The sequence below is a fragment of the Aulonocara sp. 'chitande type north' Nkhata Bay genome, linkage group LG14 (genome assembly GCF_057382095.1).
Source record: "Aulonocara sp. 'chitande type north' Nkhata Bay isolate Kocher_YH1m ecotype deep benthic linkage group LG14, A_spYH_male_GT1.1, whole genome shotgun sequence".
NCBI classification, from domain to species: Eukaryota; Metazoa; Chordata; class Actinopteri; order Cichliformes; family Cichlidae; genus Aulonocara; species Aulonocara sp. 'chitande type north' Nkhata Bay.
In genome coordinates, this window is record NC_141357.1 from 26,076,280 (window position 1) to 26,127,647 (window position 51,368).

Consider the following 51,368-nt stretch of genomic DNA (forward strand, 5'->3'; position numbering starts at 1 on the left):
TTGTCTCCCCGGATTCCTTAACCTAATTTGATTGCCCACACTAAAACAGCAGCCTCAGCCCTCTTCTGCTCCTTTCCTTCTCTCCCACTTTTCAGTCCAATGGCAGTCAGTTTTTTTTCAGCTTTGTCCCGTGTCTCTCTTTGTCCCACTGTCTCTTTCATTGCCATCTCACTCCAAACATAGCAAATGTCAAACTCAGACAGTCTTCTCAAAAGTTCTTCACACACAGTGAGGTTGCAGCTTGCTGGAAACGCATCTCCATCCATCCAATCTAGATGGTGGTTCTTCTCTTTCTGATGCCGTTTGCCCACAATGCTGCTGGACCTCTCTGCTCAGAACTCTGGTATTGTCTCTTGGACTCCTGTCCACTGTTGATGTTCATGCTCGTGCTTCTGAAACTGCACTCGGTGTCTTCAGGGAGAGATCAGTTTCCTTGGAGCTTGCTTGTTCAGGATGAGGACGGGAAGGTGCAAAACAATTCAGCCAAAAGATTCTGGCTGGGCGTTTCTAATTTTTTCTAATGATTTCTACCTATAATTTTCTTCCGACTGCTGCCCGTGGAGAATTGATCCAGGTCCGTTCCCCACCTGTAAACGACAGACTGAGAGACTTTCATTATTATCATCACTGCTTAATCAACACACATCTCTCTCTCTGTGTGTTTTTGTGAACAGTCCTTTCTTAAAAGCAGAAAATGAGATTGTAGTTGTTCTTGGTTGATCAACACAAAACCTTTTTCCTATAATTATTTTTCATCTACAGTGTAAATTTTGTCTCTTTTTCACTCTTTTTTTTTTCTTTACAATAGCTGGTGACCTGCAGAATCACCGCTCTCACAATCAAAGGCAATTACTTTTACACAGCGCACACAAACACTGTGACGTCAGACACATTCACACTCACTTTGTCATCTGCGTAAATAAATCACATGGCTGATGATATGTGCCATGGTGATCCATAAATATGATCACCAGTTTAACTATTTTTCAACCCAACAAAACAAATAAACAAAAACATGATGCTGATGCTATGAACACTCTACACACAAGTCAAGATGCAGGAAAACTGCTCATGGAAACGCTGCACACTCCAGTTATCACAGTTATCATAGTTCTGTTTGTGTGAATTATCTGCTTTCATTATTAATACCAGTTTATAGGTTGTTATCCTTTTTATTATTAGTTTGAATGCATTAAAATTAAGTTGTAATTTAGCTTTTTGTTTATTTTACTTTATTCCTCTTGCATTTATATCTATTCAGTCGGGTCTGTTTCCAACCCTTTTTTAAACTACTTCAAACTACTGTGATCTCTAATTTTCACTGGGTGAGGGATTATTATGTTCTTCCTAGTCTGAACTGCTCTCTTCACCTGAGCTGCTATCCTATTTTGAGTTACTGTCTACTTTGTTTCTTCTACCTCTTGCTCTTCCACGATGCATTCCTCTCTCTTTCTTTTGGATTAATCGTGCTCCGGCTTGCTGTTTTTCTAGACATTTCTCATCAGGTGTTAATTTTACTTGTTTATCACCCATTTTCAAAGATTTTGCTGGGCCGTCGCTGGCACGCTTGACTTCAGACTGGTTTACTGATACGGCCTTCGACTTCACCCTAACGGTGAAGCGGTATCAGTTTTATGAGATGAAACTCAACCATTCTCCTGTCACCAGCACGTGAGCCTCAGCAAAGAAAACAAAAATGGAAGTAGTTCAGCAGCTTATTGTGCTGTAAAATCAACTTACTTCCAGACACATACACACACATAGACATTTGCGAACTAATTTGTCACGAGATAATTTCGGCTACCTCTAAAACTGGTCAAAACACAGTTCCTTTTGGCGAACTTAAACCTAATTTGTCACGAGATAATTTCGGCTACCTCTAAAACTGGTCAAAACACGGTTCCTTTTGGCGAACTTAAACCTAATTTGTCACGAGATAATTTCGGCTACCTCTAAAACTGGTCAAAACACGGTTCCTTTTGGCGAACTTAAATCTTTTTTTTTTATCACATTTCTTTAAACTTTTGCGGCCGTCTTATATACCAAAATAGTGTTTCTCACTCTCCGACGTCTCACTGGTGGTTCAGATCATTGGACTGAATCCCACCGCCGTGGACCAGATTAAAAACACCGGCCCAGACCCGAATTTAACGTCCTGGGGCTCTCTCCTCGTCCAAGAGGGCTGTGCACAGGCTTCGGTGCTGGCTCCCCACGGCGTCAGGAATCAGTGCTGGATCCTGGAACAGAGTCACAGATAACAGTTCTGATATTTTCTGATCCGGCTACGAAGGACCAAATAATGTTAGGGAAAATATTCTAAAACACTTCTTCAGTAAAGACTCAGAGAAGAGAAACACACAGAGTTCTTGCTAGCAAGGGCAGTCTCAGAGACTCGCGCTGAGCTTTGCCCTGGTCTTTATTTATACTTCAGTTGTGTGTGTGTGTGTGTGTGTGTATGTGTGTGTGTGTGTGTGTGTGTGTGTGTGTGTGTCCTGCTGATCAAAGGGTCATAAAAGCACAAAAGATACATCCTTGGTCAGGAAAGGGTAGTCTCCCCCTCACCCTAAATAACATGGTGAGGAAGTCCAGCAGTTCATCTATATGTAAAGAAGCACTTAAACTAAAACAGACATAGCTACGTTAATCCTGCCGTAAAACAATAAGAGAAGGTATGACCTCTCTCGTGCTCCCAGGATGTGGGTGTGCATTCTAGTGTGGAATACACACCAAGCCTTTGCAGCCTGTTAGAGATCACACACAATTAATTATATGCCTCTAAGTATACATGGTTGAATATTTCCTAATACAAATAACTACATGCAGTATTCTACCATATGCAAACTTATATCACTAAAAGATTATACTGACTACTAAATACAATTTTCCATTAACAGAAAGAGACATTTCTCTGTAATAAACTCTTTTCCAAAGATGAGTGATTCCTCAATCAGATACAGGGCTCGCAATATCGGTAGCCCAACGTCCTGGGGCTAGCGATTTTTTCAGTCGGGCTACCAAAATCTATCTCTGCCCTGCCCGTCGGGCTATTGTAGGAAGGAAAAATATATGTCAATGCTTTTGCATTCTTTCAGAAATGTAGCTGGGTAATTATGTCATTGGCATCGGCGAGCCACTGTCAATATGTGACATATTGAAATCGCGTTTGAATTTGCGCTTGTTTTTTGCTTTCACTTTGCAATCGTGCGAACTATGTATAGAGAGCGACAGCACTGATTGGTGAGTGATGATAATTTGCGCACCACTTCCTCTGACATCGTCTTATCAATCGTTAGCTTACTATGCAAACATGACAAGTGAAATCTCCCGCAGCAAGCTTAAACATGTGAGAGGTTGATCGCGCAGAGAATCGCTGAGCTTATGTGAGTGCGTGTGTAAAAGCAGCAGGATATATATTTCAGTTCTGCTAAGCCAAATAAGACAGGTCAGGGTGAAGAAGTGACAGCCAAAGATAAGCTTACCACAAAACGGAAAAGTTATGACAAATCAGACTATAAGGCAAAAAGAAAGTGCAGCTTTATGGTTTCATGGACAAAATAATTTCTGTGGCTGCAATATGATGAGCTATATAACCAGGGGTGCACATAAGTGGTCCGCAGGTGCGCATTCGCTGTCAAAATAAAAAACACGCACAAGGGTTAGGGTTAGGGTTAAATTTTAAAAACTGTACTTTTGAGTTAAAATATATATTTAAAATTTTAATAAATGACAAATTAAAAAGGCACCCCTAATATATATATATATATGTTAGGGGTGCAATGATACACAAAATTCACGGTTCGGTTCAGTTCGATACTTTGGCGTCACGGTTCGATATTTTTTCGATACAAAAAAAATGTTCATGCCTTTTTAATTTGTCATTTATTAAAATTATAAATATATATTTTAACTCAAAAGTACAGTTTTTAAATTTAACCCTAACCCTTGTGTGTGTTTTTTATTTTGACAGCGAATGCGCACCTGCGGACCACTTATGTGCAGCCCTGGTTATTCAGCTCGTCATACTGCAGCCACAGAAATTCTTTTGTCCATGAAACCATAAAGCTGCACTTTCTTTTTGCCTTATAGTCTGATTTGTCATAACTTCTCCGTTTTGTGGTAAGCTTTTCTTTGGCTGTCACTTCTTCACCCTGACCTGTCTTATTTGGCTCAGCAGAACTAAAATATATGTCCTGCTGCTTTTACACACGCACTCACATAAGCTCAGCGATTCTCTGCGCGATCAACCTCTCACATGTTTAAGCTTGCTGCGGGAGATTTCACTTGTCATGTTTGCATAGTAAGCTAACGATTGATAAGACGATGTCAGAGGAATTGGTGCACAAATTATCATCACTCACCAATCAGTGCTGTCGCTCTCTATACACAGTTCGCACGATTGCAAAGTGAAAGCAAAAAAACAAGTGCAAATTCAAACGCGATTTCAATATGTCACATATTGACAGTGGCTCACCGATGCCAATGACATAATTACCCAGCTACATTTCTGAAAGAATGCAAAAGCATTGACATATATTTTTCCTTCCTACAATAGCCCGACGGGCAGGGCAGAGATAGATTTTGGTAGCCCGACTGAAAAAATCGCTAGCCCCAGGACGTTGGGCTACCGATATTGCGAGCCCTGTATCTGATTGAGGAATCACTCATCTTTGGAAAAGAGAGTTTATTACAGAGAAATGTCTCTTTCCAAAATAAAAGCTATACTATCCGCTTCTTCTGGGCTATATTCTCAGCAGCATAAGGAGAATCATGTGCTAACAGCTGTCTAAATGACTCGGCTAAAGTTAGTAGCATGCTTGTTGTTTTTGTCTTTGCACTAGGATGATGTTGGCATAAATGTGCAGTCATATTCGTTGTGTTCCCACTAGTGCTTTCAGGTTAATCTCGTTGAAATGACCTTAACGCCACAACACGGCAAATCTCCGTTAACGAGCTACCGCAGATCTCCCCGTGCATGGGGCTAGACGGCCAACACGTTAACGAGCTAACTGCGCTAACACACTAGTTCCCACCCATGTAATTGAGCATTGCATGGCACATCCAACATACTGTTTTACTTTAGTCCATGACTCGCTTACCTTCAGGGTCATACGTCACATGAAAACCAAAATAATTCCAAACGCCAGATCTGAATGAGGGTGGGGGAGGTCCATGTTGCAAGGAGAGCTTAACTTCTGTCTCGCTAGCTTGCCCTGCGCTCTTCCTTCTGACTATGCTGTCTGTGTTGAGCGCTCAGTGGATCTGCGCTCGACAGTGCAGCCTAGGCGGAGTAGTCGAACGCAGATTCACTGAGCGCTCAACACACACAGCATCGTCAGAAGGAAAGTTGATAAAATAAATTACAAATGTTGTATTGTTCGATACATATGCGTACCGTACCGAAAGCGCTGTATCGAACGGTTCAATATCGATACGAATATCGTTGCACCCCTAATATATATATATATATATATATATATATATATATATATATATATATAAAACACCCAGCACGCCCCTGCGGGCGGTTTATCCCTCAAGCTCGGGTCCTCTACCAGAGGCCTGGGAGCTTGAGGGTCCTGCGCAGTATCTTATCTGTTCCCAGGACTGCGCTCTTCTGGACAGAGATCTCCGATGTTGTTCCCGGGATCTGCTGGAGCCACTCGCCTAGCTTGGGAGTCACCGCACCTAGTGCTCCGATTACCACGGGGACCACCGTTACCTTCACCCTCCACATCCTCTCGAGCTCTTCTCTGAGCCCTTGGTATTTCTCCAGCTTCTCGTGTTCCTTCTTCCTGATATTGCTGTCATTCGGAACCGCTACATCGATCACTACGGCCGTCTTCTTCTGTTTGTCTACCACCACTATGTCCGGTTGGTTAGCCACCACCATTTTGTCCGTCTGTATCTGGAAGTCCCACAGGATCTTATATATATATATATATATATATATATATATATATATATATATATATATATATATATATATATATATATATATATATATATATATATATATATATATATATATATATATATATATATATATATATATATATAGCAGCTGGATAGCGTAGTGGTTAGACTACACGCCTTTGGAACAGAGGATCGCAAGTTCGATTCCTGCCTGGGGGCGTCTGTATCCAGTAAGGGTCCTAAGGCTAGACCCCCTATGCTAAGCAAGCCTACCGCAGACATGAGCGAGACAGATAAATATGAAGGCATGCCGGCTCGGACGTCGCCCGGATCAACAAGGTCCGCGTCAGGTGTTGAGGAACCAGGGCACCCTGACGAAAAGTGGGCTACTGGAATTCTTCGATACCCAACATCCACAATGACGGCGAAACAACTAGTAGCTCAGTGTTCCAACATTCGAAAGAAGGGACTGCTCTCACAGCTAGAGATTGACGAGGTACAACACAAATGCTACGGCAAGGAGGAGTCAGGACGCCAGGTCAGGGGGGAGATATCATCACCCCCACCCGAGATTGGGTACATAGCCCCAAGTGCGATAGGAGAAGGATCGTTGAGTGCGAGAGGAACTGACCTGAAAAATAGGATCATGGCCAAGCTTGAAACCTGGATCCCCCGTAGCCGGTTACCAAGATTACGTGAAGTACCCTCAGAAGGTCTGCTAGATGATGTTAATGCAGCACTACGGACGATACCTACAACCACGATTACCGACACTAACAAGCTGATCTACAATACGGCAGCAGTGATCAGTGAGATGCTTGGCTACAAGTTGAACAGCCACAAGGGGCAGTACCCTCCATGGAGAAGGAGGCTAGAGGGCAAGATCAAAGTAGCACGGAGGGAGGTTAGCCAACTAACGGAGTTGCAGAAAGGTGTGACAAATAAGGTGCCTAAGAAATACAGCAAGCTGTCCATACCTGAGGCCTTGGAAACTGCCAAGCAAAGACTCACAGCCTTGGCCAGCCGCTTGAGGAGGTACACCAGAGAGATAGAAGGCAGGAGAATAAACCAGCTGTTCTCCACAGAACCAGCAAAGGTGTACTCTCAGTGGCAAGGGAACAATAAGAGAACAGCACCACCAAGGCTGGAGACGGAGCAATACTGGAAGAGCATATGGGAGAAGGATGCAACCCATAACGGCAATGCTCAGTGGCTAGTGGATCTGAGGGCAGACCACAGCGACCTCCCTGAACAGGGTCCAGTAACCATCACAGTGGCAGATATCCAAGAAAGGGTCTCCAGTATGAAGAGTTGGACAGCACCAGGGCCCGACATGGTTCACGCCTACTGGCTGAAGAAGCTGACTGCACTCCACGAGCGTCTGGCAGCACAAATGAACCAGCTGCTAGTTAACGAGAGACACCCGGAATGGCTAACTGAAGGCCGGACGGTCCTGATCCCCAAGGACCCCAAGAAGGGACCGGTCCCCTCCAACTACCGACCAATAACCTGCCTCAGTACTACATGGAAGCTCCTGTCAGGCATCATATCGGCTAAGATGAACAGGCACATGGGTCAATACATGAGCGGGACACAGAAAGGAATTGGCAAGAATACCAGAGGTGCAAAACACCAGCTACTGGTAGACAGAACAATCAGCCGAGACTGCAAGACCAGACTGACCAACCTGTGCACTGCCTGGATTGATTACAAGAAGGCCTATGACTCAATGCCCCACAGCTGGATACTGGAATGCCTAGAATTGTACAAGATCAATGGGACCCTAAGAGCCTTCATCAGGAACTCAATGGGGATGTGGCGTACAACACTAGAGGCCAACTCCAAGCCCATAGCACAAGTTACCATCAAGTGCGGGATCTACCAAGGAGATGCTCTGTCCCCACTGCTGTTCTGCATAGGCCTGAACCCCCTCAGTGAGATCATTAACAAGACTGGCTACGGATACCGACTACGGAACGGAGCAGTTGTCAGCCACCTCCTGTACATGGATGACATCAAGCTGTATGCCAAGAGTGAACGAGACATCGATTCACTGATCCACACTACCAGGCTATACAGCAATGACATTGGAATGTCGTTCGGACTGGAGAAGTGTAGTCGGATGGTAACAAAGAGAGGGAAGGTAGTCAGAACTGAGGGGATTGAACTACCAGAAGGCAACATTGCAGACATAGAGGACAGTTACAAGTACCTGGGGATCCCGCAGGCAAATGGGAACCATGAAGAGGCCGCTAGAAAGGCTGCAACCACCAAGTACCTGCAGAGGGTCAGGCAAGTCCTGAGGAGTCAGCTGAATGGTAAGAACAAGATCCGGGCCATCAACACGTACGCCCTGCCCGTGATCAGGTACCCTGCTGGGGTAATAGGCTGGCCAAAGGAGGAGATAGAAGCCACTGACATAAAGACAAGAAAGCTCCTGACCATGCATGGAGGGTTTCACCCCAAGTCCAGCACCCTGAGGCTGTACGCTAAGCGGAAGGAAGGGGGCCGGGGACTGGTGAGTGTCAGCACCACAGTCCAGGATGAGACAACGAACATCCAAGAATACATTGGGAAGATGGCCCCAACTGACCGAGTGCTCAGTGAATACCTCAGGCAGCAGAAACCCAAGAAAGAGGAGGGAGACGAGGAACCATCATGGAAGGACAGGCCCCTGCACGGTATGTACCACCGGCAGATAGAGGAGGTGGCTGATATCCAGAAATCCTACCAGTGGCTGGACAAAGCTGGACTGAAAGACAGCACAGAGGCACTAATCATGGCAGCACAAGAACAAGCTCTGAGTACAAGATCCATAGAGGCTGGGGTCTATCACACCAGGCAAGACCCCAGGTGCAGGCTGTGTAAAGATGCCCCAGAGACAATCCAGCACATAACAGCAGGGTGCAAGATGCTAGCAGGCAAGGCATACATGGAACGCCATAACCAAGTGGCCGGCATAGTGTACAGGAACATCTGTGCCGAGTATAACCTAGAAGTCCCGAGGTCAAAATGGGAGATGCCCCCAAGGGTGGTGGAGAATGACCGAGCTAAGATCCTGTGGGACTTCCAGATACAGACGGACAAAATGGTGGTGGCTAACCAACCGGACATAGTGGTGGTAGACAAACAGAAGAAGACGGCCGTAGTGATCGATGTAGCGGTTCCGAATGACAGCAATATCAGGAAGAAGGAACACGAGAAGCTGGAGAAATACCAAGGGCTCAGAGAAGAGCTCGAGAGGATGTGGAGGGTGAAGGTAACGGTGGTCCCCGTGGTAATCGGAGCACTAGGTGCGGTGACCCCCAAGCTAGGCGAGTGGCTCCAGCAGATCCCGGGAATAACATCGGAGATCTCTGTCCAGAAGAGCGCAGTCCTGGGAACAGCTAAGATACTGCGCAGGACCCTCAAGCTCCCAGGCCTCTGGTAGAGGACCCGAGCTTGAAGGATAAACCGCCCGCAGGGGCGTGCTGGGTGTTTTTTATATGTTACTCACATCTAGATCACTCTGGCTGATTTTACAGAAGCCTTCATATTAAAAATGTGTAAATCATGTGATCATGTTACTAAGCAGCTCATCAAACCTCAAAATTAATTATATGGTAAATGGTAAATGGCCTGCATTTGTATAACGCTTTTCTAGTCCATAGGACCCCAAAGCGCTTTACACTACATTCAGTCATTAACCCATTCACACACACATTCACACACTGGCGATAGCGAGCTAGATTGTAGCCACAGCTGCCCTGGGGCGCAATGACAGAGGCAGTGCGCCCCAGGGCACTGCCCTTATGATGAATAAGCCCATCTAAAGAAAAAAAAAGAACTTTTTTGCTTCTCTGTTTTGCCTGTCCAGTTGCTATTGCTATTATTATTAAATATATCTATTGAAATCGTTTATCGCTGCCTTTAAGATCTGTTATGAGACAAGGAATTGGCACAAAGGTATAGATTACACAAAATTGTAATTTAATAATAATGCTGCCAATGAATCACGACAGATTTTTTTTCATGCAATATAGACACACACACACACACGCACACAAACTTTTAAAAAGCAAAATCAAAACGAATAATTCATCATTTAAAGCTAAATTAATCTACTTATAGGGGCAATAATTGTATTTACCCTGTCTGTGAAAAACTGAAAAACTGAAAGACTATGGATAACTTATACATTACCTAGCTAAAGAGTTTTCTAAAGTCCCTTTCAAATTTCTTTATGATTAATGTGCATTGCAAAAGTAGTTTTAGACACTTTTCGATACAAGATAGTTTACTGACATTTAACAATACGTGTAGAGCATTAATTTCCTGATTCCAAGTTTGCCAATCTAAGATCACTGAGGCCTTAGGGAAATTATAGCACATTGACTACATGTGATACTGTTGTTATAAGAACTGTGCTGTCATGCCTATATGGCAATGCAGTGCAAACATGCAAAGAGGTATCCTCCTATTTCTGTGTGTTCTCAGCACAGACACAGTATCTGGCTGTGAACTTTTTGGCAGGTTTGATATGCCAAGTTTGTTTAAGGAAGGTGACATAATGATCGGAGGAATCTTCCCAGTTTTAAACAAAGAGATACTCAGCACTTATACATTTGACAAGGAGCCACCTAAAGTGCAGTGTGAAGGGTATGAGTTACCACAAGTGGCTTTTTCATTTGTCATGCATGTATGTTTATTTGTGTTTTCATTCTTGACATTGTACTTTACATACATGGGAAGCAATGGCTGGGTTACTTTATGACTTGTATCAATCACTAAAATGTCCTTAGATTTGACCTGCGAATTTATCGATGGACACAGGCAATGATATTTGCCATTGAAGAAATCAACAACGATCCTGCTCTGCTTCCAAACATATCTCTTGGCTATAGGATCCTTAACTCTTGTGCATCTCCTACAAATACTTTACGTGCTGCTCTAACGCTGGCTAGTGGAGCAGAGGAGGCAAGTGCGACTTCTCATTGCCCTCCAGCTATATCTGCCCTCATAGCAGAGTCTGGGTCATCTCAGTCAATAGCTGCTGCTGGAATTCTTGGACCATTTCATATGCCAATAGTAAGAGATAAAGTTGTATGTTTTATGATGCTAAGTGATATTTGATGTTTTGGCATTGTATGATGTATCGTTGCATGCACACTGTTTCAGTGTTCTTTTCTCTTTTATAGATCAGCTACTTCTCAACGTGTGCTTGTCTGAGTGACAGAACTAAATATCCTACATTTTTTAGAACAATCCCCAGCGACTATTTCCAGGCAAAAGCTTTGGCTGCACTGGTCAAACATTTTGGATGGCAGTGGATTGGAGCCATACAGGCAGACAATGATTATGGACGTAATGGAATTCTTGCCTTTAAGGAGGAGGTTGAAAAGTTTGGGGTTTGTGTTGCTTTTGTTGCATCAGTTCTACGCACGTACACAAGAGATAAATTTCAAGAAGTTGTGGAAATAATAAAACAGTCATCTGTCAAAGTAATTTTGGCTTTTTCTTCTGAGGGTGACTTTTATCCTTTGATGCAAGAGATTGTGAACCAGAACATTACAGGAATTCAGTGGATTTCTTGTGTGGCTTGGATAACAGCACCTCGACCATCCACACCTGAAATACATAGATCCTTTGGCGGAACAGTGGGATTTGTAATGCAGAAGATGGCTATTCCTAAACTTAAACACTTTCTTACAAGTATTAGTCCTTATACAGATCCCAATGCACCTTTTGTGAAGGATTTCTGGGAGATTATGGTGGGCTGCACACCTGTTTTGCAAGGGGTACATGCAGCTACTGAGGACACAACCAAAAGATGTACAGGCAATGAAACATTAATGAATTCCGAGCATGATTTCTTCAATGTCACAGAGCTCAGAGTGACCTATAATGTCTATAAAGCAGTTTATGCTATTGCACATGCTCTGCATCAGCTGGTATTCTGCCAACCAGTTGGAGCACAAACAGTAAAGCGATGTTTAAACCTGTCAGAAATAAAGCCCAAGGAGGTGAGAAATTGTTTAACTGAAAGTTACAATAGTTCAAATTGTTTAAACAAAACCAATAATTGAACGTTTATACATACCTAATACATAATCCTTTCCTTTCTAGGTCAGTAAAAAGTTACAAAAGGTGAATTTCACAAATCAGTTTGGTGATGAGGTGTTTTTTGATGAGAATGGCGATCCTCCTGCTTCTTATGATGTCATTAACTGGCAGTTGATAAATGGAAAAGTGCAACATGTGACACTTGGTCATTTGACATTTGCTGCAAATGGTGATTACAAGCTCAGCATCGAGGAGGAAAAGATAGTGTGGAGGACAGGGAAAACAGTAATCATGATGTCTCTCTATTTTTACATGCAGTACACTTTTAGTATCTCATCCTTTATTTTTCTCTTGTTAACACATAATCATTTACCTCTACAATACTTAAATATTTATTTTGTCACAGATGCCCACATCGGTGTGTTCGAATGTTTGCCCAGTTGGAACCAGAAAAGCTCAAATTCAGGGAAAACCTATATGTTGTTTTGACTGTGTACCCTGTGCTGATGGAACTATAGCCAACTCAACAGGTAGACAGAAACATATCAAGAGTGTATATCCTGTAAACGTTGAACGTGTACATTATAACATGACATGTTTAGTGTCTACATATAGCTAATATTTAAAATATTAATGTCTTATTGCGTCATATGCTTTTTTAAAGTAGATTTTTAATTTATTATTATCCCAAATGTACATCTAGATACACCACTGACCCTTTCTATTTATCCTCAACAGGTGCAGCAGACTGCACACCTTGTCCAAAGGAATACTGGTCCAATGAGAGAAAAGATGATTGCATTCCTAGAACTATTGAGTTCCTGAAATATCATGAGCCCATGGGAATAGCTCTAACACTTGTATCCCTGTTAGGGGCCTCTCTCTCCCTTGCCACAATGGTGGTTTTTATCAACTACAGAGAAACTCCTGTGATAAAAGCCAGCAACTTTGAGCTGAGCTCTTTCTTATTGTTTTCTCTTTTTCTGTGTTTTCTCTGTCCTCTCACTTTTCTTGGTCAACCAACAGTCTGGACATGCATGCTGCGCCACACCGCTTTTGGTGTGACATTTGCCCTTTGCATTTCCTGTGCCTTGGGAAAAACCATTGTTGTTGTCACAGCCTTCAAAGCCACATTTCCTGGCAACAACATTGCTGGAAAGTTTGGTCATGCACAACAAAGAATCATCATTTGCTCCTGCACTTTGATTCAAGTGGTAATATGTGCATTATGGCTGACTTTAAACCCACCTTACCCACATATGTTGTTCACATACAGCAATAGGATGATTGTTCTGGAATGTAAAACAGGATCTCAGGCTGCTTTTTATGCAGTGTTGGGATACATAGGGATCCTTGCAGTCATTTGTTTGATCCTTGCATTCATGGCAAGAAAACTTCCTGATAATTTCAATGAAGCCAAATTGATCACATTCAGCCTGCTGATATTCTGTGCTGTGTGGATTACATTCATCCCAGCATACATCAGTTCTCCTGGAAAGTTCACTGTAGCTGTAGAAATATTTGCAATTTTGTCTTCAGCTCTTGGCTTATTAATTTGTATTTTTGCACCCAAGTGTTACATAATATTACTTAAGCCAGAAAAGAATACCAAGAAACATGTCATGGGCAAAACTACAAGCTAAAAGTAAAAAAAAAAATCAGTAACAATTTATATTATGTTGCCATTTTTGTGTTTACATTATTGTTATTATTATTACATTTATATTACATTAGTAGACATTACGAGTCACTTACAATTCTGTGACACATTAAATAACAGAGTCTGGGTATATGCATATTTAAATGTAATTTTTGTCTGATAAAGGATTTATAATTAACATTACAGTACACTGCAAGATATGTTTTATGCTGCTGAAAGAAATGGATGTGAGTGAGTAGTTATAGACCTGCACACAAATGCAACAAAATTTAAGATAAAAAAACAGACTCTGGCCTGCTTATCAGTCTCTAACACCATTACAGGCAAGATGCAGTAAATCCTTTGAAATAACCATGTGTTCCACGCTGTACAATGAGTGCTATTCATAAATGGGAGCGAGATCTTAATAATGAATATACTTAGGAGTATTGGAAAGGAGCCATTATCATAGCTAGATCTACTTTTACTTGCAACCGCTTGCTTAAACCCAATACAAAATTTTACACCGCCTATATATAGCTCCTAATGTTTTGCATGAGATTACACCGCATGTATCCCCTTTTTGTATCAAATGTCAAATACAGACTGGTACCTTTTCCCATTACTTCTGGGAATTTAAACTAATCAAAAGATTTTGAAGTTCCATATCTCAAGAACTCAGCAATATTTTTACGAATCGGACCTAAAGGGACCCTGGATTTTTTATGCTTGGTTTACCTTCAAAAGAATCAGCATTAACTTATTTGCAGCATAAACTAGATGATAAACTATTGTTGCTGGACTGGAAATGTATTCTTATTAACTGGGTTAAGGATAACCCTCCCACTGTTACTTTGTGGTACAGGGAATTGTTAAGAGTTATTCCTCATGAAAGAGTTGCTGCCATCTTAGGAGGAAATGAGGATTTGTTACTCAATGTTACTCCTTTGCTTACCTACTTCCCAGATGATTTGTCTCAACTGTTGAGAGGGGCCGGTTGTCTTTTGGGTGTCTCTAGGTAATTAGGAAGTGAGCACAAAGGATGGGAGTTCACTTTGTATCTTCTTTTTTAACCAGCAAAATAAGAACAATATTTTGTGTGTACATAAACACCTTCCTCTGCCTTTCCCAATAAATGAAAAAAAACTGGAGTAAACTTTCCCTTCTACCACGTTCTCTTAGCTCCATTTGAAAGGCAAAACAGGCCTTGAGACAACTGCTGTTTGGCATTATATTTGCATTTATATGTAATGTAGTGGGCCATTTCTGGAAATGATATAGTGCTTTGTACCATCTAGATTTAATACTAAAGTGACCTATATGGTAAATTGTAAATAATTTCAGGAATGTTGAAAAGAACAAATACATTTTGTGTTAATAATTTCTTTAAATAAATGCCATAATAATTTTAAATAAAATCATCTGAAATGTTCATGTTGTGGAGGTAAGGATGTATGTAAGGATGACACGAGGGATCCCAATACTTTACTGCAACTTTAATCTCGGTAGAACTGGCAAACCAAACTGACATTTAGACAAGTTATTGATCAGGCCATGTGCTGCCAAGCGCCAAGAAACCTGACGCAGGTGTGCTGTTCCTCCAAGCTGTTGGCCACCAGGATATTATCTAGATATACAAAAACGAAGGAGAGCCCGCGTAATACCTAGTTAGTCAAACGCTGGAAGGTTTGGGCTGCACCCCTCAGGCCGAAGAGCATGTGCAAAAACCTGAAAAGGCTGAACTGAGTTATTATGGTGGTTTTGGGGACATCCTCAGCACGCACAGGAACCTGGTGATACCCCTGCACTAAATCAATTTTAGAAAAAATTGATGAAAAAAGTCCCCGCGAGATGAGCCAAAAAAATTCTCAATGTGCGGAATGGGATAACAATTGCTTTCCGTGACATTATTTAGATGGCAAAAATTCCTACAAGGCCTGCACTGACCGTCAGATTTGGGTGCCACGTCTAATGGGGAAGTCCAGGGACTATTCGAACACTGCACAATTCTCAGTCGCGCCATAGTTGCATACTCCTCCTGAGCGACAGACAGTTTAGCAGGGTCAAGGCAGGGTGTGCGCACACAAACACTGAGGGCCGACCGGAGTGATAAGGTCCACCTCGTGCTTCATCACAGTGTTTGAGAAAGTAGGGAAAGGTAGTGAGGGAAACTCAGAAAGCAAACATTAAAATATGTTTCGCGAAGTTACAAAATTAGCATGCACCAAGGCCTCGGCACCCCGAGTAAAACAGGGTTGTGAAGAAAATGACAGCATTGAGAGAGCTGGCAGCTGTTGAAAGAAGAGGAATCATCCATCATATGTTCCTAGCAAGGACAGCATGCTCTCCATGAGCTCAAGAGCAGTACATTCACCCAGGCCCGAGAGAGGGAGGAGTTTCTAGGACCATTTCACGTTGGAAAGGGAGAAGCGCCGCACAAGCAGCGCCTTGAGATCAGTGTATGAGATCACATGATGGTATTTTGTGTCATCAGATGAAATGCCACGAAGAGCAAACTGAACTTTGATGCACACGAACCATGAAGGGGCATCATGAAGGCAAAGATCCAAGTAGTTTAAAAGCTACAGCAAACTCAGCTATAGGTGGAGGTGGAAGTCCGCCAGCCACTGATGTTTCCAGGCAGGAGCTGGCTTTTTCTTTTTACCTTAGCATGTTCGCCTCAGGGGTCACCAATGTGGAGGTATGTAAGGACGACACGAGAGATCCGAACATTTTAATCCAACTTTAATCTCGGAAAATATTGTGAAGGCTATAACTCTAGTACGAAGTCACCTTTTTAAATTGATACCGTAGCTGCATTTACTAAAAATATTGGAATAGTTTGAATCCTGGTGACATTTACCTTAAGGTCATTGAGGTCAGTTTGCCTGACTTACCGTATTTTTGGGACCATAAGGTGCACAGGTACTTCCGGCGCCCCCCGTGTGTGGCAGCCTGTTACAGCACCTCTGCTCATTCTGAGTTTCTTTCTTTCTCATCTTTTTTTCTCGTAATTTTTATAACTATTTTAGCCCTGCGACAGACTGGCGACCTGTCCAGGGTGTACCCTGCCTCTCGCCCTATGACAGCTGGGATAGGCTCCAGCGCCCCCCCGCGACCCTAAAAAGGAGAAGCAGAAGCGAATGGATGGATGGATTTTTATAACTAAAGTATTAGCAATTAGACTCTGCAATCATGTTCTACCGTTTTGTGCTAGTCTTGGTCATTTTTCTTGGTTTTTTTCTACTTTTTTCACCCGTGTTTGGGGACCCACTGCAGGAATCCTTTGTTTACAGTAGGGATCAGCTGTTAGCGCTGCGTCCCACAGCAGTACTGCCGGCAGACAGACTTGACATTCCCAGTGAGCCGAGGAAGAAAAGACGGGGGTGTCGTGCTGTGAGGGAGCGCCGTCACCCGAGAAGGAGATGTTATAGACCATCTCTCCCTTCTGTAATCATCGGAAACGTAAGATCTTTGCCCATTAAGATGGATGACCTCACGTCGCTAACCTGGTCACAGAGGGAGTATCAGCAATGTAGCATCATAATGCTAACAGAGTCCAGGCTAACACCGCTAACTCCGGACACGAGCGTGACGCTATCGGGATGGCAGTGTTTGTGAATGACAGATGGTGTAACCCTGGGCACATCACTGTGAAAGAAGAACTCTGCAACATTGAGCTGTTAGCCGTTAGCATGTGTGTGTACTACCTCCCCAGGGAATTCTCACATGTTATCGCAATAAGGGTGTATGTCCCCCCTTCAGCCAACATAGATACAGCATGTGACCCTCTCCACTCTGTGGTCAGCAGACTGCAAATGCAATCTCCAAGAGCCCTTCTTTTAATATCAGAGGACTTTAATCATGTCTCACTGGACTCCACGCTGCCCACCCAGTATGTGACATGCCCAACCAGAGACAAGAAAACACTGGACATACTGTATGCCAGTGCTGAAGAGGCATACATTTCATCACCTCTACCTCCCCTGGGCAGATCTGATCACACCCTGGTGCACCTTGTCCATGTGTATGAGCCCTTAGTGCGCAGGGAGCCACCAGCCATGCGCACAGTGCAGAGATGGTCGGAGGAGAGCGAGGAGGCTCTTAAAGATTGTTTTGAGTCTACTGTGTGGGAGGTGAACTGTGACGACCACGGAGAGGACATCGACAGCCTTGTGACATGCATTACGGACTATATTAACTTCTGTGTGGATAATACCATACCTACCAGGACTGTGCGGTGTTTCTCTAATAACAAATCATGGATTACCACAGAAATTAAAGCCGTCCTCAAGCAGAAGAAGAGGGCCTTCAAATCCAGAGACAAAGAGCAGTTGAAAAGGGTGCAGAGAGAGCTGAGAGTACTTACAGTGGGGCAAAAAAGTATTTAGCCAGCCACCGATTGTGCAAGTTCCCCCACCTAAAATGATGACAGAGGTCAGTAATTTGCACCAGAGGTACACTTCAACTGTGAGAGACAGAATGTGAAAAAAAAATCCATGAATCCGCATGGTAGGATTTGTAAAGAATTTATTCGTAAAGTAGGGTGGAAAATAAGTATTTGGTCAATAACAAAAATACAACTCAATACTTTGTAACATAACCTTTGTTGGCAATAACAGAGGTCAAACGTTTACTATAGGTCTTTACCAGGTTTGCACACACAGTAGCTGGTATTTTGGCCCATTCCTCCATGCAGATCTTCTCGAGAGCAGTGATGTTTTGGGGCTGTCACCGAGCAACACGGACTTTCAACTCCCGCCACAGATTTTCTATGGGGTTGAGGTCTGGAGACTGGCTAGGCCACTTCAGGACTTTCAAATGCTTCTTACGGAGCCACTCCTTTGTTGCCCGGGCGGTGTGTTTTGGATCATTGTCATGTTGGAAGACCCAGCCTCGTTTCATCTTCAAAGTTCTCACTGATGGAAGGAGGTTTTGGCTCAAAATCTCACGATACATGGCCCCATTCATTCTGTCCTGTCCCCTTGGCAGAAAAACAGCCCCATAGCATGATGTTTCCACCCCCATGCTTCACAGTAGGTATGGTGTTCTTGGGATGCAACTCAGTATTCTTCTTCCTCCAAACACGACGAGTTGAGTTTATACCAAAAAGTTCTACTTTGGTTTCATCTGACCACATGACATTCTCCCAATCCTCTGCTGTATCATCCATGTGCTCTCTGGCAAACTTCAGACGGGCCTGGACATGCACTGGCTTCAGCAGCAGAACACGTCTGGCACTGCGGGATTTGATTCCCTGCCGTTGTAGTGTGTTACTGATGGTGACCTTTGTTACTTTGGTCCCAGCTCTCTGCAGGTCATTCACCAGGTCCCCCCGTGTGGTTCTGGGATCTTTGCTCACCGTTCTCATGATCATTTTGACCCCACGGGATGAGATCTTGCGTGGAGCCCCAGATCGAGGGAGATTATCAGTGGTCTTGTATGTCTTCCATTTTCTGATGATTGCTCCCACAGTTGATTTTTTCACACCAAGCTGCTTGCCTATTGTAGATTCACTCTTCCCAGTCTGGTGCAGGTCTACAATACTTTTCCTGGTGTCCTTCGAAAGCTCTTTGGTCTTGGCCATGGCGGAGTTTGGAGTCTGACTGTTTGAGGCTGTGGACAGGTGTCTTTTATACAGATGATGAGTTCAAACAGGTGCCATTCATACAGGTAACGAGTGGGGGACAGAAAAGCTTCTTACAGAAGACGTTACAGGTCTGTGAGAGCCAGAGACTTTCCTTGTTTGAGGTGACCAAATACTTATTTTCCACCCTAATTTACGAATAAATTCTTTACAAATCCTACCATGTGAATTCATGGATTTTTTTTCACATTATGTCTCTCACAGTTGAAGTGTACCTCTGGTGCAAATTACTGACCTCTGTCATCATTTTAAGTGGGGGAACTTGCACAATCGGTGGCTGACTAAATACTTTTTTGCCCCACTGTATAAAGAATGGGAAGGACAGCTACAGGCAGAAGATGGAGAACCAGCTTCAGCAAAACAACATTGGCGAAATCTGGAGAGGCCTCAGAACCATCTCGGGCCACAAACTTCAGAACTCTCTGCCTGGGAGGGATGTGAGGTGGGCAAATGAACTGAATCATTTCTTCAACAGATTTGATTCATCCATGAGGCAGTCTTCAACATCGGCTGCAGACTCACCCACACCCACTGCTGCTGTTTCACCTCTGACACCTCAGACACTTCACACCTCCTCTACTCACCCTGCTCACTCCTCCCCACCCCCAACAACAGCATCCAATACACACTCAACACAAGGCTACAGCCTGTCCTCTCAACCACACAGGTTAGGAGGGAACTGAGGAGGATTAAAGGCAAGAAGGCAGCGGGTCCAGATGGCATCAGCTCAAGGGTTGTCAGCTCCTGCGCAGACCAAGTGTGTGGAGTGATGGAGCACATCTTCAATCTGAGCCTGAGGCTGGGGAGAGTCCCACAGCTCTGGAAAACCTCCTGTGTTGTACCAGGGCCAAAGACTTCACGCCCCAAGGACCTCAACAGCTATAGGCCGGTGGCTCTGACATCCCACCTGATGAAGACCCTGGAGCGGCTGGTCCTGGCTCAGCTTTGGCGCCTGGTGAGCTCATCACTGGACCCACTTCAGTTTGCCTACCAGCCTGGCATCAGAGCGGATGACGCCGTCATTCACCTTCTACATTGTTCTCCCTCTCACCTGGAGACCGCTGGGAGCACTGTGAGAATCATGTTCTTTGATTTCTCCAGTGCCTTCAACACCATTCTGCCCACGGTCCTGAAGGACAAGCTGGAAAACACAGGAGTGGACCACTACCTCACTACCTGGATTTTGGACTACCTCACCAACCGACCACAGTATGTGAGAACTCAGGGCTGTGTGTCGGACAGGGTCGTCTGCAGTACGGGGCTCCCACAGGGAACGGTTCTAGCTCCGTTTCTCTTCACCATCTACACTGCAGACTTCTCCCACAACTCCACCCAGTGCTTCCTGCAGAAGTTCTCTGATGAATCTGCAATAGTCGGCCTCATCACTGATGGGGACGACAAGGAGTACAGAGAACTGACCCCAAGGCTTTGTGGACGGGTGCCAGCAGAACTACCTCAAGATCAACACTAATAAAACCAAGGAGCTGGTACCTGCTGTGGAGACTCAGGTCTTTTGAAGTTTAGGGCCCAATTCTGAAGACCGTCTATGACTCTGTGGTGGTCTCAGCCATCTTTTATGGTGTGGTCTGCTGGGGTGGCAACATCTCTGCCGGGGACAGGTAGAGACTGAACAGCTCTGTTCTGGGATGCCCTTTGGACTCAGTGGAGGTGGTGAGTGACAGGAGAATGGTGGCTAAGCTGTCATCCCTGTTGGACAACATCTCCCACCCCATGCAGGAGACTCTGACACCACTGAGCAGCTCCTTCAGTGGCAGGCTGTGGCACCCACGATGTGGGATGGAGAGATTTCGCAGGTCTTTCCTCCCCACTGTTGACAGACTTCACAACAAAGACTTCAACTGATCAAACACACACATCCACACATGTGCAATAAGACGAAGTGCAACAATTGTCACGGCCAGGCGGATCAGCTGCACGCTGATCAGCCCTCTGTTTCTCTCCCTCTCTTCCTCTTCTCTCTCGCCGGCGGAACTCACTGTGGGTTCACGCCCTCGGCCCACGCCCTCGGGAGATGAGACACCTGGGTCTCATTAAGGGGAGCAGCATTTAAGCCAGGAGGTGACTGCTGTTCGTCGCTGGATCGTTGTCTACCACGCGTTAGTGAAGTCAAGCTACAGCAAGTTTAGTTAAGAGTGTTTTCCTCTGTGCGTCGTTCTTAACCCTGTCTCCCTGTCTACAGAGCTTCCTGGATTTTTCCCCGTGTGATTCCCGTGTGGCAGTGTCGGAGTGTGAGCCTGTGATCGTGTGAGTGGATATTCTGAAGAACGCGTGCTTTCCCTTGGACTTCCCTGGAGACCCCTTCTCCCCCCACTCAGCTGTATATAACACCCCCCGCACATTCTTGTATATACACCTGGTGACTTGTAAATAAACCCTTCTTGTGAGCATCAGAACCGGAGTCCTGCGCTTGAGTCCTCCTCCAAACCGTAACAATAACGATCCAGCCATCATGGACTCAGCGGACTCAAATCCCACCCAGCAACCCGTCCTCACCCCGGAGGCAATTCTGGAACGCCACGAACACATGCTTCAGCACATAAATCAACAACTGGCCGCACTCACTCAAGCCCTCGCTCAACGTCTACCATCAGTAAGCCCAACCTCACCCCCTCCGTCTGTTCCTCCTCAGCTATCGGCTCCAAATCCATCTGCAGCCGCTCCGCCTGTCTCCCCCACGCCGGCTTCCACTGAACCTCCAGAGCGATCGTTACCAGCGCCGGAGCCTTTCTCGGGTGAGTTCGATAAATGTGGTGGATTTTTGACTCAGATCACCCTACAATTCCATCAGTTACGAAGAACATATGAGACAGATGGGGCCAAAATCGCCTTTATGGTTCAATTGTTACGTGGGCCGGCATTAAACTGGGTGCAAGCTGTTTTAAGAACAGCCCCAGACATTTCTTACGAGGACTTCCTCACCAAATTTAAAAGTGTTTTTGAAAGAGGCACCGGAGCGGAGGCGGCTGCCCACAGACTGTTAAATTTGAAGCAGGGGAGGCAGAGTATGGCGGATTTTTCGGTCGAAATCTGGACCTTGGCCGAAGAAACTGGCTGGGGGCAGTCGGCATTGATAAGTACTCTCTTGAATAATATTTGTGATGAGTTAAAGAGAGAGCTGATGATGAGAGATGTTCCTAAGACCCTGTCTGATGTGATTACACTATGTGTGAAGCTGGATGAGCACCTACGGGCGCGTCGGGGAACCGGAAACTACATTTCCCAGAGGCCCCCGGGGCGCATGGAGATGTCAGGTGGGGGCGCATCTAGCGGCAGTCACTCGTCGGACAGCATGGAAGAAAGTGAACAGCCCATGCAACTGGGCCGCTCCAGACTGTCGCCCGAGGAGCGGTATCGTCGCGGGAGAGCCGGTGAGTGCTTTTATTGTGGCCGCAAGGGCCATATTGCCATGGATTGCCAGGCGCGGCCAAAAGACAGCGCCCGCCAGTAGCGAGGAGTGTACGGGTGGGCGAGGTCACCTGTTCTCAGTCTCCTCCTCGTCTCATGATTGCGGCTAAGCTAACGGTTCGTCTCAAGACTCATTCTCTCGACGCTCTGATCGATTCCGGGGCAGAACAGAATTTTATTGATGCCTCGCTGGCGCTAAAATTAGGTCTTAGCACGGAGCCTCTGTTTCATTCACTCCAAGTCACAGCCCTTAGTGGCCAGTGTCTTCCAGACATTACTCATGTCACAGAACTGATTTCCCTGTCTCTTTCTGGCAATCATGTTGAAACCATACAGTTGTACGTCTTTAAAGCCCCACTCACACCACTAGTCTTGGGCTATCCCTGGCTATGTCAACATAACCCTGTGATTAATTGGAGGAAAGAAAGTATTTCGGGGTGGGGGGAGGAGTGTCACATGTCCTGTTTAAAGGCCGCCACCCCCGCCATGAGCCTACCACCCAATAAAACTATTTCAGAACCGCCTGATCTGTCCTCCATACCGTCTGTTTATCACGACCTGGCGCAAGTGTTTTGTAAAGATAAGGCACGCTCCCTTCCCCCTCACCGGCCGTACGATTGTGGGATTGGCCTCCTCCCAGGCGCGCCGCTCCCGACCAGTAGGTTGTATAGCCTGTCTCGACCGGAGTGGGAAAGCATGGAAAACTACATCAATGAGTCACTTGCCGCTGGTCTCATTCGCCCCTCGTCCTCACCTGTTGCCACTGGTTTCTCTTTTGTCACCAAAAACGCGGAACTCAGCAGAGTTCCGCGTTCAAGCTTCTCCAGGGTGCCACCATCTTCACAAAGTTGGACCTGCGCAACGCCTACCATTTACTTGGATGACATCCTCATCTTCTCCCGATCTGTCGCCGACCACAAACGCCATGTCAGGCAAGTCCTTCAGCGTCTCCTCGAAAATCGTCTCTTTGTTAAAGGGGAGAAGTGTGAGTTTCATGTCTCAACTGTTTCCTTCCTGGGCCACGTCATCGATCGGGGTAACCTCAAGACTGATCCTGCAAAGGTTCAAGCCGTTGTCGCCTGGCCGACCCCTTCCGACCGTAGACAGCTTCAAAGCTTTCTGGGGTTCGCAAACTTTTATCGGCGCTTCGTTCGCAACTACAGTAAACTGGCCCTGCCTCTGACCCGTCTTACTTCTCCCAAGGTTGAGCTGGCTCAATGAGCATTTGCCCATCTGAAGGACCGCTTTGCCTCGGCGCCCATTCTCGTCCAACCCGATCTCGACATTGTGGAGGTGGACGCCTCGGACGCTGGAGTGGGGGCGGTGCTTTCCCAGCAGCAAGGAGGTAAGCTGCATCCCTGTGCCTACTTTTCACACCGTCTCACCTCTGCAGAGAGCAACTATGATGTGGGAGATCGAGAGCTACTAGCCATCAAGCTAGCCCTGGAGGAGTGGCGCCATTGGCTAGAGGGCACTGCCCAGCCATTTGTGGTCTGGACCAATCACATGAACCTGGAGTACATTCGATCGGCAAAACGCCTCAACGCCAGGCAAGCCAGGTGGGCCCTGTTTTTTACTAGATTCCAGTTTACGATCACTTACAGACCCGGTTCCCGTAATGTCAAGCCAGACGCCCTCTCACGCCAATTTGCCGCCTCCGAAGACGCAACTCGGGACTCTCCCATTCTACCGCCCACCTGCTGTTCGTCGCTGGATCGTTGTCTACCACGCGTTAGTGAAGTCAAGCTACAGCAAGTTTAGTTAAGAGTGTTTTCCTCTGTGCGTCGTTCTTAACCCTGTCTCCCTGTCTACAGAGCTTCCTGGATTTTTCCCCGTGTGATTCCCGTGTGGCAGTGTTGGAGTGTGAGCCTGTGATCGTGTGAGTGGATATTCTGAAGAACGCGTGCTTTCCCTTGGACTTCCCTGGAGACCCCTTCTCCCCCCACTCAGCTGTATATAACACCCCCCGCACATTCTTGTATATACACCTGGTGACTTGTAAATAAACCCTTCTTGTGAGCATCAGAACCGGAGTCCTGCGCTTGAGTCCTCTTCCAAACCGTAACAACAATCTTTTTATAAGTTGTATTTTTTACTCAGTTATATATAGCGTTTGTATTCTATTTTTATCCTATTGTATGTATTATTTTATTCTGTACAGTTGTGTACAGTATCTTATTCTTATTCTGTATTCGAGTGTTCTCTAATTTTTGCTATATAACTTCGCACTGTCCAATTTCTGCTGTAACAAAACAAATTTCCCACATGTGGAACTAATAAAGGTTATCTTATCTAAGACGCACTGTCGATGAACGGGTCTGTTTTCATACATAAGGCGCACTGGATTATAAGGCGCATTAAGCGAAACAAAACAGTTAGATAAGTCAAACTTTAGCCAACCTCATATTGTGGATGGATTATCTCAGTTGTTCACCTGACTGAAGTTTGGTCTGTTTACAGCATCCTGCCATGCGATAGCATTAGTCCCTAACCATGGGGAACCCTCACATTAACTTTTATCGAGTGGAAAAAAGTTAGCATTCATCCTACAGCTTCACTGTGTTTATGTTTTGCTAATATAGCTGTGTCACTAGCGATAATAAGATAAGATAAGAAAAGATAACCTTTATTAGTCCCACACGTGGGAAATTTGTTTTGTCACAGCAGGAAGTGGACAGTACAAAAGTTATGAAGCAAAAATTAGAATACAATAAGGATAAATACAGTACACAACTGTACAGAATAGAATAAAATAAAATACTATATACATTAGAATAAAATATACAATAAGATAAAAATAGAATACAAATGCAATATACAGCTGAGTAAAAATACAACGATGCCAGAAAAGTATTGCACTTAGTGTTATTGCACATGTGTGGATGTGTGTGTTTGATCAGTTAAAGTCTTTATTGTGGAGTCTGACAGCAGTGGGGAGGAAAGACCTGCGAAATCTCTCCGTCCCACACCGTGGGTGCCACAGTCTCCCACTGAAGGAGTGCTCATTCTATACCAGCTAGTCCCACTTCAGTAACCCTACAAACGTCACTGCTGTTTAGTTTTCTGTCTTCATTTATGTTGGAAGTGATAGCAGAGCTGTGCGTTTAAATTTTTTCAGAAATCTCTCAGTCAGAACATGGTTTATCATGTTTAGGTGGAAACTAGCGAGCTAACTTCCTGCTAACTTTAACTCCGTTAAATTTAATAAATTCTGTTTTCTTGGATGCCTGGACGTTAAACTTAATGGTAAAGCAGCAACGCTGATCATTTTATTACAGATGAACGAATTTAGACTGTTTTTAACTCTCAGTGATGATGCAGTGCTCGTTTGACTTTGGGACCTAAAGTAAATGGAGTTTTGGACCCAGATTACTCTGCGAGGCTCCTGACAATGAAGTCCAGCTGATGGCTTAGCAGGTGCCGGCCGTGGACGTATATATATATATATATATATATATATATATATATATATATATGTGTGTGTGTATATATATATATATATATGTGTGTGTGTGTATAGGTGACGGTTTAGACACGTGATGCATTGTCTCCCAAACGTGCATGGACTTTAAGGAAACTGCTTGTTACAGCTTTTATAATACATTCGTTGACTGCTCTTGACCTTGCAAACTACACCAATTTAGTAACATTATTTCATTATTTTTTGTATTTCATTTTGATCAATTAATTTTAATTTCAGCAGGTGGTATCACACTCAAACAGATTGAACACAGACTGAACAGTGGTAAATCCATGATTTAAACCTCCCTATACCACAAAATATTTATGTTTCATTATAAATAGCTGTGTTATACTTGGTGAGACTCTAGAACTTAAAAAAAAATACATATTTTTTTATTATTAGTAATTTTTTGTATGTACTGTTAACATATACTGAGCCTGAGCTTGTTAATATTAAAAACATTTCACTGTAATTTTCACAATAATTCAAGCAATGTTTTGACATTTTGTTAAAATTAAAAGTACGGTATGTTTTAGGTAATTAATATACAGTTGTAAATCGTAAATTCAAATGAAAAAATCAGGAAAGATTGTCATTCAATCTTATTATGTAAATTGTAGGGTGATTAATTGTAAATAATGTTACAGATTTTCCCTGTTGTTTTCAAAGACAATGTGCCATATTACAGTACATTAATATATTTTCAACATATCAGCAGTGTAAAAATAAAAGCAAATCACAATTTTTCAATTTACAGAAATGTAATTTCCATATTACAGTCAATTACTCTTTTTGATTTAATGGTAATTTACCATTGCTATTTTACAGTTATTAACTGTAATTTTTATGTACATTTCTTACAGTGTACTTATAGGGGCAATAATCGTATTTACCCTGTCTGTGATCTTCAAAACTGAAAGACTATGGATAACTTATACATTATCTAGCTAAAGAGTTTTCTAAAGTCTCTTTCAAATTTCTTTATGATTAATGTGCATTGCAAAAGTAGTTTTAGACACTTTTCGATACAAGATAGTTTACTGACATTTAACAATACGTGTAAAGCATTACTTTCCTGATTCCAAGTTTGCCAATCTAAGATCACTGAGCCCTTTGGGAAATTATAGCACATTGGCTACATGTAATACTGTTGTTATAAGAACTGTGCTGTCATGCCTATATGGCAATGCAGTGCAAACATGCAAAGAGGTATCCTCCTATTTCTGTGTGTTCTCAGCACGAACACAGTATCTGGCTGTGAACCGTTTGGCAGGTTTGATATGCCAAGTTTGTTTAAGGAAGGTGACATAATGATCGGAGGAATCTTCCCAATCTTGATCAAACAGATACTCAGCACCTCTACATTTGATAAGGAGCCGCCTAAAGTGCAGTGTGAAGGGTATGATTTAACACAAATGGCTTTTTCATATGTCATGCATGTATGTTTATTTGTGTTTTCATTCTTGACATTGTACTTTATATACATGTGAAGCAATAGCTGGGTTACTTTGATCAATCACTAAAATGTCCTTAGATTTGACCTGCGAATTTATCGATGGACACAGGCAATGTTATTTGCCATTGAAGAAATCAACAATGATCCTGCTCTCCTTCCAAACATATCTCTTGGCTATAGGATCCTTAACTCATGCGCATCTCCTACAAATGCTCTACGTGCTGCACTAGCACTGGCTAGTGGAGCAGAGGAGGTAGATGTATCTTCTCATTGCCCTCCAGCTATATCTGCCCTTATTGCAGAGTCTGGGTCATCTCAGTCAATAGCTGTGGCTGGAATTCTTGGACCCTTTCATATGCCAATAGTAAGAGATAAAGTTTTTTATTTTATGATGCTAAGTGATATTGGTTTTATGGCATTGTATGATGTAACATTGCATGTACACTCTTTCTGTGTTCTATTCTCTTTTATAGATCAGCTACTTCTCAACGTGTGCTTGTCTGAGTGACAGAACTAAATATCCTACATTTTTTAGAACAATCCCCAGCGACTATTTCCAGGCAAAAGCTTTGGCTGCACTGGTCAAACATTTTGGATGGCAGTGGATTGGAGCCATACAGTCAGACAATGATTATGGACGTAATGGAATTCTTGCTTTTAAGGAGGAGGTTGAAAAGTTTGGGGTTTGTGTTGCTTTTGTTGCATCAGTTCTACGCACGTACACAAGAGATGAATTTCTAGAAGTTGTGGAAATAATTAAACAGTCGTCTGTCAAAGTAATTTTAGCTTTTTCTGTTGATGGTGATTTTTATCCTTTGATGCAAGAGATTGTGAACCAGAACATTACAGGAATTCAATGGATTTCTTGTGTGGCTTGGATAACATCATCTCGACCATCCACGCCTGAAATGTATAGATCCTTTGGTGGAACAGTGGGATTTGTAATGCAGAAGATGGCTATTCCTAAGCTTAATCACTTTCTTACAAGTATTAGTCCTTATACAGATCCAAATGCACCTTTCGTGAAGGATTTCTGGGAGATTATCGTGGGCTGCACACCTGTTTTGCCAGGGGTACATGCAGCTACTGAGGACACAACGAAAAGATGTACAGGCAATGAAACATTAATGAATTCCGAGAATGATTTCTTCAATGTCACAGAGCTCAGAGTGACCTATAATGTCTATAAAGCGGTTTATGCTATTGCACATGCTCTGCATCAGCTGGTATTTTGCCAACCAGTTGGAGCACAAACAGTAAAGCGATGTTTAAACCTGACAGATATTCAACCCAAGGAGGTGAGAAATAGTGCACCTGAAAGCTACAATCGTTGAAATTGTTTAAACAAAACCAATAATTGAATATTTATATGTATCTAATGCATTATCTTTTCCTCTCTAGGTCAGTAAAAAATTACAAAGGGTGAATTTCACAAATCAGTTTGGTGATGAGGTGTTTTTTGATGAGAATGGCGATCCTCCTGCTTCTTATGATGTCATTAACTGGCAGTTGATAAATGGAAAAGTGCAACATGTGACACTTGGTCATTTGACATTTGCTGCAAATGGTGATTACAAGCTCAGCATCGAGGAGGAAAAGATAGTGTGGAGGACAGGGAAAAAAGTAATCATGATGTCTCTCTATTTTACATGCAGTACACTTTTAGTATCTCATCCTTTAGTATTCTCTTGTTAACACATAATCATTTACAGCTACAATATTTAAATATTTCTTTTGTCACAGGTCCCCACATCGGTGTGTTCTAATGTTTGCCCAGTTGGAACCAGAAAAGCTCAAATTCGGGGAAAACCTATATGTTGTTTTGACTGTGTACCCTGTGCTGATGGAACTATAGCCAACTCAACAGGTAGACAAGGGATCAATAACAAGAGTGCATGTCCCATATTAAGTTAAAAGTGTACAATTTAACATGCTTGTTTAGTGTCTACATATAACTAATATTTAAAATATTGACTTACTGCATGATATGATTTTATTAAAAGTAATTTTAATTTATTACTATTCCAAGTACAATTGTATATTCTATTAAAATGTTATCTACATACATCACTTACCCTTTCTGTTTATCCTCAACAGGTGCAGCAGACTGCACACCTTGTCCAAAGGAATACTGGTCCAATGAGAGAAAAGATGATTGCATTCCTAGAACTATTGAGTTTCTGAAATATCATGAGCCCATGGGAATAGCTCTAACACTTGTATCCCTGTTAGGGGCCTCTCTCTCCTTGGCCACAATGGTGGTTTTTATCAACTACAGAGAAACTCCTGTGATAAAAGCCAGCAACTTTGAGCTGAGCTCTCTCTTATTATTCTCTCTTTTTCTGTGTTTTCTCTGTCCTCTCACTTTCCTTGGTCGGCCAACAGTCTGGACATGCATGCTGCGCCACACCGCTTTTGGTGTGACATTTGCCCTTTGCATTTCCTGTGTCTTGGGAAAAACCATTGTTGTTGTCACAGCCTTCAAAGCCACATTTCCTGGTAACAACATTGCTGGAAAGTTTGGTCACACACAACAAAGAATCATCATTTGCTCCTGCACTTTGATTCAAATAGTAATATGTGTGTTGTGGCTGAGTTTAAACCCACCTTACCCACATATGTTGTTCACATACAGCAATAAGATTATTGTTCTTGAATGTAATACAGGTTCTCAGGCTTCTTTTTATGCAGTTTTGGGATACATAGGTGTCCTTGCAATCATTTGTTTGATCCTTGCATTTATGGCAAGAAAACTTCCTGATAATTTCAATGAAGCCAAATTGATCACATTCAGCCTGCTGATATTCTGTGCTGTGTGGATTACCTTCATCCCAGCATACATCAGCTCTCCTGGAAAGTTCACTGTAGCTGTAGAAATATTTGCAATTTTGTCTTCAGCTTTTGGCTTATTAAGTAGCATTTTTGCACCCAAGTGTTACATAATATTTCTTAAGCCAGAAAAAAATACCAAGAAACATGTTATGGGAAAAATTATAAACTAAAAAAAAAACCAAAAAACAAAAACATTAACCAATTAAATTATTTTGCTATTTTTGTGTTTACATCATGTATTATTACATTAGTAGACATTACGAGTCACTTAACTCATTCACTGCCAGCCATTGGCAGTGAATGAGTTAAACCCATTGACTCATTCACTGCCATTGACGGCTATAGACGTCAATGGCAGTGAATGAGTTAAAATTCTGTGACACATTAAATAACAGAGTTTTGGAAAAATACATACTTATATCTAATTTTTGACTGATAAGGGATTTATAATTAACTTGTGCAGCACGGTGGCATGTTGGTTAGTACTGATGCCGCATAGCAAGAAGGTCCTCCATCAGACCGGGGTCTTTCTGTGTGGGGTTTGTATGTTCTCCCCTTGTTTGCATGGGTTCCCTCTGGGTACTCCGGCTTCCTCCCACTGTCCAAAGACATGCAGCTTGTAGGGATAAGTTAATTGATTAATCCAAATTGCCCATAGTTGTGAATGCGCGAGTGAATGTGAGCACAAACGGTTGTCTGTCTCTGTGTGTTAGCCCTGCGACAGACTGGCGACCTGTCCAGGGTGTACCCCGCCTCTTGCCCTATTACAGCTGTGATAGGCTCCAGCACCCTCCGCGACCCTGAAAAGGATAAGCGGAAGCAAATGGATGCATGGATTACAGTACACTGCAAGATATGTTCTATGCTGCTGAAAGAAATGGATGTATGTGAGTAAATATATTAAAATTTTGTCTATCTAATCATTGACACGCACACACATGCAAAACAATTTAAGAAAAAAAAAAACAACTCTTGCCTCCTTTTCACTCTATAACAACATCGTAGGTAAGAGACAGTAAATTCCTTTGAATCATCTTTTCCATGCAGTACACTGAGTGCTATTCATAAATGGGAGAGAGATTTTAATAATCATGTTAATAATCCTCTGAGGAGGATTGGAAAGGAGCCATTAAGATAGCTAGATCTACTTTTTCTTGCAACCATTTGTGAAACCCAATACAAAATTTAACCCTACCTATATATAGCTCCTAATGTTTTGCATAAGATTACACCTCATGTTTCCCCTTTTTGTACCAAATGTCCAAAACAAACTGGTACCCTCTTTCATTACTTCTGGAAATGTAAACTAATCAAAAGATTTTTGAGTTCCATATCTCAAGAATTGAGCAATATTTTTAAGAATTAGATCTAAAGGGACTCTGGATATTTTCTTCTTGGTTTACTTTCAAAAGAATCTTTATGAACTTATTTGCAGCGCAAAGTATTAGATAAAATATTGTTGCTGGCTTGGAAATGTATTCTAATTAACTGGGTCAAGGATAAACGTCCCACTGTTAATTTGTGGTAAGGGGAATTGTCTAAAGTTATTTCTCATGAAAGAGTTGCTGCTATCTTAGGAGAAAATGATAATTTGTCCCTCAATGTTTGGTCTCCTTGTCTTATCTAGTTACCAACTGATTTGTCCTAACTTTTGAGAGGGGCCGGTCTTTAGGGTGCCTCCAGGTAATTAGGAAGTGAGGATGGGAGTTCACTTCTCTATCTTCTTTTTTTAAAAATCTGCAGGTGACTAGACAGTAAATTATTATTATTATTTTTTTTTTTTTTGGGGGGGGGGGGGGGGTTCCTAAGTGTTTTTTTCTTTCTCTCCACTTTTCACCACATGTGTAGTTGCAAATAACTTTAAAGATAACTGCTGTTTGGCAGTGTGTTTGCATTTATATGTAATGTAGTGGCCCATTACTGGCAATGGCATAGTGCTTTGTACCATCTAGATTTAATACCTATATAGTAAATTATGAATAATTTCAGGAATGTTGAAAAGAACACATAAATAAATGTTGTGCAAATAATTTCTTTATATAAATGTCATAGTAATTTTAAATAAAATCATCTGAAATGTTCATGTTGTGGAGGTATGTAAGGATGACACAAGAGATCCCAATATTTTACTCCAACCAAGGCTGGACTGGGACAAAAAATCGGCCTGGGCATTTTGACTAGAGACCGGCCCACCAGGATAAATGTGACGTCATTCAGGGGTAAAACCGCAAAGGATTCTGGGAACTTGTGGCAAGAGGTACTAGCGCACGCAGGCTTTCAATTGAACTCAGTTACACAGCGATAAAAAGAAACACAAAAAAATGGCAAGAAGCTGCTGTATTATTAACTTTAATAGCCGGTCGCATGACAGCCACGGGAAGCCGACGGGTAAAGTGATCGTTTTTTTAATCGGATTACGTCGTTGAAGAGAATTTTTTTAAGCCATGTTTCCGAAGTAAGAGCCGACGGATGGTCTGGATATACCAAATATAACGTCTCAGAACACTCCAGCTCACAGGTTAGTCTGCTCCAAGCATTCCCACAAAGGTCAGAGTTTTGTAGTAGTTAATACGTCATTTTTCTTAACATAATTGGTGATCTAGGTTACAAGCAAGTCTGGCGCTGAACAGAAATTGTCGCGCTATGCTCCTTTGTTTATTGTGCATAAATAGTGAATTGCCCTGACACAATATTGCGTTTCGCTTCTGTTATTATGGTACATTGACAAAAACATATACTTTTACTCACAGGATAAAACAGTTGTTTTGTATCACTAATTGTCCAGTGCGATTACAACATACAATATTATTGTCACTGCTACATTTCTGTAATGCTACCAGAAATTATTTCCACTACTAATTAATTACCGTTGAGCTCAAAGGTCCTATTAATAAACGGTTAAGGAATGTGTATTTATGACGACGATTTGTGAGACTGGTAAACTTACCTTTGTTCGTACGATGGTCTTTCATTCTACACGGTGCATTTCAAGGTCCTGCACCCATCCGTCGGTAAACTGTACCTGGGCTTGTTGCAGTGACCTGAAGTTACTAAACTTCACGAGTGTATGCACTCACTCCAAGAACCGTATAATTATAAATCTGAGCGTGGTGAAAGTTGGGCAGCACGCTAACGTCTTTTGTCCCTCTGCAGATCCTTACGAGCACACATGTGTGCTCGTAAGGATCTGACCCTTTCACTCCTTTGATTTTTTCCTCGTATCTTTTCTTTGTCTTTTCGTCGAGTCTGTCTTTGTACGGACCGGCATTGTTCTCCTTTTGTTTTGTACATTACTTTTTTGTGCGGCAAAGAAAAAACAAGAAGGTATTGGAACTGGAGAATGAATGTTTTGCGTTGCTGCAAATGCTTGCATTTGATGCGGTACATGGATTGTTTTGCCACGAGTTCCCGGCATGCAATGCACGAAAATCACGTGATTGCTAAACAAGGGGGAGGGTGCATCCGGCCTCCTCGGCTGTAATTGGGGTCCAGCCCAGAGTCGATCATGACCAACTGGCCAATACAACACCTTTCATTATATATACCCTTCCTAAAAAAAAAAAAAATCCATCGGCCCATATAAACAAAAAATTACCAGCGGCCCGGTTTGCCCGATGGCCAGTCCAGCTATGACTCCAACTTTAGTCTCGGTGGAACTGGTAAACCAAACGGGTTTAGACGGGTTAATGATCAGGCCATGTGCTGCCAAACACTGAAAAACCTGAAGCAGGTGGGACATGTACTATTTCTCCAAGCTACTGGCCACCAGGATATAATCTAGATATTCAAAATGAAGGACAGCCCGCGCAATACCAAGTCAATCAAATGCTGGAAGGTTTGGGCTGCACCCTTCATGCCGAAGGGCATGCGCAGAAACTCAAAAAGGCCAAAATCCTCAACGTGCACAAGATCCTGATACCTGATATATTTATATTTATATTTATATTTATATTTATATTTCTTCATACATTCTTATATAGTTCTATATTGTGTATTTTGTTGTACAGTTATTTTATTTTCAACTTTAATTTATATATTTATCTTTATCTTATTCTTCCCAGTTAAATTTACCCTTCATTCTAATTTGTGTTGTACAGTTATTTCATTTTTAACCTTAATTTATATTCTATTCCTTCCTAGTAAAATTTACCCTTTTTAATTTTTCATATTTATTTCCTATCTTATTCATAGCCTTTTCCTTTTTTGTTTTCTTTAGGTCACGAGCAGTTGTCCAAGCATTTCACTACATATCGTACTGTGTATGACTGTGTACGTGACAAATAAAATTTGAATTTGAATTTGATTTGAATTTGATATCCCTGTACTAAATCAATCATAGAAAAAATCAGGGTCACCGCGAGATGGGTGGAATAATCCTGAATGTGGGAAATGGGATAACGATTGTTTTCCGTGACGTTATTTAGATCTTTTCCGTGGTGCCCAAACCATCAGATTTGTGTACCTTGTGTAATGGGGAAGTCCAGGGACTATTCAAATGCTCCACAATGACCAGGTACTCCATAGTCGCAAACTCCTCCCGAGCGACAGACAGTTTAGTGGGGTCAAGGTGGCGCGTACATGTGCAATTACTGAATCACAGTGTTTGAGAAAGTAGGGACAGTTAGTGAGGGAAACTCAGAAAGCAACCATTAAAAACGTTTCCCAAAGCAACAAAATTAGCATGTACTATGGGCTTGGTACCCCACGTAAAACAGGGTAGTGAAGAAAATGACTCAGCATCAATCAAATATCTGTTAGCAACATCAACCAGTAGTAGGGGAGCACAAAGAAAATCTTCCCCTATTATAGTCATGGAGCTAACGGCAACTACATAGTTCCACCGGATGTCATGAAAACAGAAAAAACTGATGGCATAAAACTACCCTTTTCTGCGGTGCCGCCATGCAGCAATCCCAGACACCATCGATGAGTCAGAGGCCCCCAGAAGAATCGATGGGGGCAAGGGAGATGCCGCCGGTGAGTCAGGAACTATCGTCTGGATGCCGAAGCTCCTAGCAACCAGGAGAATGTAATCTGCTTATTCTTCCAGTAAGTTGTACTTCTTCGTGGCCAGCATCGGGGAGTTGGCAAGGCTCGGAGGAAGAGGTGAATGAAGAGGCCTGATATTTGGACTTATTTCTATTTGTAATTCTAGCTCTCTGAGCCAGGAAATGTTGAGCAGGTCTTTCCAACCCCTTTGGGTTGAGCTCGGAGCTTTTCCACTCTCTGACTGGATCACCTGTGTCTCCTCAACTTCATCATCTCCAATATAAAGGGAATAGCTGTTCCATCCAGTCTCTTTCAGATTATCTTCCTCTCAAGAGTGGTAAACAGGCTCAGTTTAGTTGTTTCTTTTTCTCCTGCTTCCATGTCTACTAATGTCCTCTCTACCCATTTTCCCAGTGCTCATTCCTCCTTTGGCTGCAAGAATTGGATTCTTGTTCCTTGCAATAGCTGGTCGTCTCCCTTAATATTCATTAGATACTCACCTCTATAACTTACCTGGTGGCTCATCCTCCAACTATCCCTACTACGTGATATCACAGACCAGTAGACATCCTTGTTCCCTTACAGGATTTTTTTCTGAAAGACAACAAGCATAATGGCTTAATCCTCTCTTTGTGCACAAATGTTCTGCAAAGTCTATCGAATCTTCAGGTTTCTCTTGATCTTCTAAATTTGTGAAATGCCATTTCCTCTCCAGCTTACTGCTTTAAGCTATGTGTTTGAGAATTATACCAGGGAGTCAAGTACTTCTGATTCAGGAACTACAGTGAAAAATAAGGCTGTTTTACATAGTGAGGAGGTAAAATTATTAACAAGATAATCGGCCTCTGTTGGCGTAGCGTTCAGGTAGCTGCTCTTCTCTGTGTTGGTACAGGGCATTGAAGATGATAACAGTGGGTGGATTAAATTCTGAAACTTAGTTACAGCACTTTGAGAAAGACATCTACTGTGATTTAATAATAATAATAATAATAATAATAATACATTTTATTTGAAAGCGCCTTTCAGAACATTCAAGAACACTGTACATGGTAGAATAATAAAAGCAACATAAAAGCAAGCAGTTTACACAATCATAAAAGCATAAGACATAAAACAAATTTAAAATAGCAGAGTGGAGAGGTTATGTGGGATAAGCTATTTTGAACAAGTGAGTTTTGAGTTGGGACTTAAATTGAATTGAATTGAAAGCCTTTATTGTCATTATACATGGTATAACGAAATTGGAAACAGCTCTATACAAGTGCACACGTGCTTATAGCACATTATAAAAACTATACAATAATTTAACTATACACTTACTATAAATATAAATACACAGTACAGTGCTGACACAGAGACAGACAGGCAGAGAATTGATGATATTTCAGTGCAGATTGCTTTTGTTCAAGTTTGAGTTGAATATGGTAATGGCTTTGAGGAAGAAGCTATCCCTGAGTCTGTTTGTTCTGGCCGTTATGGATCTATAGCACCTGCCAGAGGGCATTAGGTTGAAAAGATGGTAGCCGAGGTGGGTAGTGTCCTTTAAAATGTTTCTGGCCCTACTAAGACAATGGGAGTTGTAGACGACAGACAAGGAGGGCAGGGGGCAGCTGATGAGTTTTTGTGCTGTGTTTACCACCCTCTGCAGTCTCTTCCTGTCTGCCTCCGTGCAGCCAATTCAATTTCAATTAAATTTTATTTATATAGCGCCAAATCAAAACAAAAGTCGCCTCAAGGCGCTTCATAGATACAGAGAACAACCCAACAATCATATGACCCCCTATGAGCAAGCTCTTTGGCGACAGTGGGAAGGAAAAACTCCCTTTTAACAGGAATAAACCTCCAGCAGAACCAGGCTCAGGGAGGGGCAGCCATCTGCTGCGACCGGTTGGGGTGAGAGAAGGAAGAAAGGATAAAAGACATGCTGTGGAAGAGAGACAGAGGTTAATAACAGGTATCGTATAAATGATGACACTGGACGCAGCGTGTTCGGGTGATGTGTTCCAACTTTACTCGTAACCCGGAAGCTCCCCCCACACACAGCCTTATGGGAACAGTAGTCTACCGCTACACCTCATCCTTTTAGCTAAAGACATACTTCATAACGTCTCAAACAGCTCACTAGAACAGAAATGGGGAACATCATGAAACGTGAAAATTATACACATCCCTCATTTGTTCACTTACATTTAAACAAAACACATTGTAAACATCTCTAACAGCTTAACCCATCTTTGAATAGGGCATGAATGGATAACTTCAGAGAATTACACATCCAGTCTTTCAGGAGGTCTCACCACTCGACCAGATCTGGTAATAGTCCCTGTTGGTCTGAGGTGGCTCCTATTTCTCCTCAGAAAACCCCTGTCTGTCTCTACCACATAGGATCTGGGAGCACTGGCAGGTCCAACTACTGCTCCGGTAGTTCCTTCAGTGGTAATCCACACTTTCTGTCCTGACGATAGTTCCGGAAGTGGTCTGACTCTATGTCTGCGGTTGTAGTGTTTTGCCTGCTCACGCCTCCCCTCCTCATCTTTTTTGCGAAAAGCCTGTAGGTCAGGCCACTTTGGCACCAGCTTTGTGAACACTTTAGCATCTTTCATCATCGCTAGTGTTTGATCTACTGCTGGGAGGATGTGTCTTTCTCTTTTGACTACTGTGTTCAGGGTGTGAGGTCCACACATATTCTGGGGGGCTTTCCTGCTGGTCTGGGGACCACTACCATGCCAGAACACCACTCTGTAGGCTCAGTGACTTTGGAGATAACACCCATTTCTTCCATTCTGTGCAGCTCATTTCTCACTGCATCTCTGAGGGGAAGAGGAACGCGTCTTGGGGCAGATAGGGCTATTGGTACAGCTCCTTGCTCTATCTCAATATGATAAGGCTCCCTCAGCATGCCTAAACCTTTAAAAACGTCTGGGTATGCTGCCCTGAAATCTGTCACAGATTCCGTTACTGTGCTTACTCTGTACACAAGACCCAGAGCCTCACACGCTGGCCTGCTTAGCAATGGCTGTACTAGACCTGACACAAGGTAGACGTCTTGAGAAACACTGCGCCCTTTCACTGCTAGCTGTGCCTCGAAGCAGCCTTTAACATTGAGTGGGTTACTGCCCGGCCCTAGTAACTTCTTTCTGGGTCTCTGCAGCTTACCATCCCTGTCTGGACTGTACAAACCCTCTGGAATAGATCTAACATCCGCCCCTGTGTCAAGTTTAAAATATACATTTTCCCCATTTAACTTGATCTTTTGCACCCAGGGCTGTGACCTCCCAGTCTCTACTTCACCCAAGAACACACAATCCTCGCTGTCTGCATCTTTCTGATTTTCTGTCACTTTGCGTAGTGCTGTAGCTTCACTACTGCGACAGACCGCAGCAAAGTGCCCTTTTTTCTGACATTTTTGACACTGTACCTCTTTGGCTGGACATTCTTTCCATGAGTGTTTGTTCTTGCGACCACAGCAGCCACATTCCTTTCCACTTTGTTTGATTGGCTTTTGTTCTTTCTTCTGCCACATCTGCGTTTTCCCGCGTGTTGTATTTGTCCGTATTGTGTCCATGTTCAGTGTTTTCTCCACTGCCGCGCTGCTGTGAAGTATTGATTGTTGTTTCTTTACCGTTTCGCTCTGCCTAACTTTCTCAATGGCTTTAGCAAGAGTCAACTCTGAGTCCATTTGCAGCAGCTCCGACAGTCTTTTGTCTTTTGCCAACTACAATTCTGTCCCTTATGAGTTCGTCTTTGAGTGCTCCAAATGCACAATTTTCTGCAAGTTTGTGCACAGCAGTGATGAACGACTCTGTACTTTCCCCTTCCTGTTGCCGTCTGGAGTTAAACTGTGCTCTTTCAAAAATTACGTTGTGTTTTCCTACATAATGTTTGCCAAATGCCTCTTTGACAGTTGCATATTTCTTTTTATCTGCATCGCACAGTGGTAAAACTGCCAAAACATCATCAGCAGCGTCTCCCATAGCGTACAGGAGTGCATTAACTTGATACTCGTCTGATTTGTTATCAAGAGCAGTTGCAATGCGAAATCTTACGAACCTTCTGACCCACTTTGGCCATTCGGCAGGATGAGAAAAGTCAAATGTTTCTGGGGGTGTTATTTGTACCGTGGTCGCCATCGTGACGTGTGGATCCCTGGCTTCCTCGCGTTCAGAATCCAAGCTTTCCGGTGCACCGACCTCGTCTCCTCCTTCCGACATGTGAAGCTCGTGCTCGACTGCGCACACGCCCTGTTGCTAGCACTGGTCACAGCCTCGGACACGCTTCACCTGCATGCCGGTCTTGTTCGGGTTACCGATGTGAAAACTTCTCTCGCAGTTAACTGCACTGTACTGTACTCGAAAAAGAAGAAGAAAAAAAAACTGTGGAGACCGCTATTCGCACTTCTGACACCACGTATAAATGATGACACTGGACGCAGCGTGTTCGGGTGATGTGTTCCAACTTTACTCGTAACCCGGAAGCTCCCCCCACACACAGCCTTATGGGAACAGTAGTCTACCGCTATAGGTATGATTCAATGCAGAGAGGTCTATTAACACATAGAGAGTGAGAAAGGTGACTGGAAAGTAAAAACTCAATGCATCATGGGAATCCCCGGCAGCCTACGTCTATTGCAGCATAACTAAGGGAGGATTCAGGGTCACCTGGTCCAGCCCTAACTATAGCAAAAAGGAAAGTTTTAAGCCTAATCTTGAAAGTAGAAATAGTGTCTGTCTCCCAAATCCAAACTGGAAGCTGGTTCCACAGAAGAGGGGCCTGAAAACTGAAGGCTCTCCCTCCCATTCTACTTTTAAATACTCTATGAACAACAAGTAGGCCTGCAGTGGGACAGCGAAGTGCTCTAATAGGGTGATATGGTACTACAAGGTCATTAAGATAAGATGGGGCGTGATTATTTAAGACCTTGTATGTGAGGAGCAGGATTTTGAATTCAATTCTGGATTTAACAGGAAGCCAATGAAGGGAAGCCAAAACAGGAGAAATATGCTCTCTCTTTCTAGACCCTGTCAGTACTCTTGCTGCAGCATTTTGGATTAGCTGAAGACTTTTCAGTGAGTTTTTTGGACATCCTGATAATAATGAATTGCAGTAGTCCAGCCTGGAAGTAATAAATGCATGAACTAGTTTTTCAGCGTCACTCTGAGACAGGATATTTCTAACTTTAGAGAGCAGTCCTACATATTTGTTTAATATGTGCGTTGAAGGACATATCCTGGTCAAAAATGACTTCATGGTTCCTCACAGCGTTACTGGAGGCAAAAGTAATGCCATCCAGAGTAAGAATCTGGTTAGATACCATATTTCTAAGATTTTCAGGGCCGAGTACAACAGCCTCAGTTTTATCTGAATTAAGGAGCAGAAAGTTAGCGGCCATCCAGGTCTTTATGTCTTTAAGACATTCCTGCAGTTTAACTAATTGGTGTGTGTTATCTGGCTTCTCCTCCTTGAATCGCTACCTTATCGTGGTGGAGGGGTTTGTGTGTCTCAGGGATCCCAGGGGCTATGTTGTCTGGGGGCTTTTGCCCCCTGGTAGGGTCTCCCATGGCAAATTGGTCCTGGGTGAGGGACCAGACAAACAAAGAGCGATTCAGAGGAATGGCCTCCCTGATCTGAACCCGAGCGGTGCTTTGTTATTGGACTTCTGTGCTAATCACAGTTTGGCCATAACGAACACCTTGTTCGAACATAAGAGTGTCCATAAGTGCACGTGGCACCAGGACGCTCTAGGCCGTAGGTCGATGATCGATTTTGTAATCGTATCACCAGAACTGCGACTATATGTTCTGGACACTCGGGTAAAGAGAGGGGCTGAGCTGTCAACTGATCACCACCTGGTGGTGAGTTGGATCAGGTGGCGGGGGAGGACGCTGGACAGACCTGGTAGACCTAAACGCGTAGTGAGGGTGTGCTGGGAATGTCTAGCAGAGGCCCCAGTCCGCGAGATCTTCAACGCACACCTCCGGCAGAGCCTCAACAGCATTCCAAGGGAGACTGGGGACATTGAGTCCGAATGGACCATGTTCAGCGTCTCCATTGCCGAAGCTTCTGCATTGAGCTGCGGCCGCAAGGTGGTTGGTGCCTGCCGTGGTGGTAATCCCCGAACCAAATGGTGGACACATGAGGTGAAGGGAGCCACCAGGCTGAAGAAGGAGTCCTATCGGGGTTGGTTGGCCTGTGGGACTCCGGAGGCAGCCGACAGGTATCGACAGGCCAAGTGGAATGCGGCTCGGGCAGTGGCTGAAGCAAAAACTCGGGTGTGGGGGGAGTTCGGAGAGGCCATTGAAAAAGACTTTCGGACTGCCTCGAAGAGATTCTGGCAAACCGTCAGGCGTCTCGGGAGGGGAAAGCGGTGCTCTACCTACACTGTGCTGGCGGAGTGCTGCTGACGTCGACTGAGAAAATTGTCAGGCGGTGGAAGGAATACTTCGAGGACCTCCCTAATCCCACTGACACGTCTTCCGAGGAGGAAACAGAGTCTGGGGATGAGGGGAATGACCCGCCAATTTCCGGGGGCGAGGTCACTGAGGCAGTTAAACAACTCCTTGGTGGCAGAGCCCCTGGTGTTGATGAGGTCTGCGCCGAGTTCCTGAAGGCTCTGGACGTTGTAGGGCTGTCCTGGTTGACACGCCTCTGCAATGTTGCGTAGAGATCAGGGGCAATACCCGTGGCAGACCGGGGTGGTGGTCCCCATCTTTAAGAAGGGGGACCGGAGGGTGTGTTCCAACTACAGGGGGATCACACTCCTCAGCCTCCCTGGGAAAGTCTATGCCAGGGTGTTGGAAAGGAGAGTTCGTCCGCTAGTCGAACCTCAGATACAGGAGGAACAATGCGGTTTTCATCCGGGTCGCGGAACACTTGACCAGCTCTTTATCCTCTCGAGGATACTTGAAGGTGCATGGGAGTTTTCCCAATGAGTCTACATGTGTTTTGTGGACTTGGAGAAGGCATTCGACCGTGTCCCTCCGGGTGTCCTGTGGCAGGTGCTACGGGAGTATGGGGTGTCTGGTCCATTGCTACAGGCCATTCGATCCCTACACAACTGTTGCAAGAGCTTGGTTCGCATTGCCGGAAAAAAGTTGGACTCGTTTCCAGTAGGTGATGGGCTCCGCCAGGGCTGCCCTTTGTCACCGATTCTGTTCATAATTTTTATGGACAGGATTTCTAGGGGCACCCAAGTGGCAGAGGGCTTTCACTTAGGTGGCCTCAGAATCCCATCTCTGCTTTTCGCGGATGATGTGGTTCTGTTGGCTTCATTGGGTGATGGCCTCCAGCTCACACTGGAACGGTTAGCAGCCGAGTGTGAAGCAGCGGGAATGAGGATCAGCACCTCCAAATCTGAGGCCATGGTTCTCAGCTGGAAAAGGGTGAAGTGCCCACTCCGGGTCGGGGATGACTTCCTGCCCCAAGTGGAGGGTTCTATCTCGGGGTCTTGTTCGCGAGTGATGGGAGAAGGGAGCCGGAGATCGACAGACGGATTGGGGCTGCAGCTGCAGTAATGCAGACGCTGCACCGGTCCGTCGTGGTGAAGAGCGAGCTGAGTGTAAAAGCGAAGCTCTCAATTTACTGGTCGATCTACGTCCCTACCCTCACCTACGGCCACGAGCTGTGGGTAGTGACCGAAAGAACGAGATCGCGGACACAAGCGGCAGGAATGAGCTTCCTCCGAAGGGTGGCTGGCCTCTCCCTTAGAGATAGGATGAGAAGTTCGGCCATCTGGGAGGGGCTCAGAGTAGAGCTTCGAAAGAAGCCAGCTGAGGTGGTTCGGGCATCTGACAAGGATGCCCCCTGGGCGACCCGGGCCTTGGATAAAGCAGATGAGGATGGATGGATGGATATCTGGCTTCATAGATAGATAGAGCTGGGTGTCATCTGCATAGCAGTGAAAAGTTATGCTATGTCTTCTAATGATGCTGCCTAAGGGAAGCATGTATAGTGTAAACAGAATTGGTCCTAGCACTGAACCCTGTGGAACTCCATAATTAACCTCAGTGTGTGAAGAGGACTCTCCATTTACATGCACAAATTGGAGTCTATTAGATAGATATGATACAAACCAGTGCAGCGTAGTACCTGTAATACCTACAGCTCGTTCTAATGGCTCTAATAGGATATTATGGTTGACAGTATCGAATGCTGCATTAAGGTCTAGCAGGACAAGCACAGAGATGAGTCCAATGTCAGAGGCCATAAGAAGATCATTTGTAACCTTCACTAAAGCGGTTTCTGTGCTGTGATGAGCTCTGAAATCTGACTGAAACTCTTCAAATAAGCCATTCCTCTGCAGATGATCTGTTAGCTGTTTGACAACTACTCTTTCAAGGATTTTTGATATGAAAGGAAGGTTGGAGATTGGCCTATAATTAGCTAAGACTGCTGGGTCTAGAGATGCTTTTTAAGTAAAGTGTTAACTACAGCCAGCTTGAAGGCCTGTGGTACATAGCCGATTATTAGAGATAGGTTGATCATATTTAAAATTGAAGAATTAATTAATGGCAGGACTTCTTTGAGCAGTTTTGTATGAATGGGGTCTAAAAGACACGTTGATGGTTTGGAGGAAGTAATTATTTAAGTTAACTCAGAAAGATCAATTGGAGAAAAAGAGTCTAACTTAACATCAATGGTACTAAGAGTAGCTGTAGATAATATTACATCTGTGGGATGATTATTGGTAATTTTTTATCTAATGATAAAAATTTTATTTGTGAAGAAGTTCATGAAGTCATTACTAGTTAACGTTAAAGGGATGGTTGGAAAAAGTTCAAAAGAGTTGGTTCAAAAAAGCTCTGACTTTTTGTCAGCCTGGCTACAGTGCTGAAGAGAAACCTGGGGTTGTTCTTATTTTCTTCAATCAGTGACGAATAGTAAGATGTTCTGGCTTTGCGGAGGGCTTTCTTATAAAGCAGCAAACTATTTCTCCAGGCTAAATGATGATCTTCTAAATTTGTGACACGCCATTTCCTTTCCAGCTTATGAGTCATCTGCTTTAGGGTACGTGTTTGAGAATTATACCACGGAGTCAGGTACTTCTGATTTGAGACCTTATTTTTCACAGGAGCTACAGTATCCAGAGTCGTACGTAGTGAGGCGGTAAAATTATTAACAAGATAATCGACTTCCATTGGAGTAGCGTTCAGATAGCTTCTCTGCTCTATGTTGGTACAGGGCATTGAAGATGATGACAGTGGGTGGATTATATTCTTAAACTTAGTTACAGCACTTTCAGAAAGACATCTATCAGTGCGCCCCAGGGTGGCTGTGGCTACAATGTAGCTTGCCATCACCAGTGTGTGAATGTGTGTGTGAATGGGTGGATGACTGGATATGTAAAGCGCTTTGGGGTCCTTAGGGACTAGTAAGGCGCTATATAAATACAGGCCATTTACCATTTACCATCTACTTTGATAAAGTCTACTCTCCACTGCTGTGTACTAAATTATTGTAAATGTAAATGTTATCAGGAAATGATCAGACAGGAGAGGGTTATCAGGAAACACTGTTAAATGTTCAGTTTCTATGCCATATGTTAAAACAAGATCTAGAGTGTGATTAAAGTGGTGGGTGGGTTCTTTTACATTACATTTACATTACAATAATTATTTTACCTGAGCTGAGAACTAAATCAGATAAAAAGTCTGAGAAATTAGACAGAAACTCTGTGTAAGGCCCAGGTGGACAATAGACGATAACACGTAAGACTGGTTTTACAGAGTTTTGCAGCTGGGGTGGACAAGGCTAAACATCAGGCTTTCAAATGAATTAAAAGTCTGTCTTGGTCTTTTGTTAATTAATAGTTATTATTAATTTTTATATTATGTCACTGCATAGGTCAGATGGTGGATCTGTAGAAGGTCACCAGCAGCGGGGTGTTTAGTTGCTCCTTCCTGAGCACCCTTAGGACATGTAACCACTGCTGGGCTTTCTTGACTAGGGCCGTGGTGTTAGCTGCCCAGGAGAGGTCGGCAGAGATGGGGACGCCAAGGAATTTCAAAGACTCCACTCGCTCTACACATTCTCCATTGATGTGCAGGGGGGCAGGGGCAGTTCCGTTCTGCCTGAAGTCCAGGATGTGTTCCTTGGTCTTGGTGATGTTAAGTGCCATGTTGTTTGATGCACACCATTCTCCCAGTCTCAGGACCTCATCTCCCCTTAAGCCGCCTCATTTCCCCCTGTGATCAGCCCCATCACTGTTGTGTCATCAGCAAATTTGACAATGATGTTCTCTGGGCGGGCGGGACTGCAGTCATATGTGTAGAGGGAGTAGAGTAGTGGGCTTAGTACAGTGTTAACATTCACACAGTCCGTGGTCGGATACACAGATGAGGTTAGTAAAGAAAAATTGTCCATATTACTCATCACAGCTAGCTGTTGGAAAGTCCAGGAATCCAGCTGTGGTGAGGAGCGCCAGCGGCACGAGCTTTGTTTCTTAGATGATGCCGGGGCCGGCGTGTCAGGCTGAGGATCCACCAGCTGGCCGGGCTGGAGAGCAGCCTGAGATGGAGAGTGGAGGTTGAGTGTGTTAATGAGAAAGTCCATGACGATCGGGTAAAGCCTATCCAATACCCAGGGAACACAAGACAGCGTGTCCTTCAGCCGATCTTCCACAGATTCATCCCCGTGCGCCCTCAGCCATAGGTCGCAGAGTCTATTAACTCATTCACTGCCAGCCATTTTCAAATCAGGTAACTCCCCACTGCCAGGGTTTTTGAGCATTTTTACTCATTTTTGAAGAGCCACAGAAAACTGTGTGTTATGATCATATAAACGCTGAACCTACCAAAATGAAGAACAGACTCTCTTCTTTCATCCAAAAAAAAAAGCTTGTTTCTACCATTTTCCATTCTTTAGTAATCAGCTGTAGAAGAGAGGTGGGTTCCACCAAAAATGCCTGTTTTGACCAAAAAAAGGGAGAAAACGAGCTTTTTGTGAAAAATACATTTCAAGCAGAAAAGTGCCTTTGACACTAATATTTCTTGCTTTGTGACACCTCTAACATATAAAATAGTTTTTCACTTCTATAAAACAGAAATAACACTGAGAAAGGTTATGTTTTATCAAAACAATTTATTTACAAATATATGAAAAAATAAAATGTACATAGTGAAACATTTATTCACAATGAATAATTCACTTTTGTGTGGTAATCATTATAACACTTTCCGGGATGCAAGGGCACACAACAAGACTTGCACCACATTTTTGTCTCACTGCGCAATCCCTTACGTGCGCAAACCCTGCACCTCCTTGCAGGTCTACTTTTACTGCTGGTGGGCTTCAGTTTTCACTGACCAGCTGCCCGAGGTTGTATTCTAGCCCCTCCCATTGAAAAACGTAATTGACGTCTATAGACGTCAATGGCAGTCAACGTAAGTTTTTCAATTGACGTCTATAGACGTCAATGGCAGTCAACGTAAGTTTTTCAATTGACGTCTATAGACGTCAATGGCAGTGAATGAGTTAACTTTGACCGTGACCTTCCTCCTAAGCCTCTCCTCGGAGTCCGCTGGGTCCATGTCTGGCGGGATTATTCTGGGAAAGTACGGGAGGGAGGACCCAAATGCTGGACTCTGTGTGCTTAGCAGTGCGTTTATTTACAGTGCAGTAGATATTCACATAAACCATCCCCATGAGTTTCCCTGACTCCTGTGCTGTGTCTTCCTTCCCAATAAGTCTGTGTCTTGTGCTTTCCGCTTCCATGTGTCTGCACTGCTCGTGCTCGCAGTACTCGGGTTTTCCATGCTACTCCTGCAGGAAATGATAGAAGCGGCCATCAAGACACTTAACTACTGCGGGCATACACACACTAGACTTGACACTAAACAACACTGACATGGAGTCTCACGCAATAACCCCGTGTTGGTGGAGGCTTCACCACGCCATTAAGTAGTTCCGGCCGCCCACGCTGATCCACAGAAGGTGTGTCGCATCCTCCTCGGTCGTGGCCAGCCATCCTCAGGCCTGACTGTGCCTGTAGCACATTTCAGTACATTGGCTACAGCCACAGCCACACACACACACCTCCCTATACATACACACATGGACAAACCCCCAGACAGTAGAACAGTGCACACACATCTTCACAAAACATAAAAAAGGCGAACAACTGCTCATGGACCCTGGGTCGCTCAGACCCAGGTCCCTGACAGTTTGTACCATCTAGATTTCATACTAGATGGTACAAAGCATTATGAATCATTTCAGGAATGTTGAAAAGAACACATAAATAAATGTTGTGCAAATAATTTCTTCATATAAATGCCATAATAATTTTAAATAAAATCATCTGATATGTTCATGTTGAGGAGGTATGTAAGGATGACACGAGAGATCCCAATATTTTACTCCAACTTTATTCTCGGCAGAACTGGCAAACCAAACTGGCGTTTAGATGGGTTAATGATCAGGGCATGTGCTGCCAAGCGTGAAAAAACCTGATGCAGGTGGGACATGTGCTGTTCCTCCGAGATGCTGGTCCCCAGGATATAATCTAGATATACAAAGCCCATATTCTGTGGGCACAGAAAAGGACAGCCCACACAATACCAAGGCGATCATGGCTCAAGAGTTGGCAGTTCGTCTTGTAATCGGAAGGTTGCCGGTTCGAGCCCTGGCTCGGACAGTCTCGGTCGTTATGTCCTTGGGCAAGACACTTCACCTACTGCCTACTGGTGATGGCTGATGGTGCGATATGACAGCCTCACATCTTAGAATAGAAGTTCCAATTCCCAGGGTCTGATCCCCAGTAGGTGTATCACTGAGTGGGGAAAAATGGTTGGACACATGAACAGGTTGATGGGGCATCTGTTTAAGACTATGCTTCCTCTTTACCGTCACCCAGCCAGCCTGTTTCCCTGGCTGCTTGGGATAGTCTGCTACAGGGGACTGGCTAGCTATGTGGTTTTCAAGGGTGCGAAGCAGAGTCTCCAATTCATTGATCATGGCCTCCAAAGTTAAAAATAGGTTACATTTATTCCAAGCAACATAATTGCTAGAGGCTGAGGAGTAACTAAACATCTGACACAATGAGCAGGAAAGTGCAGGAGGGACAGGTGAAGAGGCCATGCTGATAGCAAGGTGGCTACGAGCTAAAATAAGCTAGTAAAACCCTAAAGACAAGAAAAAAAGAAAAAAGAAACCCTAAAGACAGTGAGTGAATACTTTGACTATAAATTAGCAAGTGACTACAAGGAGAGTGTGCTTCGAATAAAGCATGTGAAGATTACTCCATGAAAAAATAAGTTATCTATAAGTGTTTTAACAAAACTGCTAGGCAGATAAGCTTCACAAAAACACCACTGTGTGTTAGAACAGAAGATGATACTCTACCGCACAAAGAGCGAACACCAAGTGACAGCGCCACGCAAAGTGGATCTTGAGTATATGACTATAGGTCATATGTAGAGCATTTCAGTGTTGTCCTAAGCTTTCCAACCTGAGATCACTATGCCCTTTGGGAAATGATAGATCATCTGAGTTCATCCAATACTGTTGTTATAAGAACTGTGCTCTCATGCATATGTGGCAATACAGTGCAAACATGCAAAGAGGTATCCTTCTTTTTCTCTGTGTTCTCAGCACGAACACAGTATCTGGATGTGAACTGTTAGGCAGGTTTGATATGCCAAGTTTGTTTAAGGAAGGTGACATAATGATCGGAGGAATCTTCCCGATTTTCAACAAAGAAATAATCAGCACTTCTGCATTCGATAAGGAGCCACCTAAAGTGCAGTGTGAAGGGTATGATTTAACACAAGTGGCTTTCGTTTGTCATGCATGGATGTTTATTTTTGTTTAAATTCTTGTCATTGTACTTTATATGTGAAGCAGTAGCTTGGTTACTTTATGACTGTTATCAATCACTATAATGTTTTTAGGTTTGACTGGAGAGTTTTTCGATGGACCCAGGCAGTTATATTTACTATTGAAGAAATCAACAATGATCCAGCTCTCCTTCCAAACATATCTCTTGGCTATAGGATCCTTAACTCTTGTGATTCTCCTACAAATGCTTTACGCGCCGCACTAACACTGGCTAGTGGAGCAGAGGAGGTAGATGTGACTTCTCATTGCCCTCCAGCTGTAACTGCAGTCATAGCAGAGGCAGGATCAACTCAGTCAATAGCTGTGGCAGGAATTTTTGGAACATTCCATGTGCCAGTAGTAAGAGATACAATTATGTTTTATGATGCTAAGTGATATTTGATGTTTTGGCATTGTATGCTGTTGCACACTGTTTCAGTGTTATTTTCTCTTCTACAGGTAAGTCACTTCTCAACGTGTGCTTGTCTGAGTGACAGAACTAAATATCCTACATTTTTTAGAACAATCCCCAGTGACTACTACCTTGCAAAAGCTTTGGCTGCACTAGTCAAACATTTTGGATGGCAGTGGATTGGAGCCATACAGTCAGACAATGATTTTGGACGTAATGGAATTCTTGCTTTTAAGGAGAAGGTTGAAAAGTTTGGGGTTTGTGTTGCTTTTGTTGCATCAGTTCTACGCACGTACACAAGAGATAAATTTCTAGAAGTTGTGGAAATAATAAAACAGTCATCTGTCAAAGTAATTTTGGCTTTTGCTGCTGAGGGTGACTTTTATCCTTTGATGCAAGAGATTGTGAACCAGAACATTACAGGAATTCAGTGGATTTCTTGTGTGGCCTGGATAACAGCACCTCGACCCTCCACACCTGAAATCTACACAGCTTTTGGTGGAACCCTTGGATTTGTAATGCAGAAGAAGGCTATTCCTAAACTAAAACAATTTCTTACAAGTATAAATCCATATACAGATCCACATGCACCTTTTATGAGGGATTTCTGGGAGAATATGGTGGGCTGCACACCTATTTTACCTGGAAATACAGGTACTGAGGCCACATTAAAAAGATGTACAGGCAATGAAACATTCATGAATTCCGACCATGATTTCTTCGATGTCACAGAGCTCAGAGGAACCCATAATGTCTATAAAGCAGTTTATGCTATCGCACGCGCCCTGCATCAGCTGATATTTTGCAAACCCGTTGGAGAAAAACCTGTAACGCTATGCTTGAATCTTTCAGAAATGCAGCACAAGGAGGTGTGAAATAGTGTATCATGTTTAAATTTGAAAAAATAAAAAAAAACCCACAAAAATCCAGCATTTATATTATTATTGTATCTAATACATAATCTCTTCCTTTCTAGGTCAGTAAAAGCTTACAAAGGGTAAATTTCACAAATCACTTTGGTGCCGAGGTGTATTTTGATGAGAATGGTGATCCTCCTGCTAATTATGAAATTATTAACTGGCAGTTGATAAATGGAAAAGTGCATCATGTGACACTTGGTAATTTGACATTTGCTGCAAATGGTGATTACAAGCTCAGCATCGAGGAGGAAAAGATAGTGTGGAGGACAGGGAAAACAGTAATTCTCTCTTTTTTTTAATACTGTACACTTATAGTATCTCACCTTTTTATTCTTTTGTTAACACATAGTCTGCCATTGATACAATACTTTAAAGTTTCTTTTGTCACAGGTGCCCACATCAGTATGTTCTAATGTTTGCCCAGTTGGAACCAGAAAAGCTCAAATTCAGGGAAAACCTATATGTTGTTTTGACTGTGTACCCTGTGCTGAGGGAACTATTGCCAACTCAACAGGTAGGTAAAGTGTTTATGCATTTCTGTTGCACACAATGTAAAACCACAAATTCAGTGTCTCCATATATATAATATTTGCAATATCAATGTTTTACTGCATCTTTTTTCAACTGAGTTTTTAAATTACAATTTTAATATATTATAATTTGCTATTCTCCTAGAATGGCATCTAGATCCATCATTCATGTGTTCTGTTTATCTTCAACAGGTGCAGCAGACTGCACACCTTGTCCAAAGGAATACTGGTCCAATGAGAGAAAAGATAAGTGCATTCCTAGAACTATTGAGTTCCTGAAATATCAG

At 43.4% G+C, this 51,368-nt stretch overlaps 2 protein-coding genes and 1 pseudogene across 2 annotated transcripts in view; all 3 read left to right on the plus strand.

The window, feature by feature from the left end:
- Positions 1–10,462: 10,462 nt before the first annotated feature.
- Positions 10,463–13,598, plus strand: LOC147314716 (extracellular calcium-sensing receptor-like). The gene is made up of 6 exons (XM_086262677.1): positions 10,463–10,551; positions 10,695–10,980; positions 11,091–11,663; positions 12,019–12,141; positions 12,362–12,485; positions 12,700–13,598. The coding sequence occupies exons 1-6, from the start codon at positions 10,463–10,465 to the stop codon at positions 13,596–13,598; spliced, it is 2,094 nt and encodes a 697-aa protein (XP_086118803.1).
- A 16,039-nt stretch (positions 13,599–29,637) lies between these two features.
- Positions 29,638–30,588, plus strand: LOC147314717 (extracellular calcium-sensing receptor pseudogene; annotated as a pseudogene).
- A 20,639-nt stretch (positions 30,589–51,227) lies between these two features.
- LOC147314718 (vomeronasal type-2 receptor 26-like) overlaps positions 51,228–51,368 on the plus strand; it is a 1,169-nt gene continuing 1,028 nt past the window's right edge. Inside the window, exon 1 of the mRNA XM_086260215.1 lies at positions 51,228–51,368. This exon is cut by the window's right edge and continues 1,028 nt beyond it. Coding sequence (XP_086116341.1) covers positions 51,228–51,368 — 141 coding nt within the window.

What these genes read in the sequence shown, in the direction of transcription:
- LOC147314716 (XM_086262677.1), top strand. Translation starts at nt 10,463, where the DNA reads ATGATCGGAGGAATCTTCCCAGTTTTAAACAAAGAGATACTCAGCACT. An exon ending in AGGATTTCTGGGAGATTATG is followed by an intron (nt 11,664 to 12,018) that starts GTGGGCTGCACA and finishes TTTCCTTTCTAG; the next exon opens with GTCAGTAAAAAGTTACAAAA. An exon ending in AACTATAGCCAACTCAACAG is followed by an intron (nt 12,486 to 12,699) that starts GTAGACAGAAAC and finishes CAACAGGTGCAG; the next exon opens with CAGACTGCACACCTTGTCCA.